We start from the raw sequence: 72,089 nt of genomic DNA on the forward strand, positions 1-72,089 counted from the left end.
AATCAATCAATAAATAGCATCACGGAATTCATTCAAGAAAATTTAAGAAAGTATACACCAGAAGTATCGCGGATACTTAGAAAAGATTACGATAAAGTTCCAATGATTTTAAGTGGCGTAAATTTTGCATTGAACAAAGCGGTTCCTTTAATTGACTTTCTCAATAGAACATTCAATTTAAAAATGTGTAACAATCGCACTGACGATCGACAACACGATCAAAAACAACAATTGACGCGGTATTTCAAAGATATGTTGACAACATCGAAACCAAAGCATTTGTATCATCTATCAGCTATCATAAGCCACTCGTATCATTTGTTGAAATTGAAAACATTGAGGATGAATAATAATAAAATGATGAAAATAAAATATGAACTTTATAGCAATATTATAATGAACCTATAATTATCCCACTCTTAATGCTGCTTTCGTCTCATTCTCTCTCAGTTTGTTTTACGGAAGGTTTCACTTCTATCGCGTCTAACCGTTAGACTGGTAGTTTTTGTTGTAACTCAAATATTTCGGCATAATTTCGCTATTCCATAAGAAAAATCAGTAATTTCGTCTTTAACATCACGCCACCATTCTGCAGCATCACCCTCTAGCATCATTCCTTTAACCGCGTCAACATCGTTAATTTTCTCCACAGTTTAAAAACGTCGAGAGGGGTAAATGTTTCTGTGCGGTCATTGCTAGTATGCACCAAATTGTTCGGTTACTTCATCTAGGAAAAAATTCGGGGAAGTTGTCTTCTCTCTAGTGATGTTGCTTCAGTCAGTCAATGAAGTAGGAAAAAATATTAGGCCCTTTTATCAAGAAAATAATTTGCCGCCGAATGCCATTTTGCTTATTGATACCTAGCTCCGCTCATTTACCATTTGGGAAACTTCAAAGTGACGATGGAAATATATGTAGTTTTATTAGTCTTTCCACCAAGTGGACAGCACCTTCACAACCAAAGGATTAAAGTTCTATTTAGTGAACCCAGCAGTTAACCTACAAAATTGGGTTTCTTAATTAATTGCTGAAGGTGGAGAACTAAAGAGCCATTTAAAATCCCAATCAGTCCACCATGCGATAATATTATTAACAAAGGTGGGGATGAGATACTATCAGGTGAGTCCATAAGTTCATGCGTTTTGTAAAGGTGGTTTTAAAATTAATAAAAAGATGATTAAAGTATTTATTAATCCATAATATATTTTCTTTCATTATTTACAATGTCTTCCCAACATTTAGGCAAATTTTTAATTCCCTGCCCAAAAATTTTTTGTCCTTGGAGCCAAAATACGCTTCGATATCCCTTTTTATAGCTTCTTTTGAGGAGTAGTTCTTGTTACTCATATGGGATTGAAGTCCACGGAAAAGATGATAATAACAAGGTGCAATATCCGGAGATATGGTGGATGCGGCATTAGCTCCCATCCGAGCTCGTTCAGCCTGCCTAATGTTTGCCTTGCGATATGAGGTCTTGCATTGTCGTGGAGAAACAAAACTTTACGTCTATTCACCAAAGACGGTCGATTTTTTTAAGTGGCTCATTCAGGTTTGACAACTGATGGGAATAATAATCAGCAGTTACCGGCCATATGCCACCAGTAACGATACGGTTAAAAAAACTTTCATTTTCAAGTCGTTGCAGCAGCTGAGAACACACATTCACTCTCTGCTGAAGGTTGGTACGGAAAGTCTAAGCGGAACCCATTTTCCCAGCTTTGAAACCTTTCCCAACTGAACCAGGAGCCTGTGAACTGTTCCATGCGATGAATTTACCCTCTGAGCTATCATATCGACTGTCAAATTTGGCTCAGCTTCCATCAGTTCGAGCAAGGCGTCGGAGTTAAAGACTTTAGGACGTCCAGCGCGCGGGGCATCCTCCACGTCGCAGTTACCCCTTCGGAATTTTGAAAACCACTTTGGCGCAGTCCTTACACTCACGGTATCCTCTCCGTGAACAGTGTTTATTTCTGCAGCAGCAGTTGTTGCATTTTTACCACTTTTATAAAAAAAATACAAAATATGCGTTCGAAGATTCCAACACAACAATATATTATATCAAAGAAAATATAAATAGTTTCGTTATATTCCACGAATAATTTTTTGTATGCAAAAATCGTACAAAAGTGAAATTATGGGTAAAATACGCTCGAACTTAAGGACTGACCTGATACAAAGAGTGATAAAGTAAATTTTGACCAATTGAATTGTAGGCTAGCACGATAGCGACAATGATTTGCTACTAGCACAACTCCTGCAAATACATTAGTATTGCAATGAATTTATTCAGAAATAGGAGAGATAGAAACCGAATAATAGAAAGATTAAACTATAATGTCTTTGCTGACGGATCTGCATATGAACTCCATAGTGATATTGAGTCTTTTTTCCGCTTTCTTCTACGCTTTCAATGAGCGTGAATAATTAAAAAAACGGTGCAATTATATTGAATTTTTTCCATTAAGCGCATAAATAGTAATTGGTTCTCCGCAACGAAATTATTACTTAGAGTTAAAAAAAATCAAACAAACAAACTGATTATGGAAGGAGGAATTCAACAACGGATTTATTATGCTAAAAAGCAAAAATCCAGAAATGGTTGCACCACTGGGTGCTTTCCATGCATATCTATTAAAATGTCTTAGTTTTAAGAACAAGTATTGCTGAATGCAAAACAGATTGCAATAAATAAATAACCTAGTAGGATTTTATAATGGAGGGTAACATAAAACCCGTCACTGGCAGTATCCAACGAGGCCAGATGTAATAATCTCCGCTAATCTGCAGCAACAGAAAAACGAACAGAAACTTTTTAGCAGTAGACATGTGCCACCTGTTCCTAAATTATTATCCCTAGGAAGGAAAACCCTTAGAGCAACGGAAAATGCTAAATGTCTAGGCCATGTATTGGATAGAAAACTAATTTGGGGGCTCACAGTTGAAGATAGAGTAATTAAAATAATGACTCCTGCACAAGGTTCATTGGGAAAAATGGGGAATGAAATCCAGAATAATACTTTGGCGCTGCACAGCGGTAGTTAGGACAATTCTCTATTATAGTATTGTAGCATAGTAGAATAACCTTGAGAAGGGTGTAAACATTAAAGAGGTTGGTAAGATTCAAAGACTCGCATCTGTTCTCATAACCATAAATTTCTTTCCAGTATATCTGCAGGCAAAATATCATACATCGCCAGTCGTGTGGCAATTTGAACACCTTAAGAGGCCAAATATAGGCTACGAACGCCGTAAGATTCCAACTGATATTTTGGAGCTTCCCGGACTTGTGGACTCTACAGTTCCGCCCACAATTGCCATTACAATGTTTACAACCCTTCTAACCTCAACGGAGAGTGGGAGCGGGGCGATGTACAACAGGGCAAGTCCATCCATGTATACACTGTTGACTCAAAGCTTGGAGGTGTATAATCTGAGCATCTGCGAATTTCCTTAAGTTTTCGGCTTCTCAACAACTGCAGTGCCTTTCAGGCTGAATTAAAAGCCGTGACACTGATACAGTGTGATGCAATACCTGTAGATGATATCTCCACACATTTCGCTGATAGGTAGGTGACGATAAAATTTCTTTAAGGTAGCCATGAAAAGTCGCACATATCTTAACGATATGGCTGAGTCATTGCACCTAAAGGTAAATAGGTTTCTGGGTAATTGAGGTATTGATGGGAACTGCAGGGATAATGAACGAGCGCTCAATCTGACTGATAAGTATGTTGATAATGGCATAGGTATGCCTTACCCTTACCTTTGTGAACATTTTAAGAGCAGTAAATGAGAGAAGGCGTAACGAACCCACCTGCAGAATCGCCCAATTGTGGCCGACTCTCAATTCTAAGCGTATAGAACCTCTGCTAAGCCAAAATAAGACTAGTCTTATTGAGGCTGCCTGATAGGCAGACACATCCGTCTGCGGGCACATGACTTCTCTAAATGAGGAAGAGGCGATCACGCACCATCTGTGCCATTGTCTCACTCTATGCAAACGTAGATTCATCACTTTAGGTAGACAATATTTGAATGACTTTGAAGATCTCAGTTCTTGGAAATTAGGGATCTTTCAAAATTTTTAAAAGGTCCACATTGATTTTAGAATAGATGAGAACAAGTTCCACACACGGCATCAAAATGGGCTATGAGCATGAGTGTGCCTCATAGCGTATAATCGCTACAAAATATTTCTTCAGGAAATTTGGAGGAAAAGGTCGGACTGGGATGAAAGCTTGCCTTCATCACTACATTCATCGTGGCTCAGTTTTTGTACGGATTTTGGTCACATACCGCTGCTAAACTTCACTCGTTCGTCGGTACAATTACTACATTCGAAATCTCGTGTTGCGCCTATAAAATCTCTTGCGGTTCCAAGATCGTCCTGCTTTCAACCAAGGCACCGTTTATCCATGAATTAGCTCAAACGGAACTTTTATCATGCCGATATTATTGTTGCCCTGATTCAGCTGCAGTTTTATCATTAATCCGCAAAGAACCATCAAGATTCAAAATCTTTACATCTAATCGTATAACTACTAATGTCTACGAAGCTAAACTCTGCTTATATTTCATCGACTCGTCAGTATAATTTCATGGTCCGAGTTTCATCGTTCAATGCAAAGGGTCCGCCATATAACTTCACGGAATTAAAAATGCTATAAAAAAGAAACTACCCAATATTTTTCCAAACTGTTTTTTTATTTTAAAGTACAATCCTTCCGGTTAATGATGGAACACAACTTCATTCAAATGGCTGCCTCGGCTAGCCATGCACCATCCCATACGATCAGTCCAATTTGTCAACACATTTTCGATTGTATGCGGCTGTATTTCAGCTATGACATCGCGTATGTTGGTCTTCAGTGCATCAATTGTTGCTGGTTTGTTGGCATAACACTGGTCTTCGACGGCACCCCAAAGATAATAATCCAACGGCGTCAAATCGCAGCTCCGAGGCGGCCAAACGATATCAGAATTTCGGCTGATAATGCGATCTTCGAAGACAGTGCGCAAAAGATTGATCGTAGCATTCGCTGTGTGGCAAGTAGCGCCATCTTGTTGGAACTAAATGTCACCAATATCCTCCTCTTCAATTTCTCGGAACAAAAATTCGTTCAACATGGCCCGGTAACGCTCTCCATTGACGGTTACGGCCACTCCGCGCTCATTTTCAAAGAAAAATGGACCAATGATGCCTCTCGACCAAAATCCGCACCAAACAGTGACTCGTTGTGAATGCATCGGCTTTTCTTCGAGTGCGTGCGGGTTTTCTGAGCCCCAAATGCGGCAATTTTGCTTGGTAACATACCCGCCGAAATGGAAATGAGCTTCATCCGAAAAGATGATTTTTCGGTAAAAGTTTTCATCTTCTTCAAGTCCATCCCAAGCCCATAAAGCGAAGCGAAAACGCATTGGGTGGTCGGTCCTTTGACCGTATACACAACCATTTTCGTTCAGCGGAAGAATAAAACTAATTTTCTGTCAAATCAGATGACAGCTAAGTGTTACCATTCTTCAAATAATACCTAGTTCAAATTCGAAACGATAGATGGCGGGCCCTGTAAAACCAAATGGATATAGTCTTACGTTCTAGTCAACCATCTAACAAAGATGCGTGAAAAGGCACATCGTCTCAGTACATCGATATAATGCTTAGATGTAAATTATTCAAGTCATTCCAAAATATTACAATACGTTTCCGCCTACATTTATAAGTTGATGTGGTTATCTGTAGTGATTGTTGATTGCATCCGCCTTGGAATAAAATTATTTATGCACAACATCCAATTGCTTTACTTCGATGTACAAGTATAGTACTGTTTTCTCCATTCATCGTTAGTTATTGGTTGTTTCATATATATGTATGACTGAAGAACCCGGCGCTTCACTTGAGCAATTATTATTATTTTATTAATTTTCATAGGCGCAATTTACAGATGGCCCTTTCTCCCTACCAACATGTATCCGGATGCAGTACTGGTAGCATGAAACCGAAAAAAAGATATATAAGGAGTAAAGCATATAAATTAAATCAAATTATTGTATGTAATATAAAAATCATAACAAATGCTGTAAAAGTAATAAAATAATATTATAAAAAGATCTATCATGTTAGTATTTATTTGTTGGCTATATACAGGGTGGGCCATATAGCGTTTGCTTTTTGAACCACCTATTTTTTTAAGAATGGTAACCAAATGACATGTCAAATATGTTCATAATTTACTTAAAGGTTTTACATTTACGAAATGGGACGCTATACGCTTGAACAAAATTGGGAAATATTGAAAACCTATTTCCAAAGTGGTGAGTCTTCTTCTTCTTTTCTGATTTTCTCATCGGTGGCTACGTCAATAAGCAAACGTTTCTGTAGAGAAGCAAATGCATCCACAACGAGTCACTGTTTGGTGCGGTTTTTGGTCTGGCGGCATCATCGGGTCATTTTTTTTCGAAAATGAGTGAGGAGCCGCGGTTACAGTAAATGGCGAGCGTTACCGTGACATGCTCAACGAGTTGTTTCCAAAAATTGAAGAAGATGACATGGACAACATTTGGTTTCAACAGGACGGTGCAACTTGTCACGCTGCCAAAGTTACACTCGAACTTTTGGATACCGTTTTTGAAAACTGAATAATCCGCCGAAATTCCGATATCAATTGGCCGCCTCGGAGCTGTGATTTAAGCCCGTTGGACTATTCTTTGTGGGGAGCCGTTAAGGACAAATGCTATGCGAATCATCCAGAGACGATTGATGCTTTAAAACACGAAATCGAAGTTGCCATTCATGAAATTGGAGCCCAAACAATCGAAAATGTGCTTAAAAATTGGGTTGATCGAATGGCTTACTGTAAAGCCAGACGTGGCAGTCATTTGAACGATATTATTTTTTATTCATAAATGACAATGTTCAATCTTCAAACTGAAAAAAAAAGTTTGAAAAAATATTGATTAGTTTTTTTTATAGCCGATTCAAAACGCAAATTTTACATGGCCCACCCTTTACATATGAGGGCAATGCCGAAGAAAAACTAAACTATAAGCAATCCAAAATTTAGTATTGTGTAGTTTGAGGGCAATTCTGCCATGAAAAGGCTCCCAAAATATATGTCGCTCGGAATCGATTTAAAACTGTAGGTCCCTTCATTTGTAAAACAACATAAAGACACACGCCACAAATAGGAGGAAGAGCTCGGCCAAACACCGAAACAGAGTGTAAGTGCCAATTACGAGTATATACACATATATATATATTGTATAGTTTGACAGATGACACTCAGCCAAATATTAATCGACCACCGTAATCACTAATGTACAAATATAATTTCTGTACCAGTTTTCTAGGATTGTTGAATTGAATCGAATTTTTTTTTAAATATCTATATATAATATTTTGATATTCAAGGAAAAATGCTATTTTGGTCGGAGGTTTATTTCATTATAAAGAGCAAGGTATGCCGTTAATAGTGGAAAATAACCCCAGGCAAATGACCACCACGACCACGCTTACAGGACAATATCCTTTTCATGAAATTTTCCATAACCGAATTGCAAAGTGGCTGCCCTATGTCCTCGACAGCCTCACAAATTCCATCTTTGAGGTCTTGAATCGCCCCTGGGCTGTTGGCGTAGACCTTATCTTTCACGTGGTCTCAAAGAAAAAAGTCACAAGGTGTTACATCACAAGATCGCGATGGCCAATTGTGATCACCTCTTCGAGGGATAACACGGTCCGGAAACTTTTCCCATAAAAGATCAATCGTTTCGTTGCTTGTGTGGCATGTAGCGCCGTCTTGTTGAAAATAAACGTTGTCCAGATCAATACCATCCAATTCCGGCCATAAAAAATCGTTAATCATCTCTCGATAGCGCAATCCATCCACCTGTAACACCTGTTATTAGAAAACCCTTTATTATATTAGAATGACTGAGTATTATATTAGATTAGTTTTGTGGGGCGTTTAACAAGTCCAAGGACTCAGTCAGGAAAACCATGGAACTACACTCGGACGGATTACAGTGGAAGGAATAGAGAGATAGGATAGATATAGTATGGACGGTAAGACAGAAAAGTTGGTTTGAGATCACTCTTCCGCGAATCTTGTAGATTTATTGATGAAAATTAAGAGATCCGGAAGAGAAAGAGTATGAACTTTATCCATACTCAGCACATCGCACTCCAGCAGGCTAAGTCTGATTCTATAAAACGCCCCACTGAGCTTGTGGCTTTTTCAATTCCTCTTTAATGAGATCATCATATTGTATTCAATCCACCTTTCGAGGATTCCGGCCTGCTGGCGTTTATATCCCCCAAGTCTTATTCTTTAGACACGCACGGTTTTTAAATTCGTATTATGTGAGTATTTGTATTCAGTTTAGCATGGCTGCAGTATAAAAGACCACTTGCCGATAAGCTGTGCCGCAAAATAATCTATGTAAATGAAAAATTTTGTTCCATTTGTGTCATAATTTTACTTTACACCTTGACAATATCTGAATTCAAAATTAATAACATATATAGGCGAATTCCATACGTAGACGGTATGACCTTTAACGATTCTGGGCCAAAACCATAAACCATCTGGAAAGCATTCCCATATTTAGAATCCGTCCCCTTTTTGGTATAGTGGTATGATGTCCAGTGCATCGTATCAAGTCTTTCGTAAGAAGTACGGAGCCTGGAAATGATCACATGTGGCTCCCTCAGAGCTCCAGGGATCAGCATGCTCATCCTTACCAGTTTTTGAATTTTGCTCATTTGCTGGATGACCAGCTTATACCCTTCCAAAACTGGCATCGCAGATACAGTTTTGGTCCGCCCTTCGGGCGATTAAGAGCTTGAGCATTGTATCTTGAAGATACCTTGCTCAACTCTCATTCGCTCGAATCTAGGAACATCTTTCGATTTCCCTATAGCTTCGTAAACTTGGCTGTCGACAAAGTCCAATTGTTTTTGGGACAATTGGATCTATCCATCGCCACAGATCTCCACCATCATACCTCTAGCCGCTGCTGCAGCATATTTGGCTCCTACCCTCTTAGCCTCCGCAAGTTGACCAGACCCGATGGGTCATCACCAGATCTGTTCCTCTTGACAGCTTTGGCTACAGAAGTGGACGAAAGCAGAAGAGCAGCTTCAGTTTGAGTCACAGTCGACATAAATAGCTTCGTTTGCCGCAGCCATATTTTCCATTTCTCTAGCCGGCTTCGCGTTATTCTGCCTTTGCCACTTTCTTTGTCTTTTGGACAGATTTACTAATGCATCTGGCACCTGTTCAGTGTCTATTATCTAAGCCCTCTATTTGATTGTTTGATTCTTAATAAGGTTTTGTGCCCTCTAGTCTGAGTACGTCATCCGGACCCAGTTCCCTTATTCAACTTAGAATAGAGATAGGTTGGATTGAACGTATGTGCCTTTCTTCTGGCTGCAATTGGCCAAGATGTGTCAACGTTCTCCACGCTATAGCGTTGCATTCCAGGAAAATTCACCGGAATCGTCTGAGATTGGTCGGAGAAACGAGTCCAGATGACTTCGTAGTCTGCAATGGCCTTGGGGAGGGTTATGAGTTTTTTAAACTTCTTTTGGTTGTACCCTCCCAGTAGAGATTTCGCCTAGCGTAGCCCCACAGCTTGGTGCCAGCAAACCTCTCTTAGTCCTAGTTCTTCACAACTAAGCTTCTCCTTGATTGTGTGTTGTCCCATAGTAAAGAAGGGCTCGGGTCCTATTAAAGTCGAGGCCGCAGCCTCTCTCGCCAATGCGTCTGTTATTTTGTTCCCAGTTAGATCTCTGTGTCCTGGGACCCAAACTAGCTGCATGCAATTGTGCGTTCCTAGTAAATTAAGTTTCTCGATATATTCAAGTACCAGTGAGAATTTGATCTCACAGGACGATAGGGCCATGACTGCCGCCTGACTGTCATTCAGAATGGCAATTCGCTCATTCCGGACATTTCTGTCTAAGTTCATCTCTGCACATAGACAAATGGCATACATTTCCGCTTGGAAGATGCTTGGAAAACTACCCATCGGCACAGACCGTTTGGTTCTGGGGCCGTAAATTCCAGCGCCTATGCCTTCTGGGGTCTTCGAGCCATCTGTGTACCAGTGCAGTTTACACTCTTGGAGTTTTTTTCACACTTATTCTTCAGTTCAATTCTGAACTTCTTTTGGAATTTGATCACTTTAGTGATACCATCTCTGGGTAGCTGGGTAAGTGGGACCTGCATCCTTAGCACTTCCATGTTCTTAAATGATATCACTTTTCCTCTCCTGAAGCCTGCCCTGGTAATATTCAGTATGGTACGCTTGGCTGATTGCTGAATAACTATATGAAACGGTGTCAGCTCAAGCATCACTTTCACCGCAGCTGTGGGGCAGGTCCGCATCGCTCCTGTGATGCACACGCAAGCTAAGTGCTGAAGCTTTGTTAGCGCTGCCCGCACCGTCAAGAGAGTGACTCTCGATGCCCAAGCGACCGCTCCATATGTCAACATTGGTCTTATTATCATGACGTACATCCATCTCAGGATTCCTGGGCTATAGCCCCAACTTCGCTGACCAAACCAATAGCAACTCCACCTATGCTGACATCTTTCATTCCTGGTAAGGCTCTTTTCCTGGTGAAAGAGGTGATGGCTCTTTTGGGTAGGTTTATATCCAGACCCACACATCTTTTGTTAGGTTTATAACTTTTTGCAGTATATCGCAAAGAATGTTCTCGAACCTGCCTCTCGCTATAATTACAATGTCATCCGCGCATTCCTCACAGCGGATTCCATTGTTTGTCAGCAAGTGAAACAGGTCGTCTACTACTGGGCTCCACGGAGGGGTGATAAAACTCACCCCTACGGACACCCCTTACTTGTTTGTAGCTGGTTAGTACTGGCCGTTGTTGCGGTTTGTACTATCCTTGTCTGTAGCAGAGACTCTATCCATCTGCGTTTCTACGTTTCTCTTTTATAGTGCGCGATAACCTTAAGTGAAAGGCATTGTCGAAAGCTTCCTCTATATGGGGGAAGGCACAGAGAACTGTTTGCTCCCAGTCAAAGGCACTCTGGATCTCCGTAGATCCCCGGAGTTGTATATGGGTTGATGGAGCTAAGCCCTGTATTTGATCTCATAAGCAGTCATAGTCAATCTTAAGACCAACTCATGCAATGGAAACAAACGACTTAACCCAAGTAACTAAGCATTCGAGGCAATAAAGAAATAAACGTTGCACCAAAATCTACTTGTCTGAATATAATTCTAAATGTTTAAGTTTAGTGATGCAAGTTCGTCCTCCTTTGCATTGATATCTTTGAATAGCAATTCGAAAAAGCTGCTTATTAAAAATTCTATGGGAAGGCATCAGTGTATTTTGTTCCATAGACAAGTCTTAATTGCTGGATCACCGTTGTTATCCACACTTTACTTCTTAAGTTATTGAAGTTCAGAAATAACGTTAATTTATATAAATGCCAGCCAAAAATTTGTTTACATAAGGTTTATTTTCAAATTTAATTATATACGTATGTGCGAATGTAAATATGAGCTCTTTCGATGTATATTTTTATGTATTTTTTAGTACAAATTTCATGCGAAAATAGATGATCAAATCGATAAAGCGAATGTAGCCATGACACAAGGCCTAATTGGTAAACTTATGTCTGTGCTAGAGTCGACTTTGACGAAACTGGCACGTTACGATGAGGGCAGTCTAATTGGTTCTATACTCAGCTTTACTAATGTATCCAGCTCAGGAAAGGATCTCGGCCAAGGTTATGTAAATTTCTTTCGCAACAATATGGATCAAGTACGGGGTAAAATCGGTGACGACTTATGGACTTTGAATTTTTTCGAACAGTGGTACACACAGCAGATTAATATGCTTTGCAATTGGCTCTCGGAGCGGTTAGATCATGCACTCCACTATGCCCAAGTCACATCGATATCGCACATAACAAAGGTACGTAAATTCTCCCAAGATCATATGAATATGTATGTACAGACACATACTTTACGCCGCAAAAAATTTTAATGGAATTAAGAAATAAAAAAGGGCTGATTTAGTTTATTATACATATCTGTGCCCGCTAATTGAAGACTCAATCAGGGGATATCAACGATGCCACTCTTGGTAATAGAGAAGGTGATAAGGATTACGATTACCAAATAATTAAGATTGCAATAATCTAAAAAAGTTAAAAAACATTGATTACAATTATATTTTTAACATGTAGTTTAACCTTGTAGATTTCCTATATACGTGTATATGCATATTTCCTGATAAAAAATATTGTTGGATAATTAGTGCACTATTTGTATTCCTTTTTATTTCTAATACGGTTACCTATTTGTTTTTTTTAATATCTGTACATAACACTGTTATTTACTTCACAGAATGGTTTTTGGAAAAACATATCTGTTATCTTTATATGAAGCAACATATTGAACACATTAGAAAATCTCCATACTAACAAAGTACAATTTTTACACAAGTAAAATAGGCAAAAAAAGAAATTGTCGTCCAGTAGGGCGGTGCACAGTAAGTGAATTCAAAATAATAAATAAAAATATTAGCTTTAAACAATACTGATATATTCAAGAGTTTCATTGCGGAGTATCTAATAATCTTCAGAAAAATCCGATCGTTCATCGATTAACGACTGCTATTACACTGTGGAACAAATTCAGGTTAGCAAAAATTAGGTCCATTCTGAGAGTGGCGGGTGAAAATAGAGGCGAAATTAGAAGACCCGTATCGCGCCGTTTTTTTATGTTAGTTCGAATTTTTTTTTAATCGGCCTTCGAAGTTCGAAATCGGAGCAAAATTGTTTATATGGTTTTTTGGCTATAACTCGTCGACTAATTGATATTTTTTGAATCTGTAAAAGCCAAATTATTGCTAGAGACCTGTGCAACAATTACAATTTTTGAAAAAATTGATTTCGAAAATTTTTGTGGTACTTATGAAACAATATACTGAAAATCGGCATTTGACTGCAACACGGCTCTTTTTACATCTGTCGTCACTTCCCATGATGGAAAGAATAATGAGACGGCGCCTATCGTGGTCCCGTTACTTTGCGCTCAGCGAATTTGACAACGAGTTATGTGATTTTAGCTCCAGTATGGCCAGATTACCATTTTCGTAACTTGATTTAGCATTTTTTTTTTGTTATTTAGTCTCGGAGTTTTAGTTCTTTCTTCATAACATTTTTCTAGCTGTTCTAATTAAAATGTCATCTTTATAATTTTGTAAAATATACATTTTTTAATAATTATTTAAATAATTCACTCAGTTTTATTTAGCTTTACTTTTTTTTAACATCTGGTGGCATTGCCCGCGATTGCAGGTGTTGTTGGTGTTCTTCTGCTTTCGGCAGTCAAATCTCTCTCTCGCTACTGCAGTGTTGCCTAGCTTTGGATATAAAAACGCACTAAAATTCCCATTCAAAGAAAATAACCCAACAAATTTTTATTGAATCACGTAAAGAACTTTGTATGCGTGACAAATTGTCTTTAAAATGTGCGTTTTTTAAATAAATGTGTTATGGTTATGTACAATTTAATTTATGAGTTCTTTTTGTTAAGGGAGACTCTTTTGTTAAGGGAACGACTTTTTCGCTATATTTGAAGTTATGCAAATAGATAAGGTACTCTTTTTGTAAAAATGTCAGTATGGTTTCTTTAGTATTTTGTTGTTTATTTTTACAATGAATATAACTCTTAATGTCCTATGTCTCACTAAGGATTGATGACCGGAAGAAACGATTACCCCTCTATGGTTTTAATTCGCATTCAATAAATTCAAAGGCTTTTTAAAATTTGTAAAAAGGTTTTCAATCTAAAGAAGAGTTGAGAGAGGGGAATTTAATATTTTTGCATAACCTTAAATGGAGCCAAAAATTAAATTTCCACTTTCAAATTATCAAATTTTATAAGAGTAAAAAAATTTTCATTAGCACTATAATATTCTCAGAGTGGCCTTTTTTAAACTTCTTTTGTATAATAATACAGTTTTTTTTAACCTAAAGTTTCGGTAGCTTTAAATTAAAAAAAAATAAACAAACACGAAACTTCAAAATTTTCGCATTTTCTGTATAAAAAAGCACTAAATTTATTGCGAAGAGCAAATGGTTGGCAATACTGCACAACTCAGCAAACGTGACGTCACGTACGCTCTGATGGGCGCAATCTTCTTTTTATCATTCTTGGTCACTTCCCATCTTCCTCATTCTTCTCCCACCTTGAGTTCGGGCCAAGGCGAATTTATTAAGGTGACAGCATTCATCCAGCTGAATTTTTCACCGTAGGTATGGCTTATGTCAAAATGATATGCTTTGTTTGTATGTATTGGTATGTTTACATTCGTATGTTTATATTTGCTTGCTGATTTTGACGTGATGGTTGCACCAAACGCAACAACAAATACATGTAGGGTTTTACTTATATGTGTTTGCTGTCACCTGTAATAAATTCGCCTTGGTTCGGGCAATGCTACTGCTGCTTCTATTGCAGAGAACGTTAAATATAGAGAATTCTCACGAGCTACGAATAGTGTGAGTTGTCAAAAATGAAGTGAAACCGCGAACACTATTTCACCTCGCTCAACTCGACAGCGGGGAAGTTCTTAACAGATCTGATTACAGTGAATTATGTACAAATACATTGGCTCTGCTCAGTTTTTGGTTTCTGTATGAAATCAAATTGACGAATGCCGACGGCATTTTGCAAAGTATTTGCTTGTGCATTTTTACGAAAATTTATTCAATCTATATTTTCAAACAAGTACAACAAATAAAGATTTAAAATCCAACATTTAAAATCAAAGTAACTTTAATAATGTTTGTTGCTTTAATTTTAAAAGAAAAATATAAACAAAATACATTATAAAACGACCTCACATTTTGTTGTGTGCGTTTTAGTAAATTTGATGAAAATTTTTACTAATTTTTCGAGTCGAAATTAATTTTAGACAAGAATTCAAAGAGCATATTGGTATATTGATGAATATATATGTACATATGTATATCAATACATATATTATGTTAGTTATATTTGTGCAAAAGTTCAATTGCATCTTCAATTCTTATAGTGTTACAAATGTATGTGCACACGCACTGCAGCAACAATGACCTATCTCACGACGCATTGCCTTATCATATTTACATATGTTCAATTGAATATGCATTTTTTGTTCCTTTGCCAATCGAAATTTTTTTCAATTTACATATGTATATTACAGGGAATAATTCATATATGTATGTATGCATTTTATAGATGGTACAAAACTTTGAAATTTAAAATAAATAAAAGAAAACTTCAAAGAAACGTATTTTCATACATATGTACATATATGGGACAACTAAGTTCTATTGCATCTTTAATAAATATAGTGTTGCACGCATATGTATGCACTGAAGCAACTTGACCTACCTCACGAGCATCGCCTTATCATATTTCATGCAATAATTAGGGAGTAAATATTCGAATGATCGAATTCCTGCAAATGCTAAAACAACTTCTTCTGCATATGCATCGACGTACATATTTGCACAGTGAACGTTAAATATAGGGAATTCTCACGCGCTACGAATAGTGTGAATTGTCAAAAATGAAGTCTAACCGCCGCCGGGGTGTGGTGAAACTTTTAAAAGAGCTGTTTACAGCGATTTCTCCTTTAGCATATTGGCCCTGCACAGTTTTTGGCTTCTGTAAGAAATCAAATTGACGAATAGCCGCCGGCCTTTTGTAAAGTATTTGCTTGTGCATTTTTATGTTCCCTTGATAAACGAAAATTTATTCAATTTGTATTTTCAAACAAAGGTGATGAAGAAAAAATGAATGAATATTTATTATATGCGCCAACATTTCAAATCAAAGTAACTTTAATATTTTGATTTAATTTTAAAAAATACATTATAAAACGAACTCTCACATTTTGGTATGTGCGTTTTAGTAAATTTAAAACTAAACAAATTTAATGAAAATTTTTACTAATTTTTTGAGTCGAAATTAATTCATAGCATACAAGTGTTTTGGTATATCGACATATGTATGTATTTACATTTGAATATGCATTTATTTGTTCCTTTGGCAAACCAAATTTTTCTCAATTTACATTTTATTACAGGGAATAATAATATACATATATTTGTATGTATGCATTTTCTAGATATTATAAAACTTGCACTGAAGCAACATGACCTCCATCACGAGCATCGCCTTATAGGTATTTGATGTAAATAACCTAATGATCAAATTCCTGCCTCACAAATGCTAAAACAAATTTCTTTTGAATATTCATGTACATATTTGTATGTATGTGCGTATGTACACTTGAGGCCCATATATCCCTTCAAACAAATCAAAAAATCCTCTATAGCAAACGCTTCATTACCAGGCACACAGGAAGATGGCATATGCAAATATAAATATTGAATTCAAGCAAAACAATGCTTATTAATATACACATATACATGAACATACAACCGCACACACAGGGCATTCGCTTTATTCCTCAAAATGCGTATGTCGTTCAAAGCTAAAATTCTATGCCTAGCGACTACAAGAACAAAATGCAGTCATAGACGCAGGCGTAGCGGCCATCATTCTAGTTGCCATAGCGCTGAACAGTCGCGGCGGCGCCGAACAGTTTCAACTATTGTACTGTGCAACAAAAAATCATCTTCAAAAAATTCATTGATAAATTCGAGCTCATAGTTCTAAGAGCAAGAACTTTCATTCATAAAACGAGCCGCCCATATGCCAATTTTCTCGACAATTCGAAAATAGTCAATATTTGAATATTTCGCGTAGAATTATTTGCCAATATTTGATAAATCTTCAATTTTTGTCAAGTCGAGTGCCCGCGGCTTCGTACATATGTATGCATCAATACATGTACGTAAATATGTGTATATGTACAATGCTGTGCCTATGAATATGCGCTGCGCCATGAGTGCGCGCTGGATTTCTTGCGAAGTTTTACCGTTTTATCTTGAGCTGTGGCTGGTGAGCACACATACACACAGCATATACATATGCGCAAATGTATATAAATTCACAAATTTACATTTGCATATGCCATCTTCCTGTGCGCCTGGTAATGAAGCGTTTGCTATAGAGGATTTTGATTCAGTTGAAGGGAATTCAACAAAGTTTTACAGACACCAGACAGACAGACATAACATATGTACATAATTTGGATGATTTGGAGAAATTCAAATATATAGGTCATATTAAAAAGCTACCTAGCATTCTTTGCTTCTAATCACCAACAAATCCTTATCGACTGCTGCTAAATTTACATAATTCAGCCCCTTACTGTTAACTTTTGGTGAAAAATGTGGCTGTGGTGTACCACGCGCGCAAAACGAGTACCCCTGAAAATTCCATACGTTGCTGTCATTGAGACTTCTCTATACATTAACGTTCTCTGTAGAATGATGGCCGCTACGCCTGCGCCTAAGACTGCATTTTGTTCTTGTAGTCGCTAGGCATAGAATTTTAGCTTTGAACGGCATACGCATTTTGAGGAATAAAGCGAATGCCCTGTGTGTGCGGTTGTATGTACATGCATATGTGTATATTAATAAGCATTGATTTGCTTGAATTCAATTCACATATTTATATTTGCATATGCCATCTTCCTGTGTGCCTGGTAATGAAGCGTTTTCTATACAGAAGTTTTTGATGTGTTTGAAGGGATATGGGCACCAAGTGTACATACGCACATACAAATATTATATGTACATGAATATTCAAAAGAAATTTGTTTTAGCATTTGTGAGGCAGGAATTTGATCATTAGGTTATTTACATCAAATACCTATAAGGCGATGCTCGTGATGGAGGTCATGTTGCTTCAGTGCAAGTTTTATAATATCTAGAAAATGCATATATACAAATGTATGTATATTATTATTCCCTGTAATAAAATGTAAATTGAAAAAAATTTGGTTTGCCAAAGGAACAAATAAATGCATATTCAAATGTAAATACATACATATGTCGATATACCAAAACACTTGTATGCTATGAATTAATTTCGACTCAAAAAATTAGTAAAAATTTTCATTAAATTTGTTTAGTTTTAAATTTACTAAAACGCACATACCAAAATGTGGGAGGTCGTTTTATAATGTATTTTTTTAAATTAAATCAAAATATTAAAGTTGCTTTGATTTGAAATGTTGGCGCATATAATAAATATTCATTCATTTTTTCTTCATCACCTTTGTTTGAAAATAGAAATTGAATAAATTTTCGTTTATCAAGGGAACATAAAAATGCACAAGCAAATACTTTACAAAATGCCGTCGGCTATTCGTCAATTTGATTTCTTACAGAAGCCAAAAACTGTGCAGGGCCAATATGCTAAAGGAGAAATCGCTGTAAACAGCTCTGTTAAAAGTTTCACCACACCCCGGCGGCGGTTAGACTTCATTTTTGACAATTCACACTATTCGTAGCTCGTGAGAATTATCTATATTCAACGTTCCCTGTATGCTGCTGCTGCCGCTGCTATCATCAACACGTCGATTGCGCCCACTCTCTTTGCTGATGCTGCTGCTTCTCACCTGTCGACTGCGGAAGTTAATTTAAGCTCTGTTCCAATACTACATGATAGTACAAATGTTCAAAATACGAGGACAACTATCCAAGGGCCTTTAAATAGTAAAAGATCACGGAATGTCGTTTTTGGTCTTAATGCGACTTGTGAGTTAGATGTGGTAGCTACGAATAAGTGGTTAGATCTAGCGTCCTTTAAACCATCTGTTACTGATGACAATATTATCACCTATGTTGCTAAAAATTCTAACATTATGTTTCAAATATATAAAAAAGGATACTGATATCCATAGTTTAAAAAAAACTAATTTAAAGCTAGGGGTTCCACCATCATTATATGATCAAATTCTCAAACCGTCGGTTTGGCCTGCTGATGTTAAGGTCCGTCCTTTTAAATTTTTTCAAAGCGACGAGCCTAAAGACAGGAAAATTTAGCCACTTTTAGAAGAACTACTTCTTCATTAAATTTTTTTTTTCAAAATATGGGTGGCATTCGAACTAAGTCGGAGACAATTCGTACTCGTAGTGCTCATTCAGATTTTGACATTATAATTTTTGTTGAAACCTGGCTGAATGATAATTTCTTTGATGGAGAATACTTTGCTTCAAATTTATACAACGTTTTTCGAAAAGACCGAAATGTTGAACGTACGGGTTGCTCTTTAGGGGGTGGAGTTCTCATTGGAGTACACCGTAAGCTAAAAGCATTCCATATTTCGCTCTTAAATGAGGACCCTATCCTAGATCAATTGTGTGTTTGTGTAAAGGGATCATCTCGCTATGGGTCTTTATTTTAATTGGTCTCTTACATCCCGCCCAATAGTAATTACGATCTTTACAAATCACATACTGATAACATTGTCTCCCTTGTTTTAAATAAGGTCGATGATATAGCCATATTATTGTTTTTGGAGATTTTAATTTTCCGAATGTTGTTTGGTCTTCTAACTTCTGCAAACATGGTCTTTTACCAACTAATGCGACATCTTCTCTCGAATCATATGTTATTGATAATTTGTTAGGATTAGACTTAGTACATTTTACTTGACATCAACGGGAAAGATTTGCTTTCAGGGTTAGATGTTGTTGAGTGTTATTCTACCTTTTAAGCTAAGATGCTTGAAATTTTTATGATATTATATATGTACCACAATTTAAAAAATGTCCCTTCAAGCTTCCATGGTATACTAATCAACTTAATAAACTTAAAAACAAGCGGAATAAGCTTCATAAAAAATGTGTAGAATCTAAGAATCAAACTATCTTATTAATTTACCAGCAATGCTTGAAAAAATTCAACTGTTTAAATAATTTTCTGTACAGGAACTACATTCTTAGGATTGAAGAGAATATTAAATCCAATCCAAAAGCCTTTTGGAGATTTGTTAAATCTAAAAAGTCAAGTACCGGGGTCCCCTCTGCCGTTCCTTTCAATGGTAAATCTGCTACTACACCTACGGGTGCGGCTAACTTGTTTGCCGATTTTTTCAAATCTACTTTCAGTCAGGATGATCCAGACTTGTTTTCTGCGTGTCATATTAATCTTCCTTCATCCTTGAATTTCGGAGACATAAAACTTGTTTCTCGTGACATTGAGAATGGGATCTCAGGTTTAAAAACTTCTACTAAGACTGATAAGGATGGGCTTTCCGCAATCTTTCTTAAAAATTATCCGGCTATCATTATTCCTCTCAAATTTATTTTCAATAAATCCTTATCCTTTGGAGTTTTTATTAATGATTGGAAAAAAGAATGATGTGTGCAATTACAGACCAATCTCGAAGCTTTCTATTATATCAAAACTGTTCGAAGGAATTGTAAAAGATAAGATGTACTTCGCGACTAAGAGTTTAATCTCGCCCAATCAGCATGGTTTTGTAATGGGTAGGTCTACAGTTTCCAACCTAGCTGCGTTTGGGGAATTTTGTTTTTCAACTTTTGCTGATGGTTCTCATGCAAGTCTATTGCACAAATTAGCCTCATTTGGTTTTCATTCTATATTCTGTCAATGGCTGAAATCTTATTTATCGAACAGACGATGTGTGGTAATGATTGAGGGTGAAAGCTCGGTACCTTTCATTGCTTCTTCAGGCGTGCCACAAGGCAGTATTTTAGGTCCTCTTCTCTTCGTTCTGTTTATTAACGACATTAGTAACTGTTTTTCTTTTGAAAATTTTCTTTTATACACTGATGACCTGAAAATATTTTCTGCTATTAGGAAAACTGAGGATATTCCTATGTTGCAAACGGATATTAATGCACTAGTTCGCTGGTGCAGTAACCCTGGGATCTCCCTAAACATCAAGAAATGTTTTCATGTCACTTTTGCCAAAACTCAAAATATTCTAAAATCATCCTATAACATTGCTGATACTCTTCTTCAACCGGTTCATGAATTCAAAGATCTAGGTGTGATCTTTGACTCCCAATTTTCATTTAATAGTCACATTAATTTTGTTGTATCCTCCTCTTACTCAATTTTAGGCTTTATACGGCGTAATAGCTAAAATTCTCGGACCCTTACACTCTCAAATTACTTTTTACTTCCTCTAGATTAGAGTATGCAACATTTATCTGGAGGCCTTGCCACCAATTTGCAATTGAGAGACTTGGACGTATACAGAAGGTGTTCCTTAAGTTTCCTCTCAGGTCGTTAAAATACTTACATTCCATCTCTTCATATAACTCCCGTTTGATGTTAATTAACTTAAAATCGCTAGAAAATAGAAGATCTATACTCGCGCTGTCTTTTGTTTTTAGTTTAATTAATTGATTGTTCATCCTTATTAAACAATATTCCTTTTCATATTCCTACTAGATCTCTCCGAATCACTTACCCCTTTCACCTTAAATTAGCTCTCTATTCCGCTTGACTTTTCGATGTCAAAGAATGAATTGTATGAGTTCAAAGAAGTCTGTAAAAACCTGATTATGTTTTAGACTCTTAAATAAATAAATAAACTAGCTTGAGCGGGAAGTATAAGATGTAGAGACAAGATTCAAATATTTAGGTATAATGGCATTTGCCTCAGACTGGCAACAATAGCGAACGAGAGGCCAATATAAAAACATGAATTAGCCTTGATGGTGACAGCAGACAGCGAGCTTTCTGAGTCTGCCGCTGTATAATTTAGACGAAGACAACAGGTGACTAGTAAACTGCCGCCAGATCTAGAAATTACGATGGTTATTAAGCACATGAATATAAGCCGACGCGCATGCGCATGCATACACGAAAAGTAATAGAGTGATGAAGTCTGATGAAGTGTTGGAAACAAAGTAAAATAAGTGTGTTGCCATTAATTTTTGTGTTTTAATCAACAATCCAGTGATCAAACTCAGAGAGTTATTATAAGAGATATATTTGAATTTTATCGTAAGATATAATTGCTGTCAGAAGTGGGATTGTTGAATAAAGTCCCAGGAACAGGATCGTGAAAGTGGCAAAGTTGATCGAACTCAAAGTTCAGCAGCTTAACAAGAATTGGAACAGTGTGGCTTGTTAACTACTGGAAACAAAGAAGAGTTAAAAGTGTGGCTTCGCGAGGATATGGGGATAGAGGGCGTCGATGTAGACGAAGATGCGTTCCAGACAGCAGCTGGGGAGTCATCGACAAAAATTAAATAGAAGACAGAACCTACAGGACTTTCACCAAGTATAGACATGGTAGGGATTATGGCTGCATTATCGCCGATATCTTCAAAATATAATCGCAGTCACCGGGAATGTCATCGCAAATGGAATCCAAAGCGTCACAAATGTCATCAGAAATATCGGCGGGACTGTTCTCGCAGATATCAGAAATAGCCACCGAGTTGTCATCAAAAATAAATGTACAGCTGGAGAAACAGGATACGCGTATATCCAAGTTAGAAGCAGAGAAGACACATTTGACGACGCAACTGGAAACGATTGGGGCTGAAGTAGATGTATTGAAGACTCGTCACTGTGAATTGCAATTGAATCGTCTGACCACCATCCCTCGATTGCACTGTACCACTCCTGATATTTAAGCTGCAGTAAGAAACAACAGTAACAACAAATCACTGGATGGTTACTCCAGTTCGAGCATCCGGAAGATAAATTGTACTGAGAATCGAAAGAGTGTAAAATTTCCACTTTAAGATTGAGCATCGAAAAGGGGAACACCATGGAAATGCTGATGCAGTATCTTGGCAAATTTTTGCCGTAGAGTATAAGCATCCAAAGCCGAGAGATCTGAAGGGATCTGAGACATCAGACTAGTGCAGTTGCAGTCCGATGATGAGTGGGAACCAAGTGCAATAAGAAGGAGTCAAATGAATGCGGACCTGGGAAAGATCATAGAAGCAAAATACGCTAGAGAGAGAGCATCTAAAAATAATAGGGGAAAAGAAAGTCCTTTGGCTTTGGTGTATTGGGTACAGTGGACTAGTCTTAAAATAACTGATGGAGCTTTTCATCCCGTATGGGAAAGTGAAGATGGAAATCATTTCCGTTATCTGATTATAGTTCCTAAATTGCATCTGTGTTAGAGGAATTCTACTGTGAACCAAGTGGAGGTCATCTAGGTATCACTAAATTACTGTAAAAGATTAAGCAGCGGTTTTACTAGGTAAATTGCAGAGAATCAGTAGCCGAATGGATTCGAGGGAAGTCATGGATATTTTAACTAGTTGCCATGGATGTTGCAGGCCCGTTTCCAGCAAGTGATTCCGGCAAAAAATACGTGCTCGGTGTTATGGACTACTTCAGTTAGTGGCCAGAAGTGTACGCTCCACCAAACCAAGAGGAAAAAACCATTGCTGAGGTTTTTGTGCAGAATTGGGTGGAGTTTTACGTATTGAGTTGTATTCAGACCAAAGAAGGAACTTCGAATCCGCAGTATTCAAAGAAAGGTCTTACTTGTTAGGAATTAAGAAACACAACAATACCATTGCATCTCCAATCAGATGGAATGGTCAAAAAATTCAACCGAACTCTGGAGGAGCACTTGCGAACGTTAGTAGGAAAGTACCACCAAAATTGGGATAAACACATCCAAATCTTCCTGTTGGCCTATCACTCAGGAATGCATTTAAACGATCCCACTACAATTCACTGATAAGGTCTGATTGGTGATTCGACTAAGCCCCGCACCACGACATGGTGCCTGCCATTAGAAATGCATAAAATTTTTATTAAATTGTACTTGGAAAAGAAGTCGCGAATTCGGCAAAACAATTGGGAAATCGCATTCTACGGTGCAAAGTATTATTGCTAATTACGTTAATACTGCTAAATTGGAAGCTAATTACCACCAAGCCGGAAGGCGAGAAATATTGACTTCACGTACGGAACGTAACATAGTAGTATCAGTCGCAAAAATCCCAAAATAACTTCCACGATACTATGCTGAAATATTCTAGAGTCTTTGAATAAGAAAGTAAGCCCATAAACACTCCGTAATTGCCTGCAAGACGCTGGTTGACGCAAGCTGTCACGCCACGAGCCGTAAATTTCAGATATTAACGGAAATAAGAGATTGGAGTTCGAAAACGCTATATACATACATAAGTGAGCCAGATTCTTATTGAGAAAATGTCATAAGTCGATATTTAATATTTTCGATGGCACTCCAAAAATTTAGCGAAAAGAAAAGAACACAGAGCTGAAAAATTGTATTCTTACCGTTAAGCATGGAGGAGGAAATGAAGGGTTTTAGGGGTGTATATCTGCATCTGGAGTAGGAAAAATGGTTTTTATTAATGATTAAATGGACATATATCTGTATTTAAATATTTTGAATAATAGTTTGCCTGATACTGACGTTACTTGACGTAAAACTTGGACTGGATGCTGAAGGGTTCTTGTTTCAAAAAGACAATGACCCAAAGCACTGAACTTATCTCTTGCAAGAATGGCTTATTTATAACTGTAAGAGCTTAAAACTCCACCTCAATCACTGGATTTAAACCCAATTGAGCATGTCTTGGAGCTCTTAGAAAGGAGAATCGGCTTTATTTCGTTATTACCTTAAGTCCTCTAATTGCAGAAATGAATTGGTAAGTTTCTTTCCTTAAGTATTGAATAAAAATGTTATTTTTTATGAATTTGTTAAAAAATTTGTTAAACATCAGGTGCACGAGTTTATAAACTATGAGTGACCGCTGTAGGCCCACGCTCTGTCGGGATCGGATGACTAACCTGGGCTCTAAGCTAACTTCGAGGACGGCAGGTTGCGGATAGCCGAACAGTTTGTAGTAGCAGGTTGGTTGCGAATAAGTTTTTAACGAAGAACCGGGAGGCGTGGTATAAAAGCTAGCATATTCAACGCTGTTTCTGTGTCAAAGGTGAATAGACACTGCCTTTAATAAAATAAGTGACGCCTTCATCATGCATGGGCATGGTGACAAATAAAAAATGCAAAAGCGACTGACTCGTAGTGGGTGTTTACTCGGTCAGCATCTCCGACTCCGACTTCGAACTCTAGATCCCATACGGGAGGGATGGACTTTGCATGACTTCTCTGCTTGCATAGAAAATCATGAAACCTTCTAGGAAACTACACTTACGATCCAAGATAGCGGTCTTGAGTTTGACACAATAGCATGGACAATATTAATCAAACACAGAACCAAAAAAAAAAACAAAACCAGCCGACCAGTAAATATCTTTAGTAGACGCTCGATTGTGATGAATTCACCTCCCCTTAAAGATAATTGAAGGGATATAGCAGCAGGCGGAGCGACGAACCTAATGGCGGCCGGCACAGGGAAGCAGTATGTCGCTAACACCAATGGAACCACTTACTCCATTGGAAAAGGCAGCAGCGAAACTGTTTTCGAGCTTCCTGAACTCCGCCAAAAAAGATGAAGCAAGAAAATTGGTACCAATGCCCAGAGATAAGCTCAGTGATCGCGTCGGGAAAATTTTTTTCTGGAATATATAAGCTCACCCGTTTCTGTGAACCACGACACAACGTTCACGGCGATATTAAAATGCGGTAACATAATTAAGAGCGGGCATACGAAGCTAAACAGTTATGCAAGTCGAGGTGGAACAGAAAATAACCCATCTTGTTCCCATGCGCAAGACGGTGCAAGTCCAAACAACAACCGACAACCATGTCAGAGTCACACTAAGTACACCACAAAGTGCTAAGCGAATTAAGGCTCAAACGATTCCTAAGAAAAACTCACAAGACCCTGAGAAAGGCAAAAGAGGTACAGTCACAACGGAGAAACAACAGCAATTGTTAAAGTCAACGCAAAAGGAGCAAGAGTGTACGAAAGTTCGCAGGCAGAAAAATTATAAAAAGCAAATGCAATAAAACCAAGTTGCCTTTATAATTGCAAAACGGTGTGGCGGTAATTCCTACAAGAATATGTATATATCGAATGCAGTAAAATCCAATTCCGAACTCAAGGACTTAAGTGAAAAAGTGAGGACGATTCGTCCTACACAGAAAAGAGGACTTCTAATAGAGTTAAAGCGTCGAAGTGTAGCCAATGCCTCCAAATATCAGGCGATAATAGAAAAACTCTTGCAAACGTAGTTACTGTCGATCAGAGAACTGTGTATGTTACAGACCTAATAGTGGAACTGAGCACGACAGACAAATTATTTATGAAGCAAGCCCGTATTAAAAGGCCAGACAAAAGCGAGATAAGGAGTACTATGAAGGTAGCACGCCGTTTACATACAGCTACCGGCAGAAGATGCTAAGACGACCCTAGCTCTGGGCCATCTAAGAGTTGGCTGGATAAGATGAAGTGTTTCAGAAGTAGCGTCACCCAAACACTTGTATAAATACTGGAGTGAGGTGAAGAAGTTCACAAAGCCGTAGACTGCAGCAAGAAAAAAGAGTGTGCACCATGCAAAGGTACTTATGCAGCCGGAAGTGCAAAGTGTCCGCGTTACCAAGAGGCAGTGCGATCGCGAGGACCATGAAACTAGTGCAGTTTAATAACAATCACTGCACCACGGTACAGGGTCTATAAAACAAATTGGTGGTGGAGAAACGGATTGGGTTCAACCCGAGGGTCTCACTTGCCTAATGAGCTGCTCAGTTCACCTCGGGGTGATTATCATCACACAGGTGACATTCAATAGAAATTTTGCCATTCTGTTTCCATCTCGAGAGGAACGGAGTAAGGGACTTTTACTAAACAATTTTGACACTACAGTCTCCACAGATGGTGGCGTTGGGGCAGGCAAATATTCTCATATAAATTAAAAATCTTCGCGTCTTTTTAATACTAGCAGTATCCTCCAGGCACAAGTAGGCTACTAACTGCAGAATTGGTATTCACTCCACTGTGTGCAATTTAGAATTCATTTGTATTTTTAGATATTTATACTTAATACGGTCCTTAAACTATTTAACAAGTTGGTAGCCAGGATGTGGCAACAAAATGGTGCGGAAGTGCTAGTTGGATTCTGGATGAATCACCACTTTAACCAAACCAAAACAGACGACAAGTCGATATCAAGCAACAACGATATTGCAATTTTCCGATTTCCAATTGGTTGAAAAGTAGTGAAGGCTATTGGTAGCGTATAAGCTCCATACGAATTAGGAGAGGAACCTGGACGCAGGTAATTGCTGTGCCTAAAAAGAACAAACATGGCTCCACCTAGATGAAATGCTTTTAGCATTTTTTGGGTGGAATCAGCGAAGATTGGAGGAATTTTATAGCGTTAGAGGGAACATGTCCCACAATGGTGTGACAGCACCATGCATAATGTTTCTGACATTTGCGATTTAAACTTCAAATGAAAAAGCCGTCAAAAACAGAGGGGAAGTTAATCTTGCCCACACCAGATTTGGTTATGCTCCTGACTCTTCAGGATTGAATAGGACTCGCACCTGAACTTCATAAGTATTAGGAATTGCCATAACTACAACAAAAACTGAGCAGATGCGTTGAGTGAAATTTTGGCATCGTCGACGCTATGATATAACTATCAAGTACAGCCCAATAGTCAGTCAATCGCATAAGCATCAATTCATGGAAATCTCCTAGCAATGTTATATGTATTAGCTGACAGCGATATTGTGGAACCAGTCGGTATCGATCATCTCATCGGTGCAGCCGTATTCTTCGATCTGATGCTTGTGGGTCAGATGGGATGGATTGTCTCGGGATGTCTTCGTCAGGATCGTTTTCGAACACAACTTTATCAAATTGCTTCTTCCCAACCTATACGGCATTCATCGCAACCTCAGCTTGATAATCTATCTATCGATCCACCATAATTTCAGTCAGCGGAAGAAAATTAGTAGAAGTATTCCAACTTCAGACTGTGACTTATGGTAAATGGTCTTTCAAAGTGACGCTTAGATGTCAGTAGGGAATAATTCCTAGACGGTATCTTTTTTATAGATCTTTGACATTTGTCAAGTAGCCAGATGTAGAATTGTACAAGATAGAACCACGCGCTAAAATGATTCAAACTTATTTAAAAAATTGTCAATCTGTAAGAACAACATATCGCAATAGGGAACACAATTTCTCAAACTTAGTGGTGAAAGGCCTGGTATTACTGAAGGAAGATACAACGCTCCCGCTCCAGTGACCAATCGCGAGAGTGACTAACGTCATTCGTGGAGAGGAGAATGTGGTAAAAATGGTGGAGGTTAAAAAGTCAGATTATGTATGCAAAGGAACCATCTCTCACGTAAGTAGGTAAGGTATAGTGGTTGTCGGTTGACACACCTAGGCCTGCTGTAGGCCCATTGTGATACCACCGGGGCTGTCCCCTCTCCTCACTCTACATTGTCCTCATTGCACCAACCTGTGGCTTTAATATATTTAACAAGACTTGTTATTTTTATATTGGATATTTCTGCCAAGTTATTCAGGGAACTTTTTCCTAAAATATTGAACCTTCTTCTATCCAGAGCCAAGCATAGCAAGTGTTCAATAGTCTCTTCTTCTTCGATGTCGTTACAGCTTCTGCAATAGTCGTTACAGGCGCTCCCAGTTTGCTGGCATGCTTGCCAATCAGACAATGCCCTGTTAGAACCCCGAGAAGATTTCCCATGTTTTTCCTGTTTAGTTTCAACATTCGGTTTGTGCGGCCTATGTTCCATTGCGGCCACGTCATTCTACTAGTTGCACATGTCAGGGACTGAGGCCATAGCCTGTTGCAGCACTGATAGTGTGTTTATCTATAAGCATCGGACAAGTTGCTAAAGGTATAGGTATGTCCGCTTTGTCTGGTTGGATCGGTAATGTGGTACCCAATCTCGCTAGTGCATTTGCTTTGCAGTTGCCTTCTATGTCTCTATGACCCGGCACCCAGAGCAGGTTTATTACAAAGTACTGTGATAGGTCTGTCAAAACGTCGATACATTCGTTTACTATCTTCGAGTTAATATTAGGCGATTTTAAAGCTTTCAGGGCCGATTGGCTATCTGCATATATGCTTATATCTCTTGTTGTGACGACACTTTAATTATGGTAGCCCCTGATAACCAATATTTCAGCTTGAAAACCGCTGCAGTGATCCGGTAACTTGAATGAGATGTTGGCATTCATTCCTTCAGAATGAAGGCCTCCGCCTACTTGATCATTTAGCTTGGAACCATCAGTATACATAGATGATGATTCCGCTTCTATTGTCCATTACCCCATTGGCCTAATCTTCTCTCGTTGGGAAAGTTGTGGTAAAGGATGTGTTTAAATGCAACTCTACTGAGCTACAAAAGTCTGTCGTTTGATGTAGGAAGGGGCATTCGTCAATTATTCGTATGTTCCCACGAAAGCTTCCTATCTAATACTAGTCCTAGGTAGCTCGCCTCTTCTCTAATTGACAGTGGGATTCCCTCAAGGGTAGGGGGGCTTAAAACAGGTATCCTGTATTTTTTGGTGAACATGATTAGCTATGTTTTGTTGGGATTTACCCCAAGAGCACTCGATGCAGCCCACCGGCTTACATCGTTCAAAGAATATGCATAACGTTGCAGAGGGTATCTGGGAATTTCCCTCTTATTAATATTGCAACATCGTCTGCGTAGGCCACTACGTGTATCCTCCTTTCCTCTAGATTCTTCAACAACTGATTCATTGTCAGAATCCCCAGCAGAGGAGGGGTGAGGGGTGCCCCTCTTGGCGGATCTGCGTATCGTCGAGGGGCCCAACGTCGAGATCACGAAACTGCCTAGTAGCAACTGTTCTGTAAGTTTCACAAGGCCCTCGGCGACACCCAAATCAGTCATTGCGCTTGTTATGGCCTCCGGCAGGATTTTGTTGAAGCACCCTCTATGTCTAGGAAAGCTACCAGAGAATACTGTTTATTTTCTATTGATTTTTTTATCTCTGGAACTAGTGAATTTAATGTTGTCTCTGTGGATCTACCGTTAGAGTATGCATGTTGTGATCTCGCAAGTAGCGACGGTGTCAAGTTTTCCCTAATAAAGGCGTCTATTAATCGCTCTAACGTCTTTAATAGAAATGAGGAAAAGCTAATGGGTCTGAAGTCTTTAGGTTTCGTATGCGAGCTCCTACCAGCCTTTGGTATCAAAACCACCCTGACTTCCCTCCACCTTAGGGGGACGTAATTTAGTCGTAATGTTGCTCTGAATATGGTCATGAGGCATTTCATTATGTTGCCCAATGTTTGTTGTAGTTGCGCAGGGATTATCTCATCTAGTCCCGGTGATTTATATTGTTGGAAGTTTTCTACAGCCCAACTTATCTTGGCTTCTGTGACAATGTTGAGGATGTCGGAACCTAGTACCGCATCCAAAGTTGAGATATTGGGGGTATCGCTTCTCTGAATTACCTGGGAAGTGAGTATTTAGTAATAAGTCTAATGATTCTTCACTGGATTCTGTCCAGCTGGAGTTTGGCTTCTGAAGATACCCTATTGGTTGGCTCATTACCGCGATTGCACAGCAGTGTTTTGGTTCCCATAATAAAATTATAGAGTGACTCACTACCCCAGGTAGTGTGAGGGGCATTTGCGTCGCCTCGCAATAGTGGTTTGTTGCTGTATGCTTCGCTGTCCGTGTGCCAGGGTTGTCGGCTGCCATACGATCAATTGGGGCTTGCGACGCTAGCTTGCCATGATGTGGATCTATTTGAAGGAGAGGCATTCTTTGCATTTTCATCTTCTTGCGACTCGCTCAAGAGCTCTCTTTCTGAGTATGTTGTACTCGAACCAGCTATAAGCTCTGTTGTCGTACTCGTACTCATTTTCTTAAGTCTATCTGTGAGCTCAGACCCTGATGAGCTCTAACCTTCCGGTCGATGCTCTCGACGTAGCTAGAGTACTCCATAGGATCTTCCTCAGCGTCATTACCTTCGATCTATGAGGCTAATTGGTCGATAGGATCAGCATCTGTTTTATAGGTCTGCCTCTCAACTTGCCAAATCCGTGATTTATGATTCCTTCGCTTTTCGCCAAAGGTTTTAGCGAGTTGTTCGTTAATAACAGCATTACTTGGGTTGTGGCACGTTTCATCACCACACCGTCTACTGTTTTAGTATTGTCAAAGGCCTTGACAAAATTTTCAGCCCGTTGGAAGGCCTGGATTGCATGCACTTATTATTTGCATGATTTGCTGTGGATCGGAGGGTGTAGGGAGCCGAACTCCTGCCCTCGTCAAGACGGGATATCTTTTTTGTTTACTACCACGAGCTTCGCCCCAAGGTAGATTTTCCCGAACTTCGCTATTGCTGCTTTATAAAGCTTTACCGATCTTTCTTCGTCGCAGGCTATAATTTTAATTTGGCCTTGATACCAGTCAGCGTTAGTACATGATGGTGGTGGCCCTGGATTGCTTAGTAGCACCTCCAGCGTCACATTAGTTAGAGCAATCTGCACCCATTTCCATTGGGCCCTGAAAATTCTTCCTTCGAGATCACCCTCATCCAGGACGCCAATGATGATGCGATTGCGGGTCACTTTTGCAAACGTTTTATTAGGCGCTATGACTCGATTTTTCGGTGTTTTCGCTGACGGTTTGACCTCTTCAGTAGACCTCTGTATTTTGGTGGCCGCTGACGATGTTGTTAGCCTTTCGAGGGTGAAGTTATGTAGTACCTTCTTCGCCCACTCTATTGACTCGATCATCTTCCGGCGAGAGCACTGGCCTCGGTGCTGCCTGTGGTGCTGCTCGTTTCTCGGAGCTTGTTGCCCCTTCTACTTTGTTTGCTTGTGTTAGTTTTTGTTTTTTGTTATTGTTTAAGTTCATAGTTGGGCCCACGAGTGTCGGAGAAGAGATGTCCCCCTGTACATAGCTTCGAACTACACAGGCAAGGCTAGTTAAGTCCCAGGTCTAACATACAGGTGGCACTAGTTTTATTGCACTCACCTCTTTTTAAGTTAGTACTAACCTTAAAAAAACAGCTCCTAAAATTCATTAAAATTCTATTTATTAGAACGCGAGTTATTATGCTAATCTTGACACGACACTCTGGAGAGTATACTCGTGCACCAGGCAGAAATCCGCTACCACTTCGGAGGCGGATTCCCACCTAGTGCTGGGTATCGACCTTGGGTCCCTCAAGGTGCTGAAGTCGAAGTACGGGTGCCGTCCTCACCTACATTTGGGGCGAGTCCATTTCCGCATTCAGGATAAGGTGGATGACAAAGCGTAAATATACTCAGTCTCATGACTGAAGTGAAGTGAATATTCACACAGATAAATCTGCAGCATAGCAAAACGTCTACGGCCCTCTTGTGCCGTAGGAATGCATAACTGCAAACAAACCCACACATAATACTAATACAAGAACCATGAGTATGTCACAAGCGTATCTGTGGTCTAGGTGCTATGTGGTGGGGACAAATACTTCATTGTGAAGGAAATGTGAGACCGCGAGCATGTATTATGATGCCGATTTTGATCGAATACACGATGTTAAAAGAGCTATGCAGTGTCGAAGCTACATATAGGGTGGGCCATGTAAAATTTGCGTTTTGAATCGGCTATAAAAAAAACAAATCAAAATTTTTTCAAAATTTTTTTTTTTTTTTGAAGATTGGACATTGTCATTTATGAATAAAAAATAATATCTATCAAATGACTGCCATGACTGGCTTTACAGTAGGCCATTCGATCAACCCAATTTTTAAGCAAATTTTCGATTGTTTGGGCTCCAATTTCATTAATGACAACTTCGATTTCGTGTTTTAAAGCATCAATCGTCTCTGGATGGTTCGCATAGCATTTGTCCTTAACGGCTCCCCACAAAAACTAGTCCAACGGGCTTAAATCAAAGCTCCGAGGCGGCCAATTGATATCGGAATTTGGGCTGATTATTCAGTTTTCAAAAACGGTAGCCAAAAGTTCGAGTGTAACTTTGGCAGCGTGACAAGTTGCACCGTCCTGTTGAAACTAAATGTCGTCCATGTCATCCTCTTCAATTTTTGGAAACAACTCGTTGAGCATGTCACGGTAACGCTCGCCATTTACTGTAACCGCGGCTCCTCGCTCATTTTCGAAAAAAAAATGACCCGATGATGCCGCCAGACCAAAAACCGCACCAAACAGTGACTTTTTGTGGATGCATTTGCTTCTCTACAGTAACGTGTGAATTTTCTGAGCTCCAAATCCGACAATTTTGCTTATTGACGTACCCACCGATGAGAAAATCAGAAAAGAAGAAGAAGACTCACCACTTCGGAAAAGGTTTTCAATATTTCCCAATTTTGTTCAAGCGTATAGCGTCCCATTTCGTAAATGTCAAACCTTTAAGTAAATTATGAACACATTTGACATGTCATTTGTGTTACCATTCTCAAAAAAATAGGTGGTTCAAAAACCAAACGCTATATGGCCCACCCTATAATTTCGGCCTACTTCCCTACGACTCTTTACAGCCATCTCCTTCGAGGGAGCTAAGAGAAGTAGCCAAGTATGCAGAATCCGATAAGCTGGGGCTAATAGAGGGCTGCACATTAATCGGCCTTAACAGCGTTGTTAGTTCTGCCTTTTCCAAACTGGATAAATAAGTAAAGCGAATGTGTCTGTTGGTTAACGAGGACAAAACGAAGTACCTCATGTCATCAAACAAACAGTCGGCGCACTTGCGTATCGGCACCCACGTCACTGTTGACAGCTTTGATTTCAAGGTTGTAAAAGACTTATTTAGGAACCAGCATTAACACCGATAACAATGTCAGCCTGGAAATCCAACGTAGAATCTCTCTTGCCACCGAGTGCTACTTTGGACTAAATAGGCAATTGAGTAGTAAAGTCCTCTCTCGACGAACAAAACTAACACTCTACAAAACTCTAATCATGCCCGTCCTAACGTATGGCGCAGAAGCGTGAACGATGGCAACATCCGATGAAGCGACGCTTGGAGTGTTTTCGAATGGGATCCAGCCTTGTTTGAGAGAAAGATTCTGTGCAAGATTTTTGGATCTTTGCAGGTTGGCAACGGCGAATATCGCAGGCGATGGAACGATGAGCTGTATGAGCTTTACGACGACATAGATATAGCGCAGCGAATCCTGCGGGCTGTTGGCTGGGTCATGTCGTCCGAATGGAAACACACGCTCCGACCCTGAAAGTGTTCGATGCGGTACCAGCTGGTGGTAGCAAAGGAAGAGTAAGGCCCCCTCTGCGTTGGAAAAATCAGGTGGAGAAGGACTTGGCTTCACTTGGCGCGTCCAATTGGCCCCGGTTAGCACGAGAAAAAGAGGACTGACGCGCTTTGTTAATATCGGCCAAAATCGCGTAAGCGGTTATCGCGCCAATTAAGAAGAGAAGAAATCAAATTCACAGAACATTGTATGGGGAAGCAGCAAATGCAACCCCAGAGGTCTCAAGTTATTGGATTTTATCCTGTCATCCAATTTGGTCATTCATCACTGGCAACAAACCAACTTTTGTGACCAAAAGGAGACAAGAGGTGATTGATTTAACACTTACCAATAGGTCAGTTGGAAATCAAATCAACCGATGGCGAGTTTTGGAAGAGGACTCTCTTTCTGATCATCGTCTTATCGAATTCCGACTGGGAATTGACACAATATCAATACCTTCCGGTAGGAATCCTCGAAATGTGGACTGGGACAGGTATGGTGAGCTTGTAACAGAGCGTTTACCAAACCTGAAAAAATTCAAATCAGCAGAAATTATTGAAGATGCTACTAACAAATTAGAAGGTACTTTAATCAATTGCTTTGAGGAACTGTGCCCACTCAGGCAAAGCAGACAGGGGAAAGCGGTGCCTTGGTGGAACCCTGAACTGTCGAAGCTTCGCGTACGGTCCAGAAAGCCTTCTTAATAAAGCCTTAAGGACCCAACCAGAAGAGGACTGGGCTAATCATCGACTTACACAGAGAGAATATAAGAAAAAAGTACGGAAAGCCAAACTTGAATCCTATAGAAATTTCTGCAGTAACGTCGAAGAAATAAGGGAAACAGCGATAGAGAGTGGCATGAATAATAACGGTAGCAACGGTGGAACCTCTAGGTACAGCTGGTATATTGCTAGTCGGATAGTGACAAGGGAAGCGATAAGGTTTTCCTTGTCTTCCTTTGAAAACTTTAAGTCATCTGGACCTGACGGAATATATCCAGCAGTGCTTAAGAAAGGAGGAGGCTGATTGAGGCCCTGAAAAGGAACTTCACAGTCTGTCTGGCACTTGGTTATATACCATCCCAATAGCGACGTTTAAGAGTAGTACTTATTCCGAAACCACGAAAAGACGGAATAGTAGCAAAAATGTTTAGACTAATCAGTTTGACATCGTTCGTGTTGAAAAGTTTCGAACGAGTGGTGAAGACACATATTCGAGTGGGGGTATTGCCGAGAAGTACACTTAGTAGAAATCAACACGCTTACCAGAGTGGAAAATCATGTGAATCAGCCTTACACGATCTTGTTAGCAAGATTGAAGACCGGCGGGAAGCTGACCAATACACAATGGGCGGGTTCGTGGACATTGAGGGGGCTTTTGATAATGTCACCATCTGCTCGATATGTTCTTCTGCCGAACGAGACGGAGTTAATCAAACCATTGTAAAATGGATATATTCCATGCTCTTTAAGAGGCTGTTAACCGGTGGTGATGAACTAATCACCGTCAAGATAAAGCAAGAATGTCCCCAAGAGGGTGTTCTTTCTCCGCTGCTGAGGTGCTTGGTCGTAGACTCTCTACTAGCAGAGAAGCAGGAGCTCGGTTTTCATGTCCAAGCATATGCGGAAGATGTCTGTGCGCTAACATCGTATTAATCCCTAAGGGGGCTTTGCACGAAAGTGCAGAGAATTCTGGACCAAATCGATAACTGGTGCACGAGATAAGGTCTTTCCGTTAATCCGAACAAAACAACCATAGTCTTGTTTACGAGAAAACGGAAACTGGGTGGACTCAGTCTTCCAACACTGAAAGGTGTCACATTTGGTTTCTCCGATGAAGTTCAATATCTAGGAGTAATCTTGGATAAGAAGTTGACTTGGGAGACACACGTTTCACTGAAGATGAATGGCGCATTAAGGATTTTTCAGCAATGCTGCAGAGCCTTTGGTAAAACCTGGGGTCTGAAACCTGCTGTGGTCTTATGGATATACACAGAACTTATCAGACCAATCATCACTTACGCCTCAGTAGTCTGATGGCGACGCGGCATGGTCAAGTCCACAATCCGGGAACTATACAGGCTGCAAATAAGTGCATGTTTATGCATCACGGGTACCATGAGTACAACCTCTGGTGATGCCCTAAATGCTATGCTTGATTTGCTCCCCCTGGATTTTAAGATACAACAGGAAGCAATAAAAGCAATGTGTAAACTCCATAAATATGGTTATGCTATCTGAGCAGTATCCACTGTTTTTGGCCCCTAAAGACGGCCTGATACCCACAGTCTCATTTGGAAGAAAATTTTATGTCAGATTTCTATTGCGTGAGCAAGGGAGCAATCCAGAATGCAGGTAGGGAGATTTGACGGATATTCTTTTTACCGATGAGTCCAAGAATGAAATAGGGTCTGGAGCCGGATGGTACTTAAACGATAGAATAGGTATCACTATGCTATGGGGAAATAGCAACTGTTTTCCAAGCGGAAGTTTTTGCCATCCTGAAGTAGCGGAATGGATAATTGAGAGGAGATGGAGTGTAAAACAGATTGGAGTTTTCAGTGACAGTCAGGCTGCACTGGAGAACGCGAAGCAAACCTCGAAGATTCTTCAAGAATATACGAAGAAGCTAAATTCTGTCGCAAGACAAACAGGCTTGTACTCATATGCGTTCCAATACACTCCGGTGTTCACGGAAACGAAATTGCTGATGAATTGGCCAACCGTGGATCAGCGGTTCCCCCACAAGGGTCAGAGCCAATAATCGGAATCAGTTCCTCAGGAATCATGAATTGGACCTGCGATTATGTAGGCAATCTACATAAAGAGCGATGGTCCGGTATAGAACGCTGCAGAACTGCAGGACACAACCCATGGGGTCAGCATATGACCACCATTGGAATCATTGAGGACCCAATGTGCCTTTCGTGCTTGGAGGAGGCGGATAGCACTGAGCACTTTCTCTGTGAGTGTCCTGTCTTTGCTAGAGCACGACTACGAGTTTTGGGTTCCGATGTCGTGAGAATGAGTAATATTCGTTCTCTAAAACGGGAGGATATTTACAGATTTGCCAAAGAAAATGGAAAATGGAAAATTCTCACAGGACTAACCATCTCCATCTCCGTCTCTATTCTTTCCTATCTCTTTCTCTGATACTTTTCTCCTTCCCTCCTTGTCTATCTACCCTCTTTCCAGAGCTTAAAATACAATGGGCTTTTTAGCCTGAGTGTTTTAGAAGCCACCAAATCTCCTGGTGCTCTTGGCTCGACCTTTTCAAATTTGAACTTTTATTATACTAAGAGTGACGCTACTTTTCTTATTTTCAAAACAATGGATCAAAAAAAATGTCATGTTTTAATTTTACACCGCTTCTTGATGGGAAAACATACTGTTCAAGCAAAGGAATGGTTTAAAAAGTGTTCTGGAGAATCCGCTCCATCAGAAACAACAATAAAACGACACTTTGCTGACTTCAATCATGGTCGTACGCAGTGGATGCATAACGCATTGGACGTCTGAATGAGGCGGTAACACAAGAAAACATTATGAAATCCACAAAATCATTTTGAATGATCGAAAAGTGAAGTTACGTGAGTTAGCTGACATCACAAAGATATCAAAAGATCGTGTTGGCTTTATATTGCATGAACATTTGGCTATGAGAAAGCTCTGTTCACAAGTCAATAAAAACAATGGGAGAACTACATGAATTGAACTTCGAATTGCTCCCACATCCACCGTATTCGCCAGATTTGGCTCTGGCTGTTCGCAGACCTACAAAAAATGCCTGCCGGTAAGAAATTTTGTTCAATTGGAGAGGTTATTGCGAAACTGAGGCCTATTTTGAGGCGAAAAATAAATCGTTCTACAAAAGCGTTAATGAAATGTTAGAGCGACGCTGCAATGACTGCTTGCTGTGGATGGAAATTATGTTGATGCATAAAACTAATTTTGAACAACACAAAACGTGTTTTCTTTGTTAGACCCGGGACTTTTCAGCTCATGAGTTATGTAGGCATCCCGTTGACACTACATCTGCTGATAAAACTCGTTCAAAATATAAGCTTTCAAGGGCGGGGGTAAGTGTACGTCTCCCTTGCACAAAATATCATTTCCGCTTATGCGCTTTCTCAACATATTTATGGTCTCTAGTGCAGCGCTGATGGAACAGCCGCAACCGCCGCCGCAATCGCTACCACTGTCAACGACATCATCAACACTGTTTTAGGTTTTGGTCTCACCGCTGGCAGCTTCGTCTCTGTAAAATATATATATACCAAGCTTGTTAGATTACCAGGTCTGCGATTAAGCTGTGATGAAAAAGAAGTCACTTATGAGATTTGGCAGCCGAATTCTGCACCATCATTTCACATGAAATCACACACTCGTCCAGTTAGTCGTTGTTCAGATAGCAACGAAGAAAGATGAGTGAAAACCGTGTGGATTTTTTTACGTAGGTCACTAACACAATTTAACAATCCTTTCACATATATTCACACACTCATCAAATCAGTCGTTCTTCAATAGCAAGGAAGCATCATGAGTGGATATTGTGTTGATTTTTTTTCGTATATCACTAACGCAGTCTTACTGCCTGCCGATATTTGCACAGTCAGTTCACACATATTCACACACTCATCTTAACACATTTTCACAGACCCGTCCAATCAGTCGTTATTCAGACGGCAACGAAGTGTCATTTTGTATATTACTAACACAAGCTAAACTTGGTTAAACACATCCCACCGACGTCGTATGTTAAATAGCACACCTCTAAAAATATTTTCACCATGAATGTATAAAACATAGTTCACTACACATATAATACATTTTTTAACGATTCGAAAGCCTTAGTCAGTGTGGGACTTGAATGCCATTAAAAGCACCTCAAATCCGACGGTTCCTCCTACAGGGATACCGTTTTGGTAATTACGTCTGGACGCCGCCTTGAGCAATAAGCTCAATCGTCAGTTATATTTGTCTGCTGTTCGTCTTGCTGCATTTTATCAATGCGACAGCTGTGGTTGCTGCCGCGTTTGTGTCGCATCATTCCTGCGCTTCTAATCAATGTTGCGAAGTTCCACGATAATTCGCCTCCATTTTGCATTCGACTCAAGCATTTGTGGAACTAGGTTATTGGGCGTCAGAAACACACCAGTTTTTCTTTCTAGGTCATCGCGTTCCTTAATGAACCAGCCAAGTCTAGAAGATGCAGATATTTTTGGCAGCATCCGTGTCCACTTAATAGCTGTGTTAGGAAGAAATCAACGTATCCGTGTTTTCGACAGATCCACACGTCCTTTTGATGACTGACAAGTGATATACGTAAAAATATGAACACATGTTCACACACAAGCTCCTGCCATGGCATTCGGATATCACTAACACAAGTTACATTTTGTTAAACACATCCCAAGTGAGGTCAGCCCATCAGCCGATTCTGTCAAATTCGCTCAGAGCTGAATAACGGTCTGCTACATAGACGACCTTTTAAAAATCTATTCGCTATGGAATATTTTTGTTTACACAAGGATATAAAAGGCAAGGCAATAGTCACAGAAGGTAATTCCGAGTTTTGTTCTGTACCTTCAAGAACGTACTTATAGATATCTATGTACACACTTGATCATACTAGTTCTAAAAAAACTAATTACAATTTTTGACAATCAACTTTGACGGTCAACTCCAGTAGTTTCCTTCTGTGCTTCAATTTGGCACCATCAATTAAATTTGTAGTGGATTCTCTACAAATTTATACATTTTTTTTTTTGTTTGTTGGGACAACTAGCAAGAGCAGCACTCAGACATGAATTGAGTCCATTGTACTACACTTGGATTCCCTTTTCATTTTCTTTAAATCTACCCGATCTCCGAAGAAATCTTAGTGGTGCCAAGGAGCCAAGATGGTCACTTCTTAACACATCAGTGCCAAAGACCTCAAACCTGATTCGAGCGAAGGCGGGGCAGACACACAGGAAGTGGTCCGCCGTCTCATCCTCCTCTTCACAAGCTGGGCAGAGTACACTGTCTGAGATGCCCAACCTTTCCATGTTCTTCGCCCACAGAAAGTGGCCCGTCATCATTCCAACCAGCCGTCTGCACTCCCCTCTGCTTAATGGCAGAAGGGTTTGCGACAGTTGATCGGACATGACAGGTAACATCAGTTTAGTCCATCTGCAGCTTCTCTCAGCCTACCCAGCTCGCTTATGGGTGGTAGTTACCCATTTGCTAACCGTGGCTGTGATGGCCGCAGAAGGGAGTGGCAAAACGGGCTCTGGGCCAAAGAAGTTGGCCTCAGAGCCCATCTTAGCTAAGGAGTAAGAGGTCTCGTTACCCGCGATACCCACGTGTCACGGGACCCATGTCAGCATCAGGCTATTATGCCTACCGACATAGTTCAGCCTGGATTTACAGGACTAAGCGCAGCTTGGCTGTCGCTGCAGACACATATAGATCTGCCTCTCCATCGCTTTTCCACAACAAAATTCATCGTTTCTTGAACTGCATACACTTCCGCTTGAAACACAGATGCATGCATTCCAAGAGCAAAGTGCAGTTTTGTCCCGCTGGATTCCACGTAGACCCCAGAGCCGGAGCCATGCTCGGTCCTGGAGCCATCCGTAAAAATGCAAACACAGTGTTTGCCGGGCTCATTTTCTGAGTCTTCCCACAACTGAGCCTCTGGTAGCGCTACACTGTATCTCTTTTCAAGTATGACTCTTGATGGCATGGAGTCAAGTGGCATGGAGAGAATCATTGAATCGAAGTCGATGCCTTCTCTGTGTTCCATTGCCGGACAGGGGCCGTACCAGTCCCCATTGTGTTTCAGCCTGCAGATGGCCTTTTAGGCCTCTCCTTGGATGAAAGCTTCAAGTGGTGGCCAGAAAGCTGTCAGTGCTTTGGTTGTCTTTGTTTCAACGTGTGATTTCCATAGAAGCTTACTATCGAGGATTACTCCAAGATATTTAATTTCCTTGGACAGCAGGATTGTGACTCCTTTAGAACGAGTCCATCAAGCTTCCTCCTTCTGGTGAAGAGGACAATAACAGTCTTGGCGGGATTTGCCGACAGCCTATTCGTACAGCACCAAGTGTCAATCAGATCTAGAGTTTTCTGCACTTTCCTGCAGATGTTCATAAGCGAAGGGCCTGTTACCAAACAAGCAACATCGTCCGCATATGCTTGTGCGTAGACTCCCGAAACGTTTAAGGTGGTGAGTAGAGGATCGATTACCATGCACCAGAGCAATGGAGACCGCACATCGCCTTGGGGGCAGCCTCTATTAACCCCTGATGACACCAGCAAATCTTCCTCTGCTCGCACCGAGACAATTCTTTGGGCCAGCATCGAATGAATCCAATTTACTAGCATCCGGTCTACGCCGTGCCTACTAGCAGAGCTAGACATACTGTCAAAAGTGGCACTATCAAACGCCCCCTCTATGTATAAAAAGATGCCCATAGCGCAGTCCCTCCTATCGATGGTCAGCTCTACCCTAGCAACAAGGTTTTGCAGTGCCGACTCGCAGCATTTTTCGCTTTCATAGGCATGCTGAAATAGAGACAGAGGGTGAGTCTTCAGCGACTTCTGACGTATGCGCAAATCCACTTATGGGTATAAAGCTTTTGGGGCTGGTGTAGTCGTCTCTTCCAACCTTTGGGATGAAAGCGACCCTCACCATTCTCCAAGAGCGTGGTATGTAGGCCAGTACCAGGCATGCCGAGAATATTTTCTTCAGGGCTGCTGTCACGGACGCTGATCCTCCCTTCAGCATGGCAGGATATATGCCATCTTGTCCGGGCAACTTGTAGCCGCCATAAGATTTCATGGCAAATCGAATGGCGGCCTCATTCACCACAGACGTTTATCTGATTACCAGGAAAGAGAGACTCCATCAGCAAGCTGAGTGTCTCACTTTGCCGCTCCGTGAAGGAGCCAACAGATTTCCTAAGTGACCCCAGCTTTGCCGTTGGGTCCTTTTTCAGGATCCTAACCAATTTCGGCGTGCCACTCAAAGATTCAATACCGCTGCAGAATTCCCTATGTGAGGCTCTTTTCGATTCCCGAATAAGTCTCTTATAGTTTTTCTGAACATCACGGTATCGTTCCCAGTCCTCAGCAGGGTTAGTCTTGAGGGAGAAGCTTTCTCGACTCACACCTCAACATCTGCAGCTCTCGATTCCACCAAAGAACGGGAGTCCGGTTACGGAGAGGTCGAATTGGACAGGCTGACTCAAAACATTCAGTTAGGCCAGCGTTGAGTTTCTCAACAGCCGCCTCAATGGCCTGCTCTTTCCGAAGTCCTGGGGGCGCAACACAAGGTCCCGCAACGCCCCCTAAACTTCTGCCAGTCTGTTTTTCTGGGGTTTCTAGAGGGCAATGACATTTGTGCCTCCTCGACACACTGAAACTCAATATACCTGTAGTCCGAGCACGAATCTTCAGGAAGGACTCTCCAGTTCTTGATTGACCACCCAAGTTTTGAGTTTGATAGAGTGAGATCAATAACCTCCTGCCTTCTGGCCGTTACAAACGTTGGCTGTGAGCCCTTTTTATGTATGTCTAGGCAAGAGGATGCGATAAATTCGAATAGTCGAGAGCCCCGTCCAATGCACTTGCTGCTGCCCAGATTGTTGGTGCCCCAGATTGTATGCTGGGTATTAGCATCGCAACATAGGATGAGGCCCAGATTGCGCTGCTCCCAGAACCTTACGACAGTAGTGGCCTTTCCGGGTGAAGCAATAAGTAGATGCAATCACAAACTTTGATCAGTCGATTCTACCTCTGTAACACACCTCAGCCGCTACCAGGTCTTGGCAACAAAATTGCTCAAGACATGCCACAGTGAGATGGGATGTTACTATAAGACCGGTTCCAGGTCTACTCGAACTCCTGTCATATAATATCGTGGCCCCTTTCAACGCGCTTAAGCCAAAGAGGCGGCCCCTAAAGATCCAGGGCTCTTGCACTGCTGTTATGTGTTGTAATGTGTGCAGCTGGGTAAGCCTTCTACTTAGTAGTAGAGTAGCGACTTTGGAATGCTGCAAGTTAATATGCGTCACCGTCAAGGGACGGTAGCTACAGGAACCGTCCGTGCCAATCATTTGGGACAGACATGGAAGCTGACCGTCCTAAAGAAGAGACTCAGACGGTTCCCGTACCGCGAGCCCCAGACATTAACACTGGCCTCATCCACTCGCACCACAAGAGCAGCCCCTTCCTTTCCCGGTTTTTTCTCTTGGTGTACGAGAGGACTCGCCAAGGCCTCGTGCTGATGCCCGGATTCTGAGCACGTAGACAGGATAGGACATCCGCTGTAGGAAGGGCTGGATCCGGAATCCAGCAGATGGCCTTCCTGAGGGGTACAGTCTCCTCGCTGTAGACTAGACCACGGTCCTGATCCATTCGAAGGTGGCCAGAGACGCGCACGTCACCTTTATGGTGCCGTCCTTTGTCTCATAGCCCTTCGCGTTGGCTTAAGGACCGGAGCCAATAAGCTGACGCATCAGTCGAATTTTGCAGTATTTTTTTCTGCATCCGTCAGCTGATGGTCAGACCCCAGTTTACCAATCACAGCCACAGGTGGTGTGCTAGCAGCCTTCTCACTATACGATGGCTTGGCCGCACCCTTGGATGTGCTTAGGTGAAGGTCCAGCTCCCCATCCTCCACTGACGAGGATTTCGCCGGGCAGACAGCTCTGCTGGACTTTTTGTTGAGGCGCCGATAGGGACGTGGCTCAGCAGAACCTTTTCCCGCCACATTGACTGGCGCCAGGACCGCGCTCGTACCTTGGGGTGTCATGGCTCGACTATTGGCGGGAGCTGCAGGGCAGGGAGGTGTACCGCTTTCAGTCACCGTCCTTCTCCGCTTTCCTCGAGAGCGAGACAGCTTGGGAGCGCCCGTTCCCACCGAGGATTCAGTAGCTGCCAAGCGTGTCACTTCCGCTGACCAAGATCGTTTGGAAGACACAGACGCAGAAAGGCTGGCAGAGCCACATGAGGATTTCTCCCCCATGAGCCTTGCCCCCCGCTTTTTTCTCTCCCTCATTGTCACGCTCTTCGATTTCCAGGCTTCGTTGGGAGGTCGTGCATCCACCGAAGAGACCTCACAATTCAGGCCCTCCGAAACAGGGAAACGTGTTTCAGACTCTGGAGGAGCGGAGATTGCGATAGCGACCGCCGTTTCCTCCAGGATGCGCTCTCGCTCGTAGAGCTGAGAGAATTATTTTGGGACCTCCAGAATCCATGCCCCTGCTGCCGAAGCGGGTGGATTGCCAGTTGTGTGGATTCCACCTGGAGTAGTATCCACTGTGTTGTCCATTACCAAGGATGTTTTTTATTCGGGACTCCTCCCTAACCAGTTTGGTTCACGGATGGCACCCTGATTCTATGCCAACTTTGAGTCATCACACGAGTGTTGAACCCACCCCATCAGGGAAGGCCTCTCGTGTGATGTCAGGGCTTCCCTATCCACCACCTGGGACGCGCACGATGGGAGATCAGGCAACTCCACACGGGAATCACAACATACATATACCATATTTAAATTATCCGCATACAGAAGGAAACTGCACTTAAAAATAAACAAAAAAAACACAAAAATACATAATATATATTATCTTATAGCGCGATACTTTTATAACGCGGTATTTATTTAATCACTTATATTAATAATCTATAGTTCAAATTACCTTACAGACTAGACACAAGCCAAATTTGGCAACTAAAATATTAGCAATTAATTCAAATATGATACAATATTAGCAATCAAATTAAAAATTTTTGCAAACTAGATACAAATTAAAAAAGAGGTTTTAAATGTAAATAATCCAACATCAAGCAGTCTGGCATTGGATAATGAATTACATATAGTCTCGAAGTGCGCGAACATTGGGTGCATTACTCACAAATTTAGTCTTACAGTTTTCCGCACAAGAAGAGTAAAAATTGCGAAGACTTCTTTGTGGAACATTAAAGCTTACCCGCTCAATTATTGTAGAGTGAGACAGTTGACGATGCCATTAACAACACTGAAAACAAACGACAGTGATTGTCCTTCCTAGAGATCCTATATTAATTAGCTTTAACCGAGAATTATAGGCTGGAACAGGGGCCTCAAATTATAGAGAACATAATGACTGCTTAAGAAATATTTTTTTAACGCGCTTTATTCTATTTATTGAAAGTTGTTCGTAAGGTCTCCAAATGATAACAGCGTACTATAAGTAAGAAAGACCAAGAACCGTAAACCGAAGTTTGTGGGTATACGGATCAGAAAATTCAGATGTCTTGAGACGAAGCCTAGGACCGAGTGCGAGAAATCTTATCTTTATATTGTAAGTATTTATTTTAAATAAAATATTAATTTCTTAGCTATGGCAAGTGAAAAGTTATCAAGACAAGTTAAAAAGGAAATATTTTCGCTATAACAAAAAAATTATATATATGGAGCCCAATGGGCGAGTTATACGAGAATCATCCTACTACGCGGATCCAATCCATCTTGTTATAGGGGGATTTCTGTATTGTTAATGATGAGCATAAACAATGTACACAATAATTAGTCCTAAACGCAATCAATTGTACATCTAATCCTTATCGCCCAGCTCTACTTGATCATAGGTAAATAGAAAATAGTTTAAATGAAGAATATTCTATCACGCCAGGAATTTCAAATATTCTGGCACAATGTTCGCATATGCTTTTTTTAGCCATTTTTGAACAAATGTACTTTGTACTCAAATATGAACGAGACGTTATCAATAAAACGGTCCGCGGATGACATATGGCAAAAATAAATTTTTTGTTTTTTGGTAGGACTGTTATAAGCTTACATGGCAAATTTCAGCATGATATGTCACATAGTTTGTTTTCTGGCGTCTGAAGCCGAAATTTTATTGGAATAACAAAATTTCAAACAAATTCTTTGTTCAACTTGAATTTCCATCGTTAAATTCGAAGAACACACTCGAGCTTGACTTGTTTACAATAGCATAGCTTGAGGGACCTTAGCGTGTCTCACGAATCAATTCACAACATTTTACACCATCAATTGGGCATGTGATGCGTGGGTGAAGACATGCTTGAGTAAGTGAATTCGGGCCCAACGTTTATCCAGCGCATCATAACAGATGATGAGACGTGGGTATATCACCTTGACATGCCAGTGAACAGGCGGCTGAATGGCGCTATCGACATGAGCCGAAACCCAAAACTCCAAGTCAAGGTCAGTCAAAAGTGAAAGTTGTGCTACTCGTTTTCTTTGATTAACATGGTATTGTGCACTCGGAATTCATTCCAAATGATTCTACGGTAAATAAGGAATATTATTTGGAAGTTATGCGACGTTTGAGTGTAAGTAAGAAACGGCCCAATTTGTGCAAAGAAAACTCATGGATCTTGCACCAAGATAACGCACCGTCTCACAAGGATCATATTGTGAACACTTTTTCGACCAAAAACTCGACAAATATCATCAAACAACCCACGTATTCACCGGGTGTGGCCTCTTGTGACTTTATTTCTTTTCGCAAAACTTAAATTGCCACTGTGCGGACACCGCTTTGACTCGATGGCGACGCTGAAGGACTCGAAGAAGATCTCTTTAAACGCATTTAAAAGGTGCTTTGATGACTGTACTAACCGTTGGAATATGTGTATTACTTCGAATAGAGGCGACAAAATAAATTTTGAGGATTAAAGAATTATTTTGCGTTCTATTGATCAATTCCCAGTACTTTTTTGACAGAATGCACTTATATATTTTAAACGTTTAGCACGTACTTTTTACGACATATTTTCTTCAAGATGCGTCGTTTTAATAATTTCAGTTCCTTGTTGGAAAACAAGCATAAACTCGACACTGGACCTTTAAGCGTTAGCGAAATGGTTAAAACAACGCATTTTGAAGAATATGAACCCAAACGGGGTGGTCAATGCTGCCAATTAAAGAAAAATGATGTGGAAAACTAATATCTATGCGGTTACAGCCCGCTACAGCACATCAACATTTTGACCAGTTTTAACTGTTTTTTAAATTCTTATTATTACAAATTGGGAAGAACTTCGAAGGGATCGAAATAGCAACTGGGCTATAAAATTTTAACGGAGAAGCTTAACGCTAACCCCACATCTAGACAGTGATGCTATCAGTAGAATAATGGATGAATTGTTTCCCACACACCCTATGCTGTGCGGGACCCGGAAACCCGCAAGGTGACGAGATGCTCACACCCTTCACTACGAGAAAGATTTCGAATACTTGTATGGTGGTTCATTGATTGGGTGAAGTGAAGATTCATCCAGAATCCAATTAGCGCTTCTGCATCATTTTTTTGCCACATCTTCGTTACCAACTTGTTTAATTTTTTTTACAACATGACTATATCCAGTCAGTGCGGTTTAAGAAACTTATTTGGTTGTTGACGTCTAAGCTAGCAAGTTGTTCGAAACTTTCGAACAATGGTTTGCCCAGGCTTGACATTCTCTCCTTCCATAAGGTAGGCCATTCATAGTGGAAAAGGACAATAGTTTCCTTTTTCTATGGCTGCGGTTGTAGATGGGCCATAACGTTCTCCTAATTTTGCTTATCCTCTATCCATCTAATATATAATCCGCGATTCGGAAGCATTTTGAAGAAATTGCATTATTGATTGCACTCAGTGGTGTGAATACTGATTCTTGATCTTGATCGTTTGTCATGACAGACATTAAACAGGTAGCAATTTAATTTTTCTATTATTTGGCAGGGAAGGTGTCATTAAATTACCCAAGGCACATTAAACAGGTATTAAAACCTTCTGTAAGCCGCCGAACTTTCTGGTAGAGTTTTCAGGCGTTGTTCCTATTGGCCAGCATCTCAAACTCCTCGCACTCACGTATTTCGGTTTTTCGTTTTTCTGTCTGATAAAACGTCTCTCTTCCTGTCTTAGCTACCGGTAGCGATCCCACATCACTCGCGTTGCGCCCGATCGCATCATGGATTTATAGGCAACATCTTTTATTTCTGTGGAAGCAAGATATACCTCGCCGTACCAACTGTTTTTTCGGGCTTGCCGGAAACCGTTTTTTTCTTCGGCGGTGGTACAAAGAGAGCAGGAAATGTTGCTCCGTTGCTCGTGCCTGCCGGTTTGTTGGGCTGCACTCTCTGAGAGCAGGAGTGAGAGTCAAGTGGCGAATCTCCTGGCTGTTTGTTGTCATTGCACCTTTTCGATGTCGAACATTCCTTGCGTAAGTAGATGGACGTTTTTTGCTGCACGCAGTTTGGCTACAACGAAGTTATGATCCGAGTCGAGGTTGGGTCCTCGGATCGTATGTTCATCTAAAACACTAGAAGCGTGTCTCTCATCTATCACAACATGTTCGATTTGGTTTCATGTTTTTCGATCAGGAGACAGCCAGGTTGCTTATTGTATATTTTTATGCTGGAATCTGGTGCTGCAGACTACTATGTTTCGAGCCCCGGCAAAGTCGATCAGTCTCTGTCCGTTACTGGAATTTTCGTGTTGCAGTCGGAGTTTTTCGACTGTGGGACCCAAAAATTCCCTCGTTGCCTACCCTGGCGCTGAAATCGCAAAGCACGGTTTTTATGTGATCTGTGGTCGCATCGTCCTTCTCTTCCATCGGGGCGTGGGCGCCAATGAGCGAGATGATAAAAATCGGGCATTGATACGGATTATTGCGAGGCGCTCGTCTACTGGAGTGAGCGATAGTACTTGGCGACGAAGTCTCTCCCCCACAACAAATCCGACACCGAATTTAAGCTCCTTTATATGGCAGCTGTTGTAGGCGTCGCATGGTCGTAAGTTTTTCTTGCCTTTTCCCGTCCATCGCATCTCTTGAATGGCAGTGATGTCAGCCTTTACTCTTACGAGAACATGAACCAGCCTGGCAGAGGCACCTTCCCCATTAAGGAACCGGACATTCTTGGTGCATGCCCTTAAATTGTAGTCCTTAGTTCATTTGCAGGGGTCGTAATCAGTATAGGAAGTTCTGAACTGAGGCTTTGTGGCTGTTTTCATTGCGGGGGATATTTGAGTGGCGGGTCCTAAACCCAGCGCACAACCAGCTATCCTGGAATGCTTCGGCTTCTCACGTTAGCTCACTCCCAAACGGGTGTTCGGAGAGTACCCAGTGCATACTTGGGCTAATCCTGGAAGTGGTGAGCTGCTTGAACCATATGCAAAAGAATCGTCTTGGCCACTCCCAAGTGAATGGCGATCAGTAACCTCCATCTTTTATAACAATACTAACAGGCAGAAAATGTGAAATGGAGCAATAAACAGTACGAACAGAGTATATGAAGAACTGGACGATAATGTTAATCAAAGTTATTTTAAGGATGACATAGACAAATTTGAAATTTGATGGATTTTTAAAGACAGATTTAATTCCATTATGCTTAATGCCCTTATAATAAATGATTATAAATGAGAAAGAAAAAATCGAACATTTTCTTGGACGATGTCCAACATTAAAACGATACCGCTGTTCTTTCTTTGAAAAGACCGTCCTCAACACCGAAAATAGTTCATGTTCTAAATGATTTTAAATGGAAAAAATTAATCAGTTTACTTACTGGTGCTTTAAAGTACAGACAATTTATTATAGATGAATAGTTACTGGCAGATTGTATTGTTTTTTTTTTAATCTATCTATCTAGATGTCTAAATATTTAAGTGCACGTATTTAGTATTATTATTTATTTATTTTTTTTTTTTTTCAATACAATCCATAGAAAATATATTCAGATTTTGAGCTGCAAGGTGTATTGGAGGATAAACTCAATTCCAAAGCATATCAAACTGTTGCTCAGCGTGTGGCCACTGAGGAGGCAACGTGCGCACTCAGCATGCCCGATGTCGCTGAGTGTGAGGAGTAAGTAAATTAATCAAGTACTCCATCCTTATATATATTCATTGTTTTCTTTTTTATAGCAACATGGATACCATACAGGGTGAGGGTGGGGTCGAAGATGTTACCGGAGACGAGGTAGCCGGCAGTAGTAGTACTGGCGGCATTTCACGAGGTTTACCAAAACCAAAAATTGCCGCTGCACAAGCAGCGGCCGTAACGAACGTTGTGGCTGGTCGTGTTGGCAATTTGCTGGGCAAAGGTATTGGTGGGCTTAGTTCGAAGCTCGGAGGTGGAAGTTGGTTTTAAAGCTATCAAAAATTGGCTTTGCATTATCAAAATGGTATTAGCATTAGATGGCGTGTAAGAGATCGGGGCGTAAGCATACAACTTTTTTTTTAATAATATGAAAGTAAGTAAAGTACTAAAAATGATTTGGAAGCAAGGTAGCATATAGAAAATTAAACACCACAAGTTATATTCATCGTAAGCATGTGTCTGACAGATTAATGAAACCAACGCAAGACTGAGTCTTGTCGAGGCCCTTTGCTCCCGAGAAGAGTGAACAAGGAAGAAAAAACATGTGTCTGCACATTGTATATTATATGTTTACTTACTTGTACATGTATAAGTATATAAAAAACATATGTGTTACAAATACCAATTATATATGCATGCATAATGTATATCAAGGTATAAACAATAGTAAAATTTTAACAAAAAAACAATATTACAATACATAAAATTTATGTTTCATTTTATAACTGAAGCCCAGAAATAACTCTTAAGCTGGCCGCACATAGACAATAAATCAAAGTAAACCGTTGAAAGCCATTTTGCTACATACCATACGTATGGATCGGTCGACGATTTTCATTTCAAGTTGCTCATCGGCGAGTAAAGATGGAACGCGAAAAAATATACATACAGTATGCAAAATTTGTATTAGTACACCCCCTTATAAATAAAAAAACCACGTATATTTTCAAATTAATTTTAAAACCAATACTTGAAACCGTTTTATTTTATTGATAATTAACTAAAATAAGGCCAAATAATAAAACCGCTCACAAAGTGTATTGAATTGCAAAAAAAAAATAAGAAAGAAAAAAATTAACACTTTTCACAGAAGCAAAATTCGTATCAGTACACATGTATTTTTAATGATTTAAAGAGTAAATAAAAGATAGTTCAGAAAATTAATATTTTGTAGGATACCCTCGTTGCCTTAGAACAGCAGACAATCGCTTCGGCATAGATTCCACTAATTTTTTGTGAGATTTGGAGAAATCTTCTTCCACTCTGATTTGAGGACTTTTTTTAAATGTTCTCGGTTCCTTATTTGATGATGTTTCAGTTGCTTTTTGAAAATCGACCATAAATTTTCTATGGGATTAATATCCGGGCTTTGTGGTGGTGTTTTGAGATAATTTGGACAGTTATAAAGGATCAATAACCTTGTATCCAACGCCGTGTGCTTAGGGTCGTAATCTTGTTGGAATATAAATTTTTTTTTGCAACCCAATTTTTTGGCATATTCTTTGCGTAGATTCTTTTTTAAAATATCAATATATTGCCTCGCAGTCATAATTCCATCAATAAAATGCAACTTTCCTACTCCGTTTGCCCCGAAACATCCCCATACCATCAGAGAACCACCACCGTGCTTGAAAGAAGGCTGCGGATTTCATTTCTGAAGGCTAGTATTACACTTTCTCCACATTTTTATGCGTCCATCGGACATTTTTATATGATTTTTCCAAAACCACATATTTTTGTTTAAATATTGCCAGGCGAAAATAACACGCTTTCTTCTATTGACTGAGCTTACATACGGTTTTCTAACCGCAGTTCTGCTTCTAAATCCCATTTTTTTTACATAATTGCGCACTGTTTGAGGTGTAACTTTGATAGAAAAGTATTTTTCTAGTTCTGCAGCTAGTGAAACTCCACTGACGGTGGGATCTTTCCTGATAAGGCGTTTCAAATAAGTCTTGTGCCTCTGTCCAAGCTTTGCCCTGCTCACATTTCGAAGCTTTTTGTCAATCCTTCCACTGTCTCTATAAATTTTGACTACGTTTTGTATTGTAGACACACTTTTCTGCAATGTTCTCGCAATTTCGCGTAAAGACTTTCCGTTTTTGTTCATATTTATTATTAATCTCCTAGTTTCGTTTGATAATTCACTTAGTTTAGGCGACATTGCAAACTAACTCCGCGAACTTCAACAAATGGCTACTAAAACGCAACTGCCCAATGTTAAACATTGAATGTTTAACACAATCGTTTCGAAAATAACGGTAAATACCAACAAATTGTTTACAAATTCAACGCATACTACGTGTACTAATACGAATTTTGCCTGCAGTAGAAATAGCTACACTGCTACTAAAGCTATTTTTTTCAATTCTATGCAAATGCTTCGGAGTTTTTGTTATTATTCTATTTTTTTATGAATTATACAATGCCGCACTACGATTGAAATTAATTGCTTTAAAGTAAATTTGAAAATATACGTGGTATTCTTATTTGTAAGAGGGTGTACTAATACGAACTTTGCATACTGTATACAGTTTGTCAAGAATATCTTTGAATAGTGAAGAAAAATTTAAAATTTTAGCTTTGATCGAGAATTCCAGCAACAAATAAAAAAGCAAACAAAAAATTCCATTACTGTACTTGTCTACGACTATTAGGCACCAACAGTTATAAAATAAACACACACATTACAAAAGCAACAACAAAAAGGACGTTTACTCTATTTAAAAAGTGTCAAAAAAATCTTTGCATAACTGATGAAAACAACAAAAAATGCAGTTATTTTCCGCGAATTTCATTCATTTGGGTCTTTGTTGCAAATGGTCTGGAATGTGAAAGGGGTAAGAAATGATTTAGTTGATTTAATTAGTTTCGGAATATCATATTCCAATGGTGTTTTTTCCAACTTTTCTCTGATGAATCTTATTATTTCACTTTTATTAGTTGGCGATCTTTTTCATACATTTATTTTTAAATGAACCCATAAATTTTCGAATGGGTTAATGTCGGTACTTTCGGCGGGGTATCAATAACTTTGGTGCAGTTGTAAAGTAACCAGGACCTGCATAAATAAGATTTATCTTTGAAATCATTATCTTGACATTATTTGTATTTAAATTTGTTCGAATTTTCCGGGTCAACAAAGCCAAATTTTCTAATACTGGAAGTCAATTCGTTTTTTAAAATCTGAAGATATACTTCCTTGGTCATTATTTCGTCGAAAATTTTGATTTCACCCACTCCGATTGTTGATATACAACCCTAAACCATTACTGACAGTTTACTGTAGAGATAATATTATATTTTTGTTTTGTAGTGCTGTGAGAGGCTTACGCCAAACTCCCAGAGGCCCATCATGGTAGTAGAGCATAATTTTCGTCTCATCTAAGAAAATAACGTCATCCCAGTACTCTGTGGGTAGCGATATGTGCTCGGTGGCAAATCGCAATCTTTTATCAACGTTTTGTGCTCTTGAAGAATATTTGTGTTTTTGCAACACTTTTCGAAGAGTTTTCATGAGAAACTCTTAACCCATAGTCGTTTCCCGCTTGAAGAGCTAATCCTCTTGTAACGCTTTTGGCTATTATAAATAGTTTTAATAATTTTACGTTCAATTTGCTGCGTCACTTTTTTTGGTCTCCCTGTAGACCCTTTCAACTCAAGTCTTTCTTCATTTTTAGCACGGTTTATTATATTATATATATACATCTCGGCGATTTCTCTGGCTGATTTGTCTTTGTAGTGATTGAAATGCACGAATTGAATAATATTTTTTGAAACTCGTTTTCCTGTCATTTTTTTATTCAAATCTGAGATCACTTGAAGCACTGAAGAGAATCACTTCATAACTAAATAATTTCTTACCCCTTCCACATTCCATACCATTTGCAAAAAAATCCAAATGAATGAAATGCGCGGAAAATAACTGCCTTTTTTGTTGTTTTCATCAGTTATGCAAAGATTTTTTTGACACTTCTCAAATGGAGTAAACATCTTTTTTGTTGTTGTTTTTGTAATGTGTGTGTTTATCTAATAACTGTTGGCGCCTAATAGTCGTAGACAAGTACAGTAATGGAGTGCGTGTAAAAATTTTTTGTTTGCTTTTTTATTTGTTGTTGGAATTCTCGATCAAAGCTAAAATTTTAAATTTTTCTTCACTATGCAAAGATATTCTTACAAACTGTATAATTATAAATATAAGTATAAGCATCACTGTAGCAAGTCAGATAATCTTCAATCAATGCTTTACTTGTTGTAGCCAAACGTAGATCACAAAAGAAGTGACAGAAACCTTCACACTTCCCTACACACACTCAACTGATTGTAAAGATTTCAATTTTAAAACATTCAATAAACATTTTAAACAACAAACTGTGTCACACACATGGCAAACCATTAGAATTTCAACAGGTTGATTCGATTTGTTGCGCATTTGCGGCCAGCTTTAATTCCGTTTTCGGACATTGCAAAAAGGCTAAATGAAAAAGAGGTGTGCAGTCATATCTTAATCATATCCAATAATAGTTTAAGGCCACTAAAGATAAAATAAAATTGTTTTCTTAATTGCTTTCGTTATTTTTTATTTAAATTTGAAGAAAAAATACGACCACGGATATATATATGTATATATGTATAGTAATTTGCAAACTATACCTCTTATTATAATGCGCTTTTTAAGTATTTTTCCTCTGCTGAACTGTAAAAGAAAATGTATTAACTATTAAAGGGTGATCAGATTGGAAGTACTTTTGCGATAGGGTTTCTTTGACAGTTCACGCGTGAGTACTGTAAAGGTAAATATTATATATAATTTTTTCAGTATTCATTGACATTTCATCATAGAAAGACATACGTTTCAATAACGTTTATAAATCGTACAATTGCGTTACGAAAATCGACGCTCTTTAAAAAATGTTCATCGCGCGCTCAGGCCAACTTATGGTGTACAACGATGAGACCCATTTTTGGCTGAATGGATACGTCAATAAGCAAAATTGCCGTATTTGGGCGGAAGAGCAATCCGAAGCCATTCAAGCCATCCAATCTAATGAAAATAACCATTTTTTGGGCTGGAAGAATTATCGGCCCATCGTTCTTCAAAGACGAGGTTGGCGCCAATATAACAGTGAATGGCGAACGCTATCCCGCCATGATAAACGACTTTTTGTGATATCACACCGTTGGACCATTATTTGTGGAGGTACGTACAGTCTAAATGTGGATAAACCAGCTAGGATTGAGGCATTGGAAGCCAACATTACTAAAGTTATTCCCGAGATACTAACCAGTTGTATGCTGTCTCTGAGGCGCAGGTGGTGTTTTGTAAGGAACTTTGTTCTGGCAGAAATACACGCGGATGTTAGTCATTACCGGCCGATGAGCGACGTTATCAGAAAAAACGTTTTTTATCATTTGGTATTTCATGCTTGAGACTTCGAACCCGGGTACTAGTCTCACACCAACTCACTCGGCTACTGTGGCCTCCCAACATACCTAATATTGTTATATCTAATCTTATTTTATTTCATCTTATCTAATCTAATCAAGTTTATTATTTAATTTCATTTGATCGTGTCTTACCTTTCTTATCTGGCAACTATGAGTGGGTCAAGTCGTATAAATCGGCTCTCTCTTCAAGATTTACAAAGATTTCGACGAAAGTTACAAAGTGGTTCAAAAGTGTTTCGATGTTGCAGGCGATCCACGGTCGCCGGAGGCAATTGAAGGTCAGCGAAATATTTTTCAGTTAAATATACAAAGAAGTAAGACTGAGCACTTTGACTTCTTTTTAATAAGCGCACTGTTTGATTGTGGAGATATGTTTGCAATATTTCCCAAGGTTGTTCAATCGTAAAGCAAAACATTCAGTATGATACTGACTTTCTGTCAAGGTTTCTAGTGGGAACGAGATGACATTAACAAATAATTTAAAACAAGCACTACCTGGACCACCCTGCACTTTCGTTGACGTTCGCACAAACATTTGAAGAGATTGAAAACGGAGTAAACGTAGCCAAGGCCGGGGCTGTATAGTCCAAGGGAGCATTTAAAATCACCACGGAAGGAAACCAATGTAAGTACACCGATTTTCTGAAGATCATTCGTTCAAACGTTTCATTTAATGGAACTCATTTCACCCCAGTAAAGAACATCTCCAGTCTCAAACACCAATGTGGGCATTAGATTTTACAGCTTAGAGTAACATGTCTTCACTTTTACTAAAATATCCAATGTCACAGCCCTCAAAGCCGAAGACGTTAAAATTCGTAAATCATTGGTTATAATGAAAGGAATATCCAATAAAAGTACTTCCGCTAAGCTTATCCATGATGGAAATCCCAAAATCCACATTTATGCGCAAACGAAGATTAAAAAATAAAAGTGCGTTTTTTAGGCGCAATGTACAAAACTCTGACGAATACATCAATATCATACAATGCTGTGCTTGAAGGTACAACGATTTACATCGAGTGTCTCAATGTTGATCACTACCAAGACGAATATAATACCTATTTACTTTTATTTTTCGAGATTTTGACAAGGCCTACACCATAGTAATATAAAATAAATAAACAAATCAAACAAAGGGATAAGAAACTACATGTTTGTAAATATTCAGTGAATGGCTTGGTGCCGCTTGTTAAGTTGTGAAAGCACAACTGAATATTAAGCCTCCGAATGCAGTTTTTCAGCGTTTTTATGCAGATGACGCCGTGGCAAGATAGTGTGTGCGTGTGTATGAATAATTTGTTTTGTTTGTTGGTTTCTATTGCTTTTGCCTACTCTTACCCCGCAGAGAACGGTAATGATATAAAGAAGTCTCGCGAGCTACGAATAGTGTGTATTGTCAAAAATGAAGTGTAGCCGCGAAGACTTTTTCACCTCACCCAACTCGACAGCGGGGAAGATCTTAGCAGAGCTGATTACAGTGATTTCTGTATAATTACGTTAGCTCTACTCAGTTTTTGGCTTCGCCATTTGAATATACATTTATTTGTTCCTTTGACAAACGTAATTTTGTTCAATTTACATCTACATATCTACAATATATATCTTATATATAAAAATGGAGACGTTTTTTTGTGTTCGTTAGTCGCCGATTCACGCCTAAACGCATTCACCGATTTCAATCAAAGTTTCTCAGATCATTGGTATTGGTCCATAGATGGTTTATGTGAAGTTTTAAAGAAATCGGTAAAAGTACGCGTGCGTTGTGTTAGTGTGAAAAATATATTTGCGTGTTTCCCTTATACGGACATTACGTATACGGAATGAGAATACACGCAAATGAATAGAATATACACAGGCATGAATAACATTGTTTCGATGTTGAGTGACGTATGCGACTGTATTATTCGTAACGCAATAGTTGTCCTCTCTTTTCTTTCCTTTTTATGCATGCGTGACACGGCATCAAAGCACATTGCTTTTTTTTAAGCTGGAAAAATATTTTGAGCTTCATTTGAACGTTTTATGATTTAGATAAAATAAAAATTCGTTAAATATATTTGATTCCATTAATAACCATAAGCCTGTATTTTTCGAAGTTCAAAGTTTTTGGACAAATATTGAAACGTTTACTTAAATTAAATGTTAAATACATAGGTATATATAAATGCGCAAATGTAAAAGTTTAGATGGATTTAAAATATACGAAATTATTCAGCGGTCGAATCCATACATTTTTTGAAATCCATCACTATGGATCGACAGTCGTCATAAATGTTCTTTTAAAAAATAAAATGTGTTAATTTGATGGTAACTCGAGTATTAAGATCAGGTTTCTATTAGTATAACTTTGTTCATGGGTTTGCGTAATTTTTTTGTGGTGAAAGTCTAAAACCAAGAGAAGAAAACGCGAAAGCCAACGGGCAAAATGTAAAAAATAAATCCTCCTGTATGTATATATACTCGAAAAAGTTATGCTAACACTTTTTTCATGCTTTTAGGTAGACAATTTTATATGGGCAAACGTACGTTTACGAGATAAATGCCTAAAAGCAGGTATAACTAAAAAAGCGCTCTCAGGGATTTCTGTTATAATACTTCTGTAAATTTCATGCTCCAAGTGTTCGAGCATTGGTATAGCGCTGAAGACAAATGCTCAGGATATAATACAAAAATGCATATTTACTTGATTTCACATAGTAATATTATCATTTTTAAAAGAGAACAAGTTTGTATTAGGTAATAATTAAAATATGCAACCTTATGTGCTGCTTTGACGAGTGGAAAAACCAAAATAAATAATTATATTTGTATGTGTGTTTAAAAGAGTTGGATTATTTTGTGAGTGTAAGCAGTTTCAAAGCCAAAGAGTAGTTGCAACATTAAAAAGTACCTGAAACACATTTTCATTTAACAACTAAAATAGCAAATATGAGCAAAATATGTACTTTCTTCAATTTTCTTCTGTTGCCAACTTTCTGAAAAACGTGAATTCACCCATTAGGTTAGGTTAGGTTATGGTGGTAGTCGGTCTGCACGACCAACTCACTTAGACCTTACAGGTCCGTTGTGATACCACTGTGCTACACGGGAACCTCATTTATCTTCCTTCGTGGAACCATTTCGTGGCTCTTATGAAGCGTAGTATTGATGCCAACCCCACGCCAGACAGTTCTGTAAGAGAATTAAAAAAGTATTTACCTAGACAACCTGCTCTGATTTTAGCTAGGGCTGGACAATTGCAAAGGAAGTGCTCAACTGTTTCTTCCTCTTCCTCATCTCTGCAGCTTCTGCAATATTCATGGGAGAAAACTCCTAGTCTCGAGGAATGCCTGCCAAATAGCCAATGACCGGTTAAACAAGCCACGACCTTCGAGATATTGTCTCTTGAGAGACTAAGCAGTTCCTTTGTTCTTTTCTTGTTTATTTGCGGCCATAGTAGCCTAGCTGTTAGACACGTATCTTCATTTCTCCATGACCTATTGGCCTCTTGGATAAAGTGGTTTTTTATTATTAGTTTACTCGTGGCCATGGGTATTCCAATGGCACCTTTATCACTCAGCAGTTGGAGAGCGGTACCCTTTCTGGCTAGCTCATCTGCTTTACAGTTTCCCTCAATATCTCTATGTCCCGGAACCCAAATAAGGCTGACCTTGAATACGTCACTAATATCATTTAGAGCTGCCCGGCATTCCTGTGCAACCTTCGATCTTAGTAAAGCCGCATTCATTGATTTGATGGCCGCCTGGCTATCCGAGAATATATTTATAGTCGTTTTTGTTACGGCGTGCGTATTTAGGTATGTAGCCACTTCTTTTATAGCTAGTACCTCTGCCTGATAGACGCTGCAGTAGTCTGGTAGTCGAACGGATAGTTCCAGTCCTAATTCCTTCGAGAAAACTCCGTAGCCAACCTTATCGTCCAGCTTGGAGCCATCTGTATAAAAGTTTAATTCTCCCCTTCTCCATGGCCTTGTTGTATGCCACTCCCTTCTTGACGGTATACTCGTCTTGAAGAGCCTTTCGAAGGTGAGTCTAGGGATAGAGTAGTATATTTCTTGTTTATGCCTATTCAGAGAGTGCAAAATGGAAGCGTGGCCAAAGCACCGGTCTTTCCATAGCGCCATACTTTTTAGTCTGAGCGCCGAGGCGGCGGCCACGTGTTTTCCTACCAGATTTAGGGCAGGTAAGTTGATTAGCACTTCCAGCGCTTTCTTTGGAGTAGTCCTTAGAGCGCCAGAGATGCATAAAAAAGCTGTTCTTTGGACCTTACTCATGATTTTAGCGTAAGTCGCCTTTTGAGCAGATGGCCACCATACAAGTATTCCGTACATTAAGATTGGCCTAACTACCGAAGTATAGAGCCAGTGCGTAATACGGGGTGTTAGTCCCCATTTGATACCGACCGCTTTTTTGCAAGTGTATAATGCAACGTTGGCCTTCTTTACTCTTTCCTCAATATTAGATTTCCACGTGAGTTTCCTGTCTAATATGAGTCCTAGGTACTTGACATCCTCTTTCAAAGGAATCTCCACACCCTTAAAAATTAGCGGGGAGGTTATAGGGAGCCTATGTTTCTTTGTAAAGAGAATTGTTTGAGTTTTTGAGGGGTTTATATCGAGTCCCCTGCTCTCAGTCCAGCTTCTAGGCGTGGCCATGTTAGAGCGCAGAATATCCATAAGGGTATTAGGATATTTGCCTTTAACGGCGATTGCTACGTCATCTGCGTAAGCTGTGACGTGGCAACCCCCTCTTTCCAGGGTCAGTAACAGGGAGTTTACTGCCAAAATCCAAAGAAGAGGGGAGAGGACTCCACCTTGCGGTGTGCCTCTGCAGACCTGTCTGCTTAGAGTAGTGCTTCCTAATTTAGCCGTTACCTTTCTTTTGATGAGTATATCTTCTATCAGGGCTACGACATGTGGTTCAACTCCAAAATCTTCCAATGAATCTACTATAGCGTTTGCATTTATATTGTTGAAGGCGCCTTCTATGTCTACGAAAGCAACCAATGCAAACTCTTTGTCTGATAAGCTTTTTTCCACCAATCCGACGAGTGAGTGTAAGGCGGTTTCTGTGGACTTCCCTTTAGTATAGGCATGTTGCGCCGAAGAGAGCCTATTTAAAGGCACGACACCCCGTATGTATTCATCTATTATTCTCTCCAGGATCTTGAGAAGAAAAGACGTTAGACTAATGGGTCTGAAGTCTTTAGGGTTAGTGTGTGAGGACCTACCTGCCTTGGGTATGAAGGAGACTTTTGCCTCCCTCCATCCTAGCGGAATGTAGTCCATGTTAAGACAACTTCTAATGACAATTTTGATAAACGGTAGTACAATGCCCCGTGATTGCTGCAGTTCAGCGGGGTAGATACCGCCCATTCCTGGCGATTTATAAGGACCAAAAGTATTAATAGCCCATTCGATTCTTGAGTGTGTAACTAAGAGATTTCCTAGGTCGGATTGCCTTTCATTATTGGCGGAATGGTTTTGTTCCACCGGCGTGTTACCTGGAAAGTGTGTGTCTAGGAGAAGACCTAACGATTCCTCACTTGACGTAGTCCATGTATTCCCTTGACCTTGTAGGTAGCCTAGGTTGCATGGCGTCTTTGAGAGAATTTTTCTTAATCTGGCCGCTTCTGAAGTCTCCTCAATTTCTTTGCAATAATTTTGCCATGATTCACGCTGCGCAGTTCTAACTGCTTTTTTGTAGTTTTTCAATTCAGCCTTATAGGCTTGCCAGTCCTCTGACCTTCTCGTGGCCTTGGCCAGATTAAATAGTTTTCTGTGGGATTGTCGTAGTGAGGTTAGCTGCTTGGACCACCAGGGTGGTTTAGACTTCCCTCTGGGTCGGACAACCGGACAGCTGGCTGCTAACGAGCTATTCATTGCTTTAGTTACCTGATTAACCAGTTTATCCAACTCCCCACGAGTAGTGGGGTTTTTGGGGGCTTTCTTTGGCAGTAAAGCTCTTAATTTTTTATTGTAAACTCCCCAGTCAGTTTTCCGTATATTCCTGAACTGGCTAACTTGGGGAGACCTAGTGTCGATTTCGAATTCAATATACCGATGGTCTGAGAACGAATTTTCGTTTGAAACTCGCCATCTTTTAATGTGATTAGAGAACATGTCGGAAGCCAGGGTGATGTCCAAAACTTCCTCTCTGTTCATAGTGACAAAAGTCGGCTCTGAGCCTAAATTCAAAACACTAATTTTATTTTCTAAGATAAAGTACAGTAGTGACTCACCTCTAGAGTTAGTGTCGCTGCTCCCCCACAGGATATTGTGAGCATTTGCGTCGCAGGAGACAACCAAATGTTTGTTCTTCCGGGCTGCCTCTTGCACCAGAGTACGGACTTCGTCCGGCGGAGCTTCTCTGTCATAGGCCATGTAGGCGGAGGCTAGCCAAAAACCGGTTTTCCCGAGCTCGATGCTTGCCGCCACCATGTCGCCGCTACTAAGCTGTGGGAGCAAGAAGATATTTATATTATTTTTAGCGAGGATGCAGCTACGAATCTTACCTCTGTGTTGTACGGCAATCATTTTAAATCCCTTCACTCCGAGGCCGCAGATTTTATTGCCGTATATCCACGGTTCTTGAATGAGGGCTATGTCAAGTCCACCGGCAGCCAAGCGGACGGAGAGATGCGCGGACGCAAGTTTGGAGTGGTGGAGATTAATTTGGATCAGCTTCATGAGAATCTGTCCGTTTCATCTCCACCATCGTGACCTCGACGTCCTCCTCCGAGATCTCCCCACCCTCAATGTCAGCGAGGAGATCATCTTCGTTAAAAAGCGGCCCCACACCGGTCAGCCTCTCCGAGTCGGTTGAGCATTGGCTGTTAGCCAACCCTTCTGCAGTATCGCTCCGCAAGCTGGCTTTGTCACTCTCCTCATCTGAGTTCAAAGCTGGCTCGTCGCTGCGATAGATTCGAATGGTTGCGTAAACGAACCCGAACCTCACGACATTGTTTTTCTGCGCCAGTGGGCCGAGCGATTCTCCATTGAGGATGAGCATCACCTGTCACCTACCTTCTACTGGCTCCTCTATTCTCCCTACCTTCCAATTATATGTTGGCAGGTCTCTGTTGCAGGACTTGAAAATTTCTTCAATTTTGTTTGGCTCTGCCGGCTTGGCCGGAATCCAAACTCGAGCTCGAGACCTGCTTGGAATTTCATCCTTGCTGACCGCATCGAGTTTGGCACCCGGCCAAACCTCTCCTATCTTGTTTACGGCCAACCTGTAGAGCGTGGCTGACCTAGTGTCTTCGCAGGCGATGAGTTTTGCTCTACCTTGATACCAGCCTGCGTCATGACAAAGGGGAGGGGGTCCGGGGTGTTCCTCTAGGATCTGAAGGTACACTTCGGCGATAGCCTCCTCAATCCACCTCCAATTTTCCTTAGGAATCACTCCTTTCTCCTCTCCTTTGTCGATGACGGCCAGTATCTCACCGCCGCCTTTTACCACCTCACTAAAGGTTGGATATTTTTGGCCACCTGCCTTCTGTCTTTTGGCGGCCCTTTCCATTGTCTGCTGTGCAGGCCGTTGTCTTTTGGGAGTAGCACCCGCCGGTTTTCCCAAGTCGGATATTACTCCCTTTGCCCACTCTAGCGATTTAGCCTGGTCTTCGGTTAGCTGGTCTGTTGCTACCTCCCCTAGTCTAAATATGACCCTGCTGGCCGCCTTCTTTTCATAATAGTTTTGTTTGGAGGGACGGACATGTTTAGCCAGCTAGCTCCTAATAGCGGCGGTCTGACCACTACCTTGCTCTCAGCTGTAGCAGTAGTCGAAGCCACCTTTGTTGGTTTTTTGGGAGGACCGACCTCCTTGTAAAAAATGTTATTTTTTTTGTTTGACATGTTCATTTTGGTCCCACGAGTGTCGGACAAGGGAGGTCCGCCTGTACAGAGGTCCGTGTGCACAGGTAAGGCTAGATAGAACCGGAGGTCGCCAGGTATCCGGAGGACTCCGTTCAAGACTGAGCTATTTTTGGTCTGGGTCCCCAGCCAGGCTGAACCTCGGCACGGGTCGTATAACACCTTGTTCCGACCCAGGGCAGAGCTTGGTCATCGTTCAAAAAGCAGCCCGAACCAAGGGAATGAAGTGCATTCGCTCAATACTGGGATGTATTTAAGTGACAACACTATCATCCATTGGTAAGGTCTGGTAAGTGATTCGACTAAGCCTCCGCACCACGGCAAGGTGTCTGCCATCGCGAAGGGAATTCACCCATTATGGAGGCACGTAAAAACTTTGACTTTGAAAACAAATCTGCGAGTTTATTTGCAAAACTATGCATCGGCTGACGAATTTTCAAGACAACTTCTGAAGATAGGAAATGGACAAATTATCAAAATCTGCTGAAAGAGCAATACTGGCTGCGAAAAATAAGGATGTTGGTCAATTGAATGCGAATATTTTAAATGATGTGCCCGGTGAGATTGTAACATTTAAATCAATTGATACAGTTATAAATCAAGATGTCGCTGTAAATTATCCAACAGAATTTTTAAATTCCTTGGATTTACCTGGACTGCCGGCTCATCGCTTACAATTGAAAGTTGGTGCACCAATTATGTTACTTAGAAATTTAAATCAGCCACGATTGGGTAACGGAACAAGATTAGCAGTCAAAAAGGTCATGAATAATCTTATTGAAGCAACAATTTTAAAAGGAAAATTCAAAGGTGAAGACGTATTGACTTTTGACTTCAAAAGATAGCAATTTCCAATACGTCTTGCATTTGCAATGACAATAAACAAAGCACAAGGACAATCGCTAGAATTATGCGGAATTGACTTAGAATATCCATGCTTCATCCACGGACAATTATATGTATCATGTTCACGTGTAGGAAAGCCATCAGTTCTGTTTATTTATACCACAACTCAGGGCAAAACAAAAAATGTAGTTTACGAAAAGGCTTTGCGTTAGATTAAGTTTAAAATTAACATTAATTTTATATTGTAAAAAAAGAATAAATACACACAGAGTGAATTTAAATCGAGTGTTCATTATTCATTTCTAATTTTGATATGCCTAGCGAAGCAGGCATAGGGTCCGCTAGTTATATATAAAAATTCAGCCGTTTTTCGCGTTGTGATGATATTTACGGGGAATGGCTCAACCGATTTTAACCTAACTTTGCCACATTGAAGAGACACATTGGAGAAGGTTTGTGTTTTGAAATTTTGAGAATCGGATACCAGGGTCTCGAGAAATAGGCCAAAACGTGGACCCGGGTAACCCTAGGATGTGTTTGTACAATATGGGTAGCAAATGGAAGCTGTTGATGATTTCTATAGTATGGAGTATTTTTCATACCGTTCCGTGTCTAGGGTCTCCAGATATAGGCCAAAACGTGAACCCGGGTAACCCTAGGATGTGTTTGTACAATATGGATATCAAATGGAAGCTGTTGGTGAATGCTTCAGTTCAGAGTATTTTTCATGCCGCTCCGTGACTGGGGTCTCGAGATATAGGTCAAAATGTGAACCCGGGTAACCTTTGGTTGTGTATGTACAATAAAAAAAAAAAAAATAATTGGCGCGTACACTTCTGTTAGGTGTTTGGCCGAGCTCCTCCTCCTATTTGTGGTGTGCGTCTTGATGTTGTTCCACAAATGGAGGGACCTACAGTTTCAAGCCGATTCCGAACGGCAGATATTTTTATGAGGAGCTTTTTCATGGCAGAAATACACTCGGAGGTTTGCCATTGCCTGCCGAGGGGCGACCGCTATTAGAAAAATGTTTTTATTAATTTTGCTTTCACCGAGATTCGAACCAACGACCTCTCTGTGAATTCCGAATGGTAATCACGCACCAACCCATTCGGCTACGGCGGCCGCCTATGGGTATCAAATGAAAGCTGTTGATAAGTGCTTTAATACGGAGTAATTTTCATACCTATTGATGACTAGGGTCTCGAAATATATGCCAAAACGTTGACCCGCCGTGTCTTTGCACTGAATTAAACCAAACTTACACACATTGTTAAGTAAGTATTGAAAATGGGTTTCGTAAAGTTTGGTTGTAATTCGGAACACCGGCAACGCGTACAGCGTTCTTTTGAACCAGCCATAATGTCGTTTACTTTTTTAACGCTTGGGGCGGAACTGAACTGTCAAATTGACAGTGTGAGTTACAATGTGTCACTATTTCTTTCTGATTTGGACGCCATAAGGAGAAGACGTAAGTGCAAAGTGTAAACATTTTTTGTGAATTTTTTTGGAGTGGATTTTGGATCAGTGAATAATTTTTACGAAATTTGAGAATTTAATGTGAAATCCAAATGTTCAAATGAAATTATGTTTTGTGGATTTATTTTTTCGGTTCATATGCGATAAGCTACGATACACCCTGAGTGAAAAAAATGGTAAAAAAAAATGAAAAAAAACAAAAGAAATTGTTAAAGAATGCAAAAGAAGAGCACGAAAAATGCGTAACTTTGATGACAAAATTAATAGTCTTATCATGCAAATTGTCAACAATTTTCACAAGAAAAGAGATGATTTAAGAAAATCACAACAAAATAAAATAATCCTGACCATGTGGACTTGGGCTTTTAAACACATATGCATCGAAATTATAATACACAAAATTGAAAAAAACATGTTTTAAAATCTCAGAATACCATAAGTACAATCATGTTTATTACAGTACAAATGCCAAGACAATCACGTAATCATATTGGTCGCTCGACAAATAATAATAGGCGCATGAGAAATGCCCGGAATAACGCGACATCAGAAGAACGTCAAGAACAAAATGAAGTAGTCAAACGATTGATGAATAATGATATCCAAGCAACTATTTTAATTGGCAAATTCAAGAATGAAGACGGTCTAATACCAAGAATTCCAATGATTCCACCGGAATTGCCATTTGAATTCAAGCGTTTGCAACTGCCCATCTGTTTATCTTTTAACTATCAATAAATCAGAAGGGCAAACTTTAGAAATATGCTAGATGAATTTAGAAGAACCAGTATTCACCCATGGTCAACTATACGTTGGCTGTTCACGTGTTGGGAAGCCAACAACATTATATATTTACTCAAAAACAAATAGAAAAACAAAAAATATTGTTTATGCCAAAGCGCTTGAATAAAGAATAAAGAAATAAATAATATGAAAACCATATCTTTTCTGTTCTAAACCATATCTATTCTATTTTAGTGTGCCCATCGAAGCAGGCCGGGTTTGCTAGTTTTATTATAGGGAATAATATATGTATGCATTTTCTAGATAACATAAAACATTGAAATTTAAAATAAATAAAAGAAAAATTAAAGGACACGTATTAGCATATATGGGACAAATAAGTTCAATCGTATCTTTAACAAATATAGTGTTGCACACATATGCATGTACTGAAGCAACCATGACCTACCTCACGACGCATCGCCTATCATGTTTACATATGTACATATAATAATTAAGGAATAAATACCCGAATGATCGAATTCCTGCCTAGGTTAAGTTGAAGCTCACGCTCATGTGTTTTTTTTTATTGCTTCCAAAAAATATTAAATAAATAAAATATGTATAAGTGATACTGTAATTCATTTTTAAAATATTTACTATGATAATTTAGATAAGTACATTAATATAATTCTTATTATTATACTACAAAAGATAAGTTGGTGTTTTTCGTTTAAGTCTCTTCTTTTTGAATTTTTCTTCAGCAGGAAGCTTCCTCATCGTCGGATTTGTGTGCGTCAGAAATCTGCTTATGTGCCTTCTGTTCGCAGTTTGTGTGACCTCGTCAAAAGTGTCGATGTTTAAGTCGCGGTGAATGTCAGCATTTGGTATATACAATGGTGCATTTGTTATTGTCCTAAGTATCATCTACTGGGCACGTTGCAGTATTGTCAAATTGGACTTAGAAGTTGTGCCCCTTCTATACCCTACTTCCAAATTGATGCAATTGTCGATTTATAAATTAAAGTGTTTTTTGCAATGAGATCTTTGACTTAGGTCCTAGCAGACAGTACAGTTGTCGAAAAGGATTTTATTGCATTGTCAGGCCTATGCTTTACAATTTTCCCCGAGATGAAGTCATATCCATGTGATTTGCTGTTTTATAAAGTCGAAATTAATTGATTAGTTAGGTTTTTTCGATGCTCGTTGTATGCATTGTATTGCTCGTTATATGGGTCAAATCGAAGTCGGTATTATTTTCATTTTGAAATATATTTTTAAAATGTTGAGCTAAAATAGTTGCTTTTTCTGATGATGTTCAGGCCCACTGTCCATTTATGGTTCTTATTGGCAGGAGGTGTATTGTAGCTCCGATCATATTTTTGTTTGTAGATTTTGTTGCGTCAATATTTTTAAGGTAAGGACTATGAATAAGTTCGTGCGGTTTTACAACAGATGGCGTAACTTGATTATTATTCCATCGATCCACATTTCCAAACATTCATTGGCGAGCTACTGTCGTAAGGCACAAACGTCAGTATAAGTTTTTTATTTGAAACGTAAACAACAATATTTTTACCACACTTGAAAATGTCGAATTTCGTGCCAAATAATGTGTTTTTGCGGGGAATTCTTCTTCATTATTTTAATATGAAGAAAAAAGCAGCCGAAAGTCATCGTATCTTGGTGGAAGTTTATGGTGAGCATGCTCTATCTGAGCGAACGTGCCAGAAGTGGTTTGCACGCTTTAAAAGTGGTGATTTTGGCTTGGAAGACGAAGACCGCGAGGGTGCGCCGCCAAAGTTCATGGATACCGAATTGGAGGAATTGCTCGATCAAGATCTGGCTCAAACGCAAGAAGAGGTTGCAAAAACTTTGGGAGTTGATCAATCAACCATTTCCAAACGTTTAAAAGCCATGGGAATGATCCGAAAGGTAGGCCATTGGGTGCCGTATGAATTGAAGCCAAGAGACGTTGAACGCCGTTTTATGGCATGCGAACAACTGCTTCAACGGCACAAAAGAAAGGGTTTTTTGCATCGAATTGTGACTGGCGATGAAAAGTGGGTCCATTACGACAATCCAAAACGTCGGGCAACGTATGGATACCCTGGCCATGCTTCAACATCGACGTCGGCGCAGAATATTCATGGCCTGAAGGTTATGCTGTGTATCTGGTGGGACCAGCTGGGTGTTGTGTATTATGAGCTACTGAAACCGAATGAAACGATTACGGGGGATGTCTACCGACGACAATTGATGCGTTTGAGCCGAGCACTGCGAGAAAAACGGCCGCAATACGCCGATAGACACGACAAAGTTATTTTGCAACATGACAATGCTCGGCCACATGTTGCACAAGTGGTCAAAACATACTTAGAAACGCTCAAATGGGATGTCCTACCCCACCCGCCGTATAGTCCAGACCTTGCGCCATCCGATTACTATCTCTTCCGATCGATGCAACATGGCCTGGCTGACCAGCACTTCCGTAATTACGATGAAGTCAAAAAATGGATCGATTCGTGGATTGCGGCAAAACCGACCGAATTTTTCACAAAGGGAATCCGTGAATTGCCAGAAAGATGGGAAAAAGTAGTAGTAAGCGATGGACAATATTTTGAATATTAAATTTGTAACCATTTTACGTCAATAAAGTTTCAAATTTCGAAAAAAACCGCACGAACTTATTCATAGTCCTATTAATTGTTTAATTTTTTGTCTTTTTCATGTTTCAATAGTTCTTTAATTTCTTTAGTTAATTTGTTAAGTTGTTTTTTGTCAGCCGTAAACCTTGTAGTCTGCCATTTTTTTCTTAGTTGACTCTTTTGTTTTAGTTTGTTGTTTACTGCGTCAGGAATGTTATATTTTGTAGTTTGAGGTTGAAGAGTTGGTGTGGATCGACTTAGTGACATAATAGTCGTGACATTAAAAAAACTATTGCAGTTTCACTATCGAGGGTAGTTTTTAATGGGCTTTTCCTGTCCAGGCTTTGTTCCATTATTTCTATAAACCGACCAGGTGTTAGTTGTAGGCGTTTCTGAGCTGTCAGTATTATTGGTGAATGGTCAGACGAAACTTCAAGGCAGGATTTAATTGTCAGCATTTTTAAATTTATAGATTTTGTTATGAAGAAGTCCTTGATAACACAAGTTGGCCAGTAAGTGGGTTCCCCTCTGCTTATAAATTCGCAGTTTAATTCTCTGATGGCGTCAAGTAGACCTTTTCTTTTAATATTGGTCAGTCTTGAGCCCCATGTCATGTTCTTTGCGTTGAAATCACCTCTGGTTATAAATTTGTTTCCAAGTGTCTTTAGGTAGTCGACATAATGCTTTATTTTGTTATTAAATTTTGGTGGACACTATGCAGCTGAAATCGTCAATAAGCCATCAGTCTCATTAATTTGAATTGTCGTTGCTTGTAGATGGTGCATTTTGAGTTCCTCCATTTCGTTACATATAATACTTTGTCTTAATATAATAGCTCTGCTTCCGTGTGCTTTATTGTCAGGATGATTGGTACAAAAATGTTTCCGATACCATTAGTATGTCAATGCTGTTTTGTCTGATGAAGTTTTGAGTTTTCAGTATATGTTGGCTGAGTCCGTTTGCATTCCATAAGGCAATTGTCAAGGTTTTTTCTTTGATCATCCATTTTGGTGGCGAGAAGTGTTATGATGTTCATCATGTTCGACATTTGATTCATTAGCTGGCTTATCATTGTTTTCAATTCTTGTATATCATCGATTTGGAGCATAGTATTTATTTTATTTGTTACTTTGTTATATGTTGTCTGTGTTACTACTTGTACATAAGTCCCTGAGATTTTTCTCGTGGGTTCGCTTCTGTTGTTTGATAGTTTGGGCTTGTCTGTGGAGCAGGTATTTCCTTTTTCCGCAGAGCTGGGAAGCGTTGCACTCCTAGGGATTTGTAGACCACGCAGCCTTTGTAGTTTGCGGCGTGCTTCTCCTTACATAGGGCACATTATAGTAAGAGTATAATTCGCAGTTTTGTGCGGGCCTGCACATTTAATGCAGACTGGACTTCTTGAGCAATAATTTTTTGTATGCCCATATTTTTGGCAATTGATACACTGAGGCAAAGTCCTTCTCTGATGCGGAGGTTCAAATTTTATGTTACAGTGAAGTAAGCTCGTCAAGTTATATATGGTACTAGCAACCCGCCCGGCTTTGCGCGGGTATAAAATATATACCCTATGTCACTCACGGAAAAAATGATTAAAATCGATCCAGTAATTTTGGCTTATTCATTACTGCCCGTAGCCCTCACGCGTTAAAGTTGGAGTAACACAATTCCCCTTTCTTTACAGCATGAAGATTTCCTGCTATCTTTGGAATATCTAAATTCATACCCTATACTTTTACATATTTACTTTTTGCATTTTTACATATGTATTTATTTCATTTTTACAACAATTAATATATTACAGAATGTCTTTATATACAACGTTCATAGCTTTCTTGTCATTAGCCAATACAAACATGTTTTCTCTAGAGGTTACTCTTGAAAGAGCGACATACAGTTGGCCATGTGAAAAACAGTCAACGCTCAAATCTAAGCCTGCAACGTTGAAGGTTTGACCCTGAGATTTATTAATGGTCATTGCAAAAGATGCCTTTACCGGAAATTGTAAGCGTCTAAATTGGAATGGTAGATCCGATGGCATCAGAGGGATTCGGGGAATCAATACATCTTCTCCGGTACCACATTCTGTGAGTATGTGCACTCTATTATGAAAGTTTTCAGTGATTTTACCAGCAAACGCGTGCCATTGCATTTATGTGGATTTAGGTTTCTTAATAAAATAACAGGACAACCTATTTTCAGCTCCATTTTTTGAGGACGGAGTTCAGACGGGTTCAAAGAATTTAGGAATTCTGTAGGAAAATGAACAGCTTCTTCCAAATCGAGAACAGTATCGACCGAGTAGTATATTTTCGTCGGCGCATCAATCTTTGAAATAATCAAGTTATTTACTTTATCGACTTGTTCGTTAGTTGGTGACAGAATAGCTCTTTCTTTAAACCAAGATATAGTCCTATAACTTATGGTATCAATGTCAGGATAGACATTGTTGACTAACTCTTGGATGTTGTCTATCAAAACACAAAGGTTTTCTAGGTTAATCCTTCCCTCACTTTGTGTTAATTCTCCATTGCCAACTTTTAGCAGCTTCTCTGGAAAAAGCTTGTTCTCACGTGAATATGACAAAACCCTCATATTAGTTGTAAGCTCTAATTTATTGACATGCGACCAAAGGTGGGATCTTTTTAGCGAAGCATTTAATTCGTCAGCACGTGTTCCTCGAGTCACAACTGGTAGTATTTGACGGAAATCTCCTGAGAACAGAATTGTACATCCACCCATAGGGGAATTTTTGTTGCGCAAATCGCGCATTGTCCTATCCAGTGCTTCCACAGACGTCTTGTTTGACATGGTAGCTTCGTCCCAGACTATTAATGAGCAGTCACGCATCAATTTTCGTGTAATGAGGTGTGGTGAGATTATCGCTTAACGCCTGTTGCTTCATTCGGTTGACAGCGAACACACACACAAACAGCTTTTTTTGGAAAAAGAGCTGCTTTTGTTTAAACAATTTTGGTTAAATAACAAATAAATCAATTATTTTTTTGATGCAGGACGAAAGTAAATATTTCAAAATTAAACTTCAAGAAAGTTTCATTTTATTTGGTAAATTCGTTTATGATTTATGGCCGTGAAAACAAAAAATTTATGTTTTTTTGC

The 72,089-nt window shown here is 39.8% G+C and overlaps 1 protein-coding gene across 1 annotated transcript; it reads left to right on the top strand.

The window, feature by feature from the left end:
- The first annotated feature begins 11,566 nt into the window (after positions 1–11,566).
- LOC128869316 (calcium-dependent secretion activator-like) lies at positions 11,567–54,525 on the top strand. The gene is made up of 3 exons (XM_054111843.1): positions 11,567–11,950; positions 49,804–49,943; positions 50,003–54,525. Exons 1-3 carry the CDS (start codon positions 11,621–11,623, stop codon positions 50,226–50,228), a joined length of 696 nt encoding a protein of 231 aa, XP_053967818.1. The 5' UTR covers positions 11,567–11,620; the 3' UTR covers positions 50,229–54,525.
- Positions 54,526–72,089: the final 17,564 nt, after the last annotated feature.

Source organism: Anastrepha ludens, chromosome X (assembly GCF_028408465.1).
Source record: "Anastrepha ludens isolate Willacy chromosome X, idAnaLude1.1, whole genome shotgun sequence".
Taxonomy (NCBI): Eukaryota; Metazoa; Arthropoda; class Insecta; order Diptera; family Tephritidae; genus Anastrepha; species Anastrepha ludens.

What these genes read in the sequence shown, in the direction of transcription:
- LOC128869316 (XM_054111843.1), top strand. Translation starts at nt 11,621, where the DNA reads ATGACACAAGGCCTAATTGGTAAACTTATGTCTGTGCTAGAGTCGACT. An exon ending in CGATATCGCACATAACAAAG is followed by an intron (nt 11,951 to 49,803) that starts GTACGTAAATTC and finishes TACAATCCATAG; the next exon opens with AAAATATATTCAGATTTTGA. An exon ending in GATGTCGCTGAGTGTGAGGA is followed by an intron (nt 49,944 to 50,002) that starts GTAAGTAAATTA and finishes TCTTTTTTATAG; the next exon opens with CAACATGGATACCATACAGG.